Source organism: Pistacia vera, unplaced genomic scaffold, assembly GCF_008641045.1.
Source record: "Pistacia vera cultivar Batoury unplaced genomic scaffold, PisVer_v2 Contig1008, whole genome shotgun sequence".
In the NCBI taxonomy this organism is placed as follows: domain Eukaryota; kingdom Viridiplantae; phylum Streptophyta; class Magnoliopsida; order Sapindales; family Anacardiaceae; genus Pistacia; species Pistacia vera.
In genome coordinates this window covers 261,315-333,065 of record NW_022195037.1, presented here as the reverse complement: position 1 = coordinate 333,065, position 71,751 = coordinate 261,315, and the positions used below count along the sequence as shown (strand labels likewise).

Here is a 71,751-nt window from a genome sequence, read left to right as displayed (position 1 = left end):
ATAATTAATCAGTAACAGAACAATTTCCCTTTGGTGCAAGGATTGGACCAAATTGAAATCCATTTTCGCTAGTTCTTGAAAACATGTATCCATTCATTTTCACCTTCGAAATTGCTAAGAAAAAAGTTTTTTGCCATGAACCTTGCCAAGCTTCTGTGATAGGGATACAACAATGTATTTTGTTAAGAAAAACCAATCTATAACATTGTAAAAATGTTACAAAAAATTAAACTGTAACAGGTTAAGAATGTTACAGAAAAGTTATTTATAGCATTTATGTAGTGTTACCAAAAATCATTTGTAACTATGAATTAGTGCCACAATATACTTAACAATAGCATTTTGTATCAGTTACTGAAATGATTGGCAACATGCAAAAAGTGTATCATTGTCTACATTTTAGTAACATGGGCTATCACAGCATCCTTATAATGCTACAATTACCTACGGTAACACTTTTTGCATGTTACCGTAGGCCATTTTTGTTGTAGCCACCATCTAATATGTCACATGTTATATGCATATTAATTGGAGTGGTAAAATCTGTGATGGTAACGCATAATTAATCAAGTAACAGAACAATTTCCTTTGGTGCAAGGATTGGACCAAATTGAAATCCATTTTCGCTAGTTCTTGAAAAACATGTATCCATTCATTTTCACCTTAGAAATTGCTAAGAAAAAAGTTTTTTGCCATGAACCTTGCCGACTTCTGTGATGGGATACAACAATGTATTTTGGTGGTGGTGGTGGCTAGTTTTGGGTACAATGACATTTTTGTAAATAATGACAATAACAAGGCAATGTATCCAGAAAATTTAAAAAGTGAGGACAAAAGGGTCTACATGAGTGATTTGGGTTTTTTGTAAATCTTACAAATATAGACTAATTTGGACCAAATGCTCAACTGTTTAGGGACAATATGGGAAACAAAATTAGTTACCCTGGGTAAGTTTTAATAACAGCCCCCCCCCCCCCCCCCCCCCCCCCCAAAAAAAAACCTGGTATTAATATTCCCGACAACTTACCCTCGAAATGCCATTGTTTGTCATAAAAGATTTTGGGAATAATTTTTTACAAACCAACCAAACATTGTCATATGCTCAATTTAAAAAATATTACCCCAGTTATGTAATATTAACCCCATCCAAACGGGCCCTAAGAATAGTGGAGATAAGAAAATAGAGTTTGGTGATGGAATGCAGTAATCACGCCCTGATTGATCATGTTGAGATTGTTCCTTAACTCTACTTAGTTTCCTGACTTTGTTTAATTGTACATTCATTACAAGATATTTTCCACTCTTGTACTTACATATTTTGTATAAATTGGATAGAATACATGTAAGAAATATAATATAGAATAAAGTAATTATTCTTCTCTTTTTCTTTCTCTCTTGGCATACTCTAGCATTTCCTTTTAGTCTTTGTCACTCTTGTCTCTTTATCACATTCTGACATGGTATCAAAGCTTTTCTAGCTTTTGCTCTTCTAATTCTCTTCTGTCCCTACAAAGGCAAACAAATACTCAATCAAAATTAAAAAAAAAAATTTATGTTTTGTCCCTACAAAAGCAAACAGATATGCGATAAGAAATCTATTTTCTGATCATATTGTCTTAATAGATCAACCAAAAACTACAACACTCAAACCATCCAGATGGCAACCAATCAAAACCCAAACACTACTAACCGGATCTCGCCCTTACAACCCTATAATGAACCCCCACAAAATCCACACAATGACCCAAATCCAAATCCTGGCCTACCCACATCAAACACAACCAACGGCCCAAACCCAACTATCAGCAATACAAGCCTAATTCCACATAATAGCCTAAACCCAAATCCTAGCCTACACACATCAAACACAACCACCAGCCCAAACCTAACTATTGGCCCAAACCCACACACTGGTCCACATCCAACTACTGGCCCAAACCCATTCCTATACCACATGGTATACCAAGTTACAACTCAGATCCATCACAGCAAACAGATACAAATCCCTACTTGTTCACTTCCCAAATGATTCCAGCCGTCGGCCATTGCCTTGAACTTGGCGACGCTTTGATTTCACCAGCATTAGATGGGCTAAAAATCACCCTTATTAAACAACCATTGATTGGATCAGACAATTATTCAACTTGAGCTCATGATTTCTGGCGAGCTCTTGTTGCCAAGGATAAGGAGGGTTTCATAGATGGCACAATCCCACTACCACCACTCAATTCACCTTTTCACCATTATTGAAAGAGGTGTAACATGCTGGGTATGATCATGGTTGACCAAATGCCTATCCTCGGAGTTGGTGGCCAGACTACCACAGACTGAAATCACTGTAGAAATATGGAAAAATGTCCGAGACATGTATGGCAAACTAGATCTTGCTAAATTCTACACTCTTCAGTAGCAACTTGCCAAAATAACTCAAGGAAACTCAACAATGACCACGTATTTCAATAAGCTCTCTACCACATGGCATGAGCCTGATGACGCCAAAGAGAAACTCGAAGGACCACCGACAACCCTCCAACAATTTAACCAGATTCATGACCAGGAACGGCTAAGTCGTTTTCTTCTCGGCCTCAATGAGGCATTTCTTGCTGTCATAACACAAATCTTGGTTGCGTCCTCATTGTTGGATTTTTGCTACATCTTCTAGTTGGTCGCACAAGACAAAAGCCAACATTGTGTGCTAGTTCCTCGATCTTGGGATGTTATGGCCTTTGCCGGTGCAGTAATGGAGCAATTGTCTTCTTTGAATTCAAAGAAGACTTTAGGAAATTTTGGGAATTAGCAGCTAGGGTTTGCAAACCCTGAAAATGGCTCCTTTTCATATGAGGCAATGAAGGGCTCAGATGTGATCTCATAATCCAACGGTCAATAATTGTTATCTCTTTCATAAGATCCAATGGCTCTTGTGCTGCCACGTCACATATGGGGTCAAACAGGCCAAACGAGCCAAATTGGGCCAAATGGGTCAAATGGGGTAAACTAGTCAAATGGGATTGGATCCAGCAAAACCGGGAAAAGTAGGGTATACTGTGATTATTGCAAAAGGAAAAATCACACTCGAGAAAATTGTTGGAAACTACATAGGTGTCCTAATACGAACAACAAGGACGAAAATGGTAATTCTTTAGCACATCAGGTTACCACTATTCCTACTAGAAACCAACTGTCTTCACTAATTATTAGCATAGACAAATACAATCAACTTCTTCGGATGATGAAACAAATTCCACAAACACACACGGCATCATATATAGGTACATCTTTTTGCTTGAATTTTATTAAAGATAATATTTGGATTATTGATTCAAGGGCTAGTGATCATATCATTTGTGACCCCAAATATTTCTCACATGAATCCACCACATCATCTATTTTCGTTCATATGCCGAATGGAAATAATGCCCCAACCACCCATATAGGAACCTTTTGTCTCAGTGACAAATTAATGTTTAACAATGTTTTTTTTGTTCCCGTTTTTCATTTCAATCTTACTTTGGTATCCAAAGTATGCACCAATAATAGTTGCCTCTTGAAATTCCTTCCTAATACAGGTGAATTTCAAGACCCTTCGATTAGGAAACTGATGGGCTTGGGTAGAGTTAATAATGGTTTATACTACTAGACCCCTGATGGAGTTTCTAATTCTTTTTCTTCTTGTATTACAAATAAATCTATTCATTGTAATACAAATATGAATAAAAAATCTCTTATTCTCCATCAACGGTTGGCAGTGCATCTATTCCTCAACCAAAATGTCTAGTGTGTACCTTACCAAAACAATCATGCATCACTTTCCCACACAACACATCTGCTACTAAGTAAATTTTTGCCTTGATCCTTATTGACATTTGGGGACCTTATAACACCCCTAACCATGATGGGTCCCGATTTTTCTTTACAATAGTATATGATTTTTCCTAGGGAACATGGGTCTTTTTAATGCAATCAAAAGCCCAAACCTTTACTCACATTAGGAATTTTATGTCAATGGTAACCACTTACTTTCATACATCACTTCAAAGAGTCCGAACTAACAATGCCCATGAATTTTTTAACCATCAATGTTCATCCCTTTTCCTGTCCCTTGGAATACTTCACAAGAGTTCCTACACATATACTCCTCAACAAAATGGGGTAGTTGAGAGAAGACACAAACACTTACTAGAATTAGCTCGCACTCTTAAATACCAAGCCAACATTCTCGTGGAATTTTGGAGCAAATATGTGATCACAGCTACCTACCTGATCAATCGGATGCCAACCCGAGTTCTTGGTGGTAAAACTCCCTATGAGATGTTATTCAGTAAAACACTCGACAGCAGTCATCTACATGTTGTTGGTTGCCTCAGCTACTTTGCCATTACTGAGTCTTGTGATAAGTTTGGTCCCCGGGCTACACAGTGCATTTTTATGGGTTATCCAATGTTAGGAATTTGGACAGTAGTGTAAAGATCGAAGTACGTTTCCCAAGTGAGTTAGACTCCGATGTGGCTAAGGGATTATGTTGCGTAAGCATGCATTACTTTGTCTTCAGCTTAGTTAGTTTCATGCGTTATTTGTTCTTCAACTTGGTTAATTTGGCTTTGGTTATTTGCATCTTAGTTAGAATTGGTTATTTGCGTCACCACAAAGTATTAGGATGTGGTAGCTGTTTGATTTATTTAAACTTGGTTTAATTAGGAGTTTTAGTCATTGTGGAGTTAAAGGATTGTTGCCTATTTAAGGTGGGACTTATGGAATAAAAGGTATCAATGAATTAACCTAAATGTCTCTTCTCTAATATTTCTTGGAGGCACTATTCCCTCAAATAGAACAAACCATATCTATATCAAAAATTAATTTGCCTTGCAATTAATGACTTACTGTCATTATAAACCAAATAAATTATAATAATAGAATGAAAAAAAAAATCAATTGATTTTCAAGCAACCCAATCTTTGATACTATATTGGAAAACAATCATTTATGACATTTCTTAACAACAAGAATGGAAACAAACTTATTAAAAATCAACATCAAAAGGAATGTTTGAAGATATAAAAACGCACCAAATTAAATATAATCAGATAAGAGGAATGATTTTTGACTCTTTGGAGAATGTTTATGAAGATAAGGGAGAGTTGTGTTTGTTTTTAGAGAATGATTATGAAGATAAGGGTGAGTTTTGTTTGTTTGCAAGATGAAATGGGGTTTGCTTTATTCACCCTTAAGGTCTGAAGCACCAAAGCAATTTTTGGAAAGTATTAAGAACACCTCTAATCAGATTTTTTTTTTTTTTTTTTTTATTTTCCAAAGGCTATTGGTAACTGTAGGGAGATATTCCATTGTTTTCAAAAATCACAAAGACACTTGAAAAGCTATCTAAAAGACGGTGCATAAAATTAACCTTAAGAAAGGATTTTGAGAAGAATGTTGAGTGTTGTTCTTATTTTTTGTGTTGAAGGGATTAGAAGCAGTTAGGGATTATAAGTGGAACTTTATTGTAAGTGTTGTTTGTCAACTTATGAAATATGTGTGTACATTATTGGTGATTTATACACATTTGGTTGTTAAACACAATTGTGATTTTCTTTAATCGTTTACACATGTTCTAACATCCTATTGTATGTGCACGCATTGTCTTGTTCACATGATCATACTGAACATATACATGTGGGCACATTTCCGGTTTGTGTGTAAACATTTTATTAACAATTTCTCTCTATATAGGTGTCCTTCTTTAAGATATTTTATCTTAATTGTTTTCATGAAACTTGTCTGATAAATCACTTTACAGGTGTCACTCTCTTTTTAGAGTGGTCCAAGAAAGTTGGTAAAGGTTCTCACATGTGTACGGTGGAGACTGGTTCATGAAAAGATTTAAATAGTGTCATCTTCTTCCTTGCACACTAACCTGGTTTTTGCATATTCATTTTGCTTTTAATTTTTCTGAGTATATTTTTGCACAGGTTCTTCTTGTTTGTTTGTTGATTCTATTGTTGATCATTCCATTCGTGTTTGAGTATTGGAACGTTGTTCCATTGTTGGAAGCTTGAAGAAAGTCAAGCTATGGAGATAAAAGAAGAGTTCCACCATTGAAGCTCAAGTAAAGCTTGAACTGACCAAGTGGTGTCTTGGCCTGAAGCTTGCTATAGCAGAACACTAAAGGAATCAGAGGGTGGAGTTAGAGTTTTGTAGAACATGGAGTGTTTTACATTCTTGTACTTAACTTCAACCTTGGATTTGCTTGTATTGTGTTTGTTATAGTGGATTTGCTTCATGTAGACTTGGTCCCATGGATGTAATCTAAAATGATTTTAGATGAACCATGTAAATTCCTTAAGTGCTTTACTTCTTGCTCTTGTTGATTAGTTTGTTTAATGGTTTGATGATTAATTTAACAAAACATTAACACAAGTTTAAAAATCCATTCCGTTGCAAGTTTAAAGAGTGCACATACTCTTATAATTGGTATTAGAGCAAGTTCTGATAAGTTATTTCAGTTGATCTTGATTGTTTTTGTTTGTGTTTTACGTGTTTTTTTTCTCTCTTGTGTTTGTCTGATCTGTTGTTGTTTTTGTTGTGTGTCCTCATTTGTCTACTGTTAAGATGAATTTCTTTAATGAAAGGGGATTCACAAGTAGACCACCTATGTTAGAAGGACCCAATGCCCTTACTGGAAACCTAGGACGCATGCCTTCTTAAAATCCATGGATGAGAGAGTTTGGAGTTCTATTATTCACATATGGAAAGAACCTATTAGTGTTAGTGCTTAGGGTTCTAAACCCAAACCCATAGACAAGTGGACTAAGAATGAGCTTGACCTTGCTAACTATAATGTTGTTTCTCTGAATCAAATGAAAATCATTACTAATTTCGAGATTCCTAAGGATGTTTTGGATTAACTTCAAGTTAAGAATTAAGGGACTAATACTGTTAAGAAAACCAGATTGAGAAAACTTGTTACTAACTTTGGAAATCTGACTATGCATGATGAAGAAACAATATCTTACCTTCATGGAAGGATTTGTGATGTTTCTAATGAATGCTATGATTTGGGTAAGAATTATACTAATGTTGAGCTTGTCAGGAAAGTGCTTTGTTCCCTACCTAGAAGGTTCTATCAAAGTTGAAATCTATTGAAGAATGTCGTGATGTTGTCTCCATGGATCTTGATGAGTTAATTGGTTCCCTTCAAACTTATGAACTGAATTTGAAGAGATGAGGGAAGCAAAGTAAGGAAATGGTCTTGCTCTAAAACTGGATGTTGAGTCTCATGGGTTTGATAATGTAGATCCAGATGAGTTAAATGAAGAGAGAGTTGTTTTGCTTACAAAAAACTATGCCATTTTTTTCTGGAAAGGGAAAACAACCTTTTGTGAAATACAAGTCTGATCAAACTAATTCTACTGTTACTAAAAAATTTCCAGAGGAAGTTGAGAAGAAAAGGGCATAAAATGTTTTGAGTGGGAAGGATTATGGGCACATTCAAGCTGAATGTACTAACACCTTGAAGAAAAAGGGTTAAGTAATGGTTGCTACCTTGAGTGAGAATGATGAAGATGATTCAGTTGAGAATGGAAACTTTTTGGCCTTCACAATGAATCAAGAAGATAATGAGAGTGTGTCATCTGATGACTCTAATGATGTGTATGTTAAACAAAAAAAAATTTATGATAAGATGTATGATCAACGGCTGAAGCTAATCAAGAAAGTTCAATCTTTTGAATCTGAAAACTTGAAGCTATTGAAGGAAAAGAAAAATCTTTCTGACAAGTTATGTCTTTTTCCTCTTCTTTGACTAACAAAGACTTGATAATTGATCAAAATATGTAGGAGCTTTCTAAGGCTAATGACATCATTGAGAAAATGAATGCAGACACATGGAAGCTTGATGAAATACTTGGTAAAGGGAAGCTGTTTGGTAATAGAACAAATATGCGTTTCACTCTAAGTGCTAGCACATCCACGTTTGTTATGCATACATTTGTCAAATCTATAGATTTACTACTGATGCTATTGTTGGGAAACAAATTGCAAAGGTAGAGAAATTTATTCCAACTTGTCATTTCTGTAGCAGAAAAGGTCATATCAAACAAAACTGTTTTAAGTTGATGTCTTATCTGAAGATGCCTTGAAAACCAAAATGTGTTGTCTCATGTGCCTTCTCATTCAACAAGTGTGTTTAGTTCAAAGAAAATTTGGAGACCAACATCTAATGTCAACAACTTTGTTGCTTATACCTCTCTACTTGCATTTCAAAATGACCAATGGTATTTTGATAGAGGATGTTCAAGACACATGACTGGTAACAAATCACTCTTAGTTAATACTGATATTCTTGAAAATGGACATGTTATTTATAGAGACGGAAAGAAAGGAAAGATTTTAGGTAAAGGATCAACTTTCATTCCTGGCCTACCCATAAAGAATGATGTTCTATATGTTGAAGGTTTAAAAGCAAATTTGATTAGTATTAGTCAAATTTGTGACAAAGATTTTGTGGTTAAATTTTCAAAAACCAAGTGTGAAGTCTAAACAATGAAGGAGTTTCTTTGTTGGAAGGGAAGAGATCTAATGATAATTGTTATTTGATTTAATCATATTTCTTATTTTAGGGCAAAAAATGATAGTGCGGAATCATGGCACAAGAAACTTGGACATATGAACTTCAAGGATTTGATCAAGCTTTCTAAGAAAGAAGCTGTTAGAGGTCTGCCCAAGTTAGAATTACCCAAAGGTCATGTTTGTGGTCCATGCCAACAAGGTAGGCAAACAAAAAACTCACATAAATCTTTGTCCTATCTTAATACATCATGTGTGTTGGAGCTATTCCATATGGACTTGATGGGTCCAATGAAATCGAAAGTATTGGAGGAAAAAGTTATGTGTATGTGTGTGTTAATGACTTCTCAAGATTTACTTGGGTCAATTTTTGAAAGAAAAATCTGGTGCTTTTGATGATTTCCAAAACTTGGTTAAAAAAGTGCAAGTTGAGAAGAATCCCATGGTGAAAAAAATTGTGAAAATAAGAAGTGACCATGGTAAGTAGTTTGAAAACTCTAATTTTGCTAAGTTTTATAATATGTAGGGAATCTCACATGAGATTTCAGCACCCAATACACCCCAACAAAATGGGCTTGTGGATTTTGTTGTGGAGAGAAAGAATAGAGTTCTTTAAGAGATGGCCAGAGTCATGCTAAATGCTAAGAAACTACCCAAAAGATTGTGGCCTGAAGCAATCAATACAGTTTGTGACATCTCAAATATAGTCTTTATGGGAAAAGGTACTCTACAAACTCCATATGAGCTATGGAAATGTAAAAATCCCGATCTTTCATACTTTCATGTCTTTGAATGCAAGTGTTATGTGTTGAACGACAAGGAAAATTTCGGTAATTTTGACTCCAAAAGTGATGAGGATGTTTTTTTGGGATATTCTTCAAATAGTAGAGCCTATAAGATTTATAATATGTGTTCTAACCATATTATGGAATCCATCAATGTTGTATTGTGTGATACTGAGGATTTTTCAGAGTTTTCATAGGAAAATTAGATTATGGACATGACTTCTCCGCAGAATGTGTCCATCAGTCAAATGGATATGAACACATCGGATCCTCAAAACCTAGAAGCTCAATCAAATGTGCCAACATCATCCTCTGATGTGCACAAAACTGGAGCTCAATTGGGAGAAGAACCAGATTCTAATCTTTCTCCAGGAGTGAAAGGAATTGAGCTTACTATTGATCTCACTAATTAAACTCCACAAAGAAGGGATTCAAACAAGAAGAATCCTCCCACTTAGATCAAGAATGCTTATCCTCCCTCGATAGTTATTGGAAATCCAAATGAGGTAATGGTCACAAAGAGGAGAATGATGAGTGAGATTAATAACATGTGTTATGTTTCCTTTGAAAAATCCAAGAATGCCAAGCAAGCCCTTGAAGATTCCTATTTGGTTGTTGTTATGCATGAGCATGTAGAATAGTTCATAAATAATGATGTATGAAGCCTTGTTCCAAGACTAGAAGGAAATAATGTAATTGGAACAAAATGGATCTTCAAGAAAAAGTCTGATAAGTTTGGAAATATTGTGAGGAACAAAGCCAGACTTGTTGCTCAAGGATATACACAAGTGGAAGGAGTGGATTTTGATGAAACATTTTCTCCTGTAGCTAGACTTGAATCAATCAGATTGATGTTGGATGTTGCATTTTGTTTGAAGATCACTATATTTCAGATGGATGTGACGAGTTTTTTTCTTAATGGGATGCTAATGGAGAAGGTATATGTAGAACAACCTGCTAGTTTTCAAGACCCCTACAAACCTGATCATATCTACAAGTTAAAGAAAGCACTCTATGAGTTGAAACAGGCCCTGCAAACATGGTATGAGAGACTTACCACCATTCTTCTTGAACACAACTACAAGAGAGGTAATGCTGATAAAACCTTGTTTATTAAGCATTTCAATGGTAAAATTTTATGTGCATAGATCTATGTCGATGACATTGTTTTTGGTTCAACTTCACACACATGGTCACAAGAGTTTATTTGCTTGATGAAAAATGAATTTAATATGAGCATGGTAAGGAAGCTTAGTGTGTTTTTAGGGTTACAAATTAAACAACTTGAGAATGGAATGTGTCTCACAAACTAAATATGCCAAAAACATGCTGAAAAGGTTTGGTCTTGGGAATGCAAAACATGCCAAAACTCCCATGAGTTCTACACTTAGACTGTCCAAGGATGAACATGGGAAAAAAGGAGACAATACATTGTATAGGATTATGATTAGGAGCCTTTTGTATTTAACGGCAAGTAAACCTGACATTTGTTTCAGTGTTGGTATTTGTGCGAGATATCAGGCAAACCCTACTGAGCTCTATATGAATGTTGTGAAAAGAATCATGAAGTACATTTCAAGTACATGTGATTATGGGTTGTGGTTTTCATATGATTCTAATGCTACTCTTGTTGGCTTTAGTGATGCAGATTAGGCAGGAAGCATTGACGATAGGAAAAGCACCTCAGAAGGGTGTTTCTATTTTGGGAACTACCTGATCACTTGGTATAGCAAGAAGTGAAACTCCATTTCTTTGTCAACTTTCGAGGCCGAATACGTTGTTGCAAGATGTTCTTTTACTCAAGTGATGTGGTTAAGATAAATGTTGTGTGATTATGGCATTTCTCAAGATTATGTTACCATTTTCTATGACAACACTAGTGCAATAAATATTTCCAAAAACCCTGTTCAACACTCATGTACGAAGCACATAGATATCAGGAAACATTTTATTAGAGATCTAGTTGAGGACAAAGTCATCACACTTTCATTTGTGAACACAAACTCACAATTGCCAGATCTTTTCAGAAAAGCCTTAGCCTTGCAATCCTTTGTCAATTAAGAAAGTCCATTGGACTTCTTCATCTTGAATATTTTTTATGTGCTGATCTTATCTAGAAGAAGTTCATTACTCTTTAAAGTTACAAGTTTTGGTGATCTATGTTGGTGCTATGAGCGTCTCTCTTGCATAAGTGTATGTTGTAAGAAATCTATCCACATTGCTTTTAACACTTGAAGTTTTAGGAGCTTATTTCTTCTTGAGTTTTGAGCTAAAAGCTTATCACCGTATGAAAGAGCTACCTTGCTAGATAGTGTGAAAGTCATGATTGAGTAAATTTCAAAATGTAGAGACCCCCATGTTTTGGAAAATCTATCAATTAAGAGGGTTACCTTCTAGTAAGTGTTGACATGAGGTTACTTCTTGAGAGTTGTTTTGCCTTTATATATCTTCTTTTATTGAAAAAGAATTCTGAATTGTGTTTAAAGTTCAAAAAGAAAAAAATGAAAAAGGGCATGAGGGAAGAGGGAGTTTGTTTATAATGATTGACCAATGTGTCATATTATCCCCCTTAAGGACACTTCACACATTTATGATGAGTTTATCAATTTCTTTCATCTTGAAAGTTTTAAGTAATTAATTCTTTGATTGTTAAATCATGTGGGCTGAATTTCTTGTAATGTTTAACTTTTCAAGATGGGGAAATGTTTACAAGTTTTTCATGAATAGATTACCTTATCTGATCTCTTTAATTTTTTATGGAACTTCTGATTGATCTTATGCCTTGTTCTATTTTGTTATAAGTTTTTGTTTTCTTTGTGAAATATAAGTCTTCTGTTTTTGGGTTAAAAGTTGTCGGTGAGATGTTGTGTCTCAACATGTTAGTGGATGTTTCAACATTTGGTTCAATTTTCTTTTGTACTCACTTTTTTTCGTAATGTGCAAACATCTATTTTAAAAATATAATAATAAATTATTATTTTCAAAGTGATATTTCGTCATGTTCTAGGGTTTGTCTTTTTATATGCGGCTCATTTTTTCTCTATTAACAAAAAGACAGCCTGTCTTTCTTGAGCTGCCTCCTCCATCTTTGCTTTCACATTTTTTTGTTCCTATTGTCTCTTGTGTGCCCTACATTGCATTTTTCTAATCTTGACTCATCAAAAATCATCCTTGAAAGAGAAACATTATATCATTCTTGCCATGAAAAGGGCCTAACATGCTCAAGAAGGAACTAAATCTAAGACTAAGTCATCCTCCTTTTCAACTGGTCAAGACATATCAACGTCCTTCTCACAAATTACATCATCGTCATCATCTGAAGATCCTCCATTGAAGAAGTTGAAAACTTCTAAGGCTTCAAAGTCTTCAAAACCCAAGTTAAAAGCATCTTCCTCAAAGTCTTCAAGGGGAAAGAAAGCTCAAAAATCGAGCAAAAAGCACATAACTTTTGTTTCAGGTTCAACTTCTCTTCGTTTTTCAAAACATGTTGTTTTGAGGACTCTTATTTGTGAAACTCGTTTGAATTTAGAAGATTTCCCTAATGTTATGCCTATTCTCTCTTTGAGAGATTGGTTAAAAATTGTTGATAAATTAGAGCCGCCATCTAGGACTCTTGTCCAAGAATTTTTTGCTAATTATGGTTAGGAATTAGAAATGTCTGATGATGTCTTTCAAGTGTTTGTGAGAGGAAATCGAGTAAGTTTGATGTTGAAGTAGTTAGAAAGACTCTTGCCTTACCTGTAGTGGATGAAGTTGATAAGTTACAAGATTTGAATCTTGATGTTGTGGCTTCTGAGTTGTTTGGAGGTGTTGTGACAAGTTGGCCTGAATGTGGTTATATGTTTCCAAATGTGATAACATCTCTTTATAAGGTTTGTTCAAATTGACCTTGACAAATTGGTCACCCTCTTTGCACAATTCCTCTGTCAAGGTGGAAAAGGCACAATTGTTGTTTGCAGTTGGTACTAGAAAGAGAATTGACCTTTGAAGATTTGATTTTCAACCATACCAAGGAAGCTGCAAAGTCAAAGAGTAAGTCTAAGGCATTACCCTTTCCTTGCCTGATTCAGAAGATCGTTCTTCATTTGAAGCCTAAGATTTTCGCTAATGATTCTTATTTGAAAGTGAAGGCTATCTATAAAGTCTCATTTTGATCCCATGCAGCTTCTCCACCACTAGAACATGTGCCATCATCATCTTCAGCAAGACATCTCAAATCTAACTCTTGGCAATCCAAGTTATTTTCTTATGTGCAGGCCATGCATCAGAAATTGGTGGATCAAATAGATGACCTGTAATCCAGAGTGGTTGCTGATATGGAGCTGCTGCATGCCAGGATAGATATGATTGAAGATTTAAAAAAAAAAAAAAAAAAAAAAAAGCAATCTGATTTTGTTTCTTGTGCCCCTACTTCTCAAGACCAAGTTACCGCTCCTATAACTAATTCAAATCATATTGTTGACACAGTTCATGTCCAAAATCATCTCTTCAATCATCTAATATCCCTCTCAATCAGCCTTTTGCTACACCTTATAGAAAACTCAAAAAGTCTACAAGATCTAGCCGTTGACTTATGAACAAGGAGGGGGAGTAGTTTTGAATTTGATGCAGTGTGGAATGTGGTCATTTTTTTCTTAGGGGGAGTAATATTTGGATTGACTGTTAATTATCCTGAGGGGGAGTAATTTCTTTTGCTGTCTCTATTGAACTTGTTTTAATCTTTTTTGCGAGACTCTTTTATCTTTTGTTATCTTGTATAACTTTTTAATTTTTTTAATTTTTTGTGCTTTGTTGGATATCTTTATTCTGCTGATTTGGTTTATGTGTTTGACTATGATGTTTTTTCATAGAGCTGACTGCCTGGGACTGGGCCTTGAAGGACTGGTCCCAAAATGGGACTAGTCCATCAAGGACCTTTTCTCATGGACCTGAGATCGGCAGCAGGTCCATGAGAAATATCAGGGTCAAAACTGGTCCCTAGGACCAGTCCTAGGCCCATAGGACTTAGAAAACTATCAACAGCCCCCTTTTTTTTTTTTTTTTATATATATTTGGGGTTTGATTGAAAATTATGTAGGGCATTTATGTAATTTTTGAGGGGGTGATTTCATAAATTTTTTAATTAATTAGTAAATAAATATAAATGAATGGTTAATTGGATATAAATTTATGGTGTTTTTAATTTAAATTTTAAAGAGATAATTTAATTTTAATATAAATATAATATTCACAAAATCACACTTCACAAATAAACAATTAATAAATTTGTTTTTATTAAATTAATTTACATCGTCCAAATCTTTGTTTCTGAAGAGGTCAAGTAGTTTAGGAATCTTCAACGTGCTGTTGTAGTCTTGGGTCTACATGAGTCCAATCCTATAAATATGTTATGACTTCAACCATCTCATTGGTTAAAGAGGATCTTCTGTCTTTAATAATGCGACCACTAATTAAAATGTTGACTCGGATGCAATTGTCAAAATTGGCATAGATAAAATGTCACATGCCATTTGAGCTACAATGGGGTATTGACTTGCATTTTGGCTCCACCACTGAAGCAGATCCATCTCATGTTTCTCCTTTTTCGTCATGTAGGACATGTCTATTTGTAGGGACCAATGCAGCTCATTTGGTCCATTTCTGTACGAGCTGGAGCTGCTACTTTCACTACCACCGCTATTGAGTTTCATATACGTCCACATGCTCAATCCGGGTTGATAAATATCTTCATCAAGGTCCTACTGGTTGTCTCTACTGTTGCTGAGCGTTCCATTGTACCTAGTCTAATATAAAGAAAAAAGGTTTTTCAATTTTCTGTTAAAAGTCTATCAAATAAGAACTATAGTCATAATCTAAAAGCTAGCCTATCTCAATAACCATACATTTAAATACGTTTAATTTAAACCTAAGATCTATAATAAGACCTAATTCATATAAGAATAGCATATCTAATAAATATTTCCGGTATTTTGTTTCCATTTTTAAAACCATGTTGCTTAAATTTGCATCATATCTATGTTTAGTAAAAGTTTTAGAAATTTGAAGTTAAATATCTAACGCTACATTAGCAGTAGGATAATAAATATCACTTAATGTAATAGTGAAATCGTAAAAAACTTTAAGAAATGAATGAAAAACATTGCAAACCATCCAATCATCATCGTTGATGACTTCATCCGGATAGTTCTTCTAGCGGATGAACTTTGTAATTTGTTTTGTAGTTGGCATAGCTCTTTGCAACATTAAAAACGTGGAGTTCCAACGAATAGACGTGTATGTACATAACTTCTTTGGTTGAATCGACGGCTCCTCTTGGTGGCAGTATTTTACTAACTCAGTCCATCTTGTATTGCTATCGACGAGGAATCCGATAGCCACGCGCACCCTTTAAATCTCGAATGTATAGCTTCTAAACCTACTTTAATAATCAAATTGATGATATGGCAAGCACATCTCTAGTGAAAAAAAATTCGTCACTATAACTCCCACATGGAGGTACGTAATTTAATTTATGTTCTTATGCCTTTAGTTGATTTTTTGCTAAGGTTATTTTAAGGAAAATGCGAAGAAAATGCCTTAAACTTGCATTAAGGGTAAAATGGTCTTTTCACTCAAAATTAGTTGAAATTGTAGGGAGTGAAAAGAGATAGAATAACATGGAGAATCCAATAAAAATGAGGGCATTATGGTAATTGACTAAGGGACATAGATGAAATTTTAAAGAAAGTACAAGGGCAAAATGGGAAACTATATATAATTTTTATGTTATATCAAATTGAAGAGTGAAACCCTAGCCACTCTTACCCATTTGCACGCCACTTTCACCTCCATATTCTCTGAAATTCTTCAAAGGAAATTCAAAGGTTTTGGGTGTTTTTGAGTGGATTTTCAATCTTAAGCTTCTATAGGTAAGATCCTTGCACTAAGAAGTGAAATTTAGTTTTTAAAGTTTTGATTTTGATGGTTTATGCTCATAGGATTTAAGATGAAGAGAGTTTGATCAAAGGAGATTCTTAAAGGGTTGAAGTTGCTCATATCAAAGGTAAGTAAATCATACCCTAAGTATGATTTAAGTTATGTTGTATAGAGAACTTTCTTTATGCATATATATGTGTTATATGTAGAATTGTTGATGGATTTGGTGTTGAATAATGATTAGAACCTATCCATGGGAAGTTGTGTTGGTGTAGTTGTTATTTGATGAATGTTTGGATGAGATTTGGAAGAATTGAAGTGAAAATTTTGAAGTGTGTATTTTGGGCAAATTTGGTGTTAATTATGGAGGAGTTTATTCCAAATTTTTGGTGGCCTAAAATAGAGATAAAAGTGTAGCCAAATTAGTGTTGATTTGTGCACATGAATTGTTTGATGAAATGCCAAGGAGAAGTGCATGTATGAGTATGATTATGTGTTACCTTGGGATGTGTTTGTAGATGGTAGAGAAGGACATGTTTGCATTCCATAATGCATAATTGCATTTAAATATGTGAATTTAGAAAGAATTATAAGAATCAATTCAACTGCTTTAGGTGAATCAACTGAGCTGGGTTCCGAAATAACCAATAGGGAAGAGGCTTGCTCTAAACTTCAAAAGAGATTCTCGCATTTCAGTGAACAAAGCAGTGATTCGACGATCATATAGTAGGTGTACCGCTCAGTTCCTTGGGCTTGGCTGGTACATCAAGCATATCGGCATAGAAACCATCTATATGCATACATAATCATAAGAGCATGAAAATGCCCTAAAATATGTTAAAGAGAAAATAGAAAGAAATGAGAATATTAAAGACATTCAAATCTGAATTTTTCTTAAAGAAGTGTAAAAAAAAAAAGATAAAAAGAAGAGAAGGTTGTTGTGATGGGGAGCCGTGAGTAACATAGTCCCACATGCATGCCGCCTTTAGTGAGCGGCCTCAGAATTCAGAGAGAAGAAATGTACAGTCCGTTAGAGTGTGTGTGGATGAGGACTGTACCCAGAATTAGAGAATTCACTCACACGGCCAAGGCTCCAAATCCATACCTCAACCGAGTCCGATTGGCAAGAATAGAAAAGAAAGAAAGAATAGAAAGAATAAAAAAGAAAGAAAGAATAGAAAAGAAAGAAAAAAATACAAAGAAAGAAAAGAAAGAAAGAATAGAAAGAAAGACTAGGAAAGAAAGAAAGAAATAAAGAAAAAGAAACAGAATAAGAATAAGAAAAATAGAAAAGAAAATGCATAATTTATGCATTTGTGCATTTGCATCATGAATATGCATAATACCATGCTCATTATCATGGGTAGTGAAAACTTTAGAAAACAGAGAGCAAAACAGAGAAAGAATAGAGAAAGAACAGAGAGAAGAACATGGAAAGAATAGAGAATAATCGGGAAATGTGATATAAGGAAAGAAAAATCGGAATTTTAAGCAATGGAGAGAGAGAAGGGTAGCATAGTGGGTTTACTTACTGAGCCATTAGTGCTCACTCCGTTGTTTTTAATGTTTTGCAGGTAATAGGTGAGTTGCGGTTGCTCGGAATGTCACGCAGTGGAAGGGTCGGGCTACACTATCAAGTTGCTATTTTTGAGAATATTTTGTAAATATTTGTATATAAAGAAAAATTAAATATGGGCCCATACTTTATTACTCGTATATATATGTGTATTTTCTTATATATATTTTTAATGGGTTTTAGTGATTATTTTACGAGTATACTAGCTAGAAAGAAAGCATTACAGTCACCATGCGGATCCAATCTCTTTTCAAATAAAGAAATTGTCGTTGTGTTGGCAGTTACATTATAATCTTGCAAAACTTCAATAATTGGAAAAGAAATTGTTCAACACTATGTTTAGCATATAATGGTTTAAAACCTATCAATTTTTATTGTAAACGCCAACTATGATCTAGGTAATTATTTTGACACTCAAAAAATATGTTTTTGATCTAGCAGCTCATATGTCGGAAGTAAGTACAATAGATATATTCCTAAAAAATTTCAAATTCTATTGTAAGTTGATCTCATAAAGTTTTAGTATGTCCCTTCTACTTGTACCTCTACTAACAGGGCTATATGCTGGACAAAAAATATTTTTAATCATTTCAACAAAATAAGGATGTTCAGATAAAGAAAGAGGAGAGTCCGTAGTAACTATGCATCTTGCTATTGCCTCTCGTGCTTTGAATGCATTGTATTGCCAAGTTGAGAGAGTTAAGGATTGTGGATTAAAATTAAGTTGAGTTTGAATTTGCTTACCAACTGTGATTGAAGTTGAACCAGACAGTCCGGGATGTATATATTGGGGGTGCTTCTTTTCCAGGTGTCGTCGCATCGTCGAAGTCTCATGCTCAATGCTGATAACAGTTGCACAAAAATTACATACCCCGCACATTTCTTCCCCCTTCCCATTTAACTTTGCCCGTTTTGATTTGGTAAAGTATTTTCATACCCCAGACATGGCCTTCTTTGACGGTCTTGGCATGCTCGTGGTGTCGTAGCTCGTTTGTGTTTGGATGCACACAGTCCCAGTCGTTTCCGGTTGTGGAATTGCTACCTTTGGAAAGGGTGAAAATAGATTGAACCCTTCCATTTCTTCGGTGGATGGAACATAGTACTCATTTGGGGATAATACTCCAAATGCATAATTTCAGGAATCCATGATGAATTTATAATAAAATAAATAAAATGGAAGAAATTTAATAACATAAATAATAATATGAATAATAGATGAAACTAAAAAATGAAAGAAATTGAATAGTATAAATAATAATATGAATAATAAATGACTAAATATAAATATAAATTGAAGAGAGTTTGAGAATTGGAGTAGAGAGAATGGGAGATTGAGAGTTGTAAGGAAAATGGAGGGAAATGGGGTTATTTATAATTTAGGTTTGGCCGTTTGGGGGGCAAGTGAAAGATAAAAAAAATTCCCCTACCCCCCCTGATTGACCGTTGAGCCAAGGGTCGGATGACTATATATATATTATTTTAGCCCCTATATTTATTGTCAATTTAATAAAAACTGGGGGGGTGGTGTTTGATATTTGCCAGGGGTGTAAAAAAAAAGGTGGGGGTTTGGGACCGGTCCCCAGCCCAGGCCCTAGAGGAGGGACCAACCCAAGGACCAGTCCCTCCTTTTGGGCCCAGGTCCAGGTTTGGGTCCGGGCCCTTTAAGACCAGTCCTCCCAAGGACCGGTCTTGGGTCCGGGTTTTTAGACAGTCCCACTGGGCCTTGAACCAAATTCCCACCTCTAGTTTTTCACCTATCCTTTAAGAATTGATTTCTTTATTCTGCTGATTGATATCCCTCTGAATCAGACTTCTGCTACTCCTCGTGGAAAACTCAAAAAGTCTACAAGATCCAGACGTCGACTTATGAACAAAGAAGGGGAGTCGTTTTGAATTTGGTGCAATGTGGAATGTGGGATTTTTGTCTCAGGGGGAGTATTTTTTGACTGACAACTGATCATCCCGAGGGGGAGTAATTTCTTTTGTTGTCTTAACTGCGCTTTGTTGAATAACTTTATTTTTTTTATTTGGTTTATGTGTTTGGCTATGATGTTTTTGACGTATCGTTTAAGAATTGTCTTGATTTGTTCTTTTGTATATCAGTGTAATCTTAATATTAATCTTGGATGCGATATGTTTTAAATAGTGTTTAAGAATCAAATTATGTTTTGTTCATAAGTTTGACAAAACACGAGATTATAAGTGTTGTTTGTCAACTTATGAAATATATGTACACATTATTATTGATGATGTAAGCACTTTCAATTGTTAAGCACAATTTTATTTTTCTTTAATCGTCAAATAAAGCAACAAAAACATGTTTCAGGTTGCTCATATACTTTGTAGCTCAACGTGCATAACATGGTCATTTGTAGTGTAATGGAGACGAATCCTATAAATTTGGATCACTTTTTCTTTCATATCCTCGAATATATTTCAATAGCTCAAGAAATATTTTGGTAAATAATAAAATATAAATCAATGGCTTTCTCTTCCCCAGCTTTTTCTTCTGTTTCCTCCTTTATTTCAATTGTCCCAGAAAAGTTTTCAGGAACAGGCAAGCCAAACCTTCTTGTACGTGGCTGTTTGTCAACCAATTATGAAAAACAAAGCGTTTCCCTTGACAACGATACTGATTTCAGGTCTAACCTCTTGAAACACTTGAAGTATCCAATCGGACACCCCAGCTTCGCCGTAAGTACATCTTTCTTGTTTTATTTTATTTTATTTTTTTGCCAAACCTTTAAGCTGTCACCAAAATTTAAAGCTGAATTATTATTTTTTCTTATAGGAAGACATTCATGTCGAACATGCGCGAAAACTGAAGGCATTTAAGCATATGCTAAGCAGAGTAAGAAAAGATAGTTTTGAAGGATTGGCCATTATTGATGCTGTTCAACGCCTAGGAATTGATTACCACTTCCAGGAGGAGATTCAACAAATTATACGCAGGCAATATGTGATATCTGCCACTTACCCTTTTCAACATCATTATCTTCAGGAGATTCCTCTTCGCTTTCGACTGTTGAGACAAGAAGGTTATAATGTGCCTACCGGTGTGTACAATTTTTTTTTTTTTTTTTTTGGGTTAACAAATACTCTTTACTAATTTTATTTTTTAGTTTGGCACTTGCTAATTTACTTTGTTTGGGTGTGATTATGCAGATATGTTTAACAAATTTATTAACAAGGACGGAAAGTTTAAACAGAGAGTAAGGGAAGACATCAATTCATTGATGGGTCTGTATGAAGCATCACAGCTTTGTATAGGAGGAGAAGATGTGCTTGATGAAGCTCGGCAATTTAGTTCCAAGCTTCTCAATCAATCGATGAGTCATCTTGACCCTTACCAAGCTAAGGTTGTTAGAAATACATTGTTGTATCCCTATCACAGAAGCTCGGCAAGGTTCACGGCAAAAAAATTTTTTCTTAGCAATTTCCAAGGTGAAAATGAATGGATACATGTTTTTCAAGAACTAGCGAAAATGGATTTCAATTTGGTCCAATCCTTGCACCAAAGGGAAATTGTTCAAATATCTAAGTAAGTTTGATCTTGTTACTTGATTAATTATGCGTTACCATCTCAGATTTTACCACTCCAATTAATATGCATATAAACATGTGACATATTAGATGGTGGAAAGACCTCGGTTTGGCTAAGAAGTTGGAGTTTGCAAGAGAACAGCCGCTTAAATGGTATATTTGGTCCATGGCCTGCCTCACGGATGCAAACTTGTCGTGGCAAAGAATTGAGCTTACAAAACCCATATCCTTCATCTACATTATTGATGATATTTTTGATGTTTATGGGACACTTGATGAACTCACTATTTTTACAGAAATTGTTAACAGGTATGTATTTATCAATAGATTGTAATTAATATTCTTTCTTAATTACTTATCCCAATAATTTGATTTGCAAAACCAATGCTTGTAGATGGGATCATGCGGCTATTGATCAACTGCCAGACTACATGAAGATATGTTTTAAGGTTCTTGATGATATCACTAATGAAATCAGCTACAAGGTGTACAAGGAGCATGGCTTTAACCCTGTGCACTCACTAAGGAAAGCGGTGCGTATAAACAAATACCAAACTACCTAATTTATGCTTTTAGTTTTTGAGAAAATTTAATGCTCTAATAGTTGCAAGATAATGTTGATTGCTACAGTGGTCCAGTTTGTGCAACGCATTTCTTGTTGAAGCAAAATGGTTTGCTTCTGAGAACATGCCTAAGGCTGAAGAATACTTGAAAAATGGGATTATTAGTTCAGGGGTACACGTGGTACTCGTGCATATTTTCTTTCTTCTGGGTCAGAATGTAACAAAGGAAACTGTTGAACTTATTGACAATAATCCCGGAATAATATCATCCACCGCAACAATTCTTCGGCTTTGGGACGACTTGGGAAGTGCCAAGGTAACTTCGCAATGGAAAAGTCTAGATACTTCAGTACTACTGTACTAGTCAATTTGCTGAATGGCAACCATAAAATATTAGAACATAATTAACAAACAAATAAAAATGCATTAATTGTACCTGACAATGACAAGTATTCGACCACGCTAAAGTGCCTGACACTATTATTGTCTATCACAGAAGTAGAGACGTTCATGATACGACAACTACATTAATAGATTTCATTCTAATAAGCGAATGATGTCCACTCGTTTTAAGCATTTGATAGAAGAATTATTAAAGTGTTAATTACATGAACTGCAGGATGAGAATCAGGAAGGTAAAGATGGATCATACGTTCATTACTACATGAAGGAACACCAAGGGTCAATTGTACAAGCTGCTGAAGAACATGCTATGAGTAAGATTTCAGATGCATGGAAGTGCCTAAATAAAGAATGCCTCTCCCCGAACCCGTTTCCAGCTTCTTTCACAAGGGCGTCTCTTAATCTTGCAAGAATGGTTCCTTTGATGTACAGTTATGATGACAAGCAACGCCTTCCAAGCCTCGAGGAGTACATTAAGTCCCTTCTCTTCGAAAATGAAGAACCTACTCGAGGAGTTTATTAGTTCTTGTTTTTGAGAGATTTTTTTTCTAGAGTAAACCAAGGAAAGAACATAACGTACGTTGTTTACAGGGTAATATGTAATCAAATTATCAGATGGGTTACTTAAATTTCACCCATGAGATTTGATAAAAATGAATATGCCCTTTAAATCAATAGAAATATGGGTAAATTAATGAATGAACATGATTTGATAAACTGAAGAGGCTACCAGATCTACCCCTGTGAAACTAAATTCCTTTTGGTTTCAAGAATACACAATATGCTCCTTGAATGATGGTTGCACTGTTAAGATAGAATTTAATTTTGTACGATAAAATAGTAACCAAAATGAGCTGGAAAAATTTAAAATAAAACCCTATTACAGAATATTAACATCTATTACAAATTAAAAAAAAAAATCATTTTATCTCTTCATTAAATCCATTTAATTTAATTAACTTTAAAGAACCAATTCTAATAATGTGATAAAGTAAATTATAATGCTTAGTATATATTTTATTTTAAATATCATTTCAAGAGTTTTTTTAATTAAATTAAATCAAACAAAGCAAAATATCTCGAGATCTTTCTACGTCAACATCAAAGATAACTAGTGATTATAAGTGATGGACCAAATCACTACGAATCATTTCAAATATCCTCCCATCTTAACAAGCTGATTATCTAGGTTACTGTACCTAAAAGGATTTAGACATAAAAACAAGGAAATAAGGAGACGTATGATCATATGATATTTTATTATAGAGNTCTTAACTTCTATCTTTCTCCAGCCAGAGATTGCAATCGCAGAATAAAAGCATATCTTTCAGTGAGGGCTAAATGTTGACCACTTGTTGATCTCCGCCTACGACTACATGCGATAGCTACCAGTCGGCTGCTCCCGAAATAGAAAGGAAAGCTAATTTTGAGTTTGTAGAACTCTTTTTCCTATATAAATAGAGTCACACACGACTGTGACCGCTCGTCATGAATCGCCTCCATCGTCCTACAGTACTTGCAAAAAAAGAACATGAACATTCGCTTTCTAAGTGAAAATTCTTCCCATCTTCAAATCCAACGCCGGTTTTGGGTACATTGATCCCTTCGTCTCGTTACGAGGGTTGCTAGCGAGCGAGTCTGTCCGGCTTAAAGGAAGGGGTCCAGATAAGATATGGACTGAAAATTTCACTGCTAATGTAAAAAATGATCATCTACTTGAAATCCACTTATTCTGGGCTGGCAAAGGATCTATTTACAACTACCCTTTTCTTAATGGGCCTCTCATATCAGCTATCTCTGTTACTCCAAGTAAAAACTTCACATTTGCCTTTCCGTTAATTTTATTCATATTCCCAGTTTATTACTAGGTTTAAAAGATGGTTCTTTTTTCAATCTACCACTGTATATATTCAGACTTCAAAGTCGTAGGATTATCTAAAGTGGAGATAATAGGGATTGTTATCGCTGCGGTATCAGCTTTATTACTTTTATTGGCTTTCATGTGGACAATGATATGGCTAAGAGACAGAGAGTTGCGCGGTAAGACTATATAAAATAAATCCTAATAACTCTCATCGAAGAATTTTAACTGATGAAGACCAGTGTGGACAATTTTAAGTTATTCCTTTCGAAATTTTCTCTGTATAGTGGCCAACATTGAGATCCGAGGCAAGTTTTACAGCCTTAAACAAGTGAAAGATGCTACTGGGAATTTCACAAGCAAGAACGAGATTGGCAAGGGGCAGTTCGGGATGGTATACAAGGTATATGTCGTTAATTTTTGTGGAGGGATGAACTGCTTATCCTTAGGTATTAAAAATTGTGACTTAACCAATTGGCCCATATCATGGAAACATATCAACAATTGTGAAAATATATATTAATTATAAATATTTTAAGCATTACTAATCTTTTGTTTGATATAGGCTGAACTGCCGGATAAGAATATTGTAGCTGTGAAAAAGCTTTCGAAGACGTTAAAGTTTAAACTCATAGGAACTGAAGTGTATGCCTTTAAACAAAAAAACTTGAGACATGAGAATATTGTGGAACTATTGGCTATCTCTTCTAGAGATGATCTAAATTTGATAATCTACGAATAAATGGAAAGAGGGTCGCTGGAACAAGTCTTGTTTGGTAAGTTTCTTTTCATCATTTATTTGGGTAACAGTGCTCCTTCAGTCATTTTAATTTATCTTTTTAGTGCTATATATTATCATGATTGTATCTTACATAACAGGATGGTGTTTACTTTTTCTAGGAGTCAAATTGAAATCTGATATCTTCTTAATTGAATTACTTTCGCCCTTGATTGAATTACTTCTCTAATAATTCATACTTAATTATGTTATATATATATGAAGTTTACCTCCATAAAAGGGAAGAGCCAAGTGAAAGACTTTGAAGATTCAGAGATTTTTGCTAGTAATTAAAATAAAGTAGAGTATAGAAATAGAAATTTCTATTAATATTAGAAAGTTAATTGATTCCCTAAGTCGGCTTCTATAACAAAGCAACTTGATTGGCTGAATTAGTTGGTCACTGCTTTAATAAATACCTGGCCGCTGATGTGTTTTCTTCAGCTAACACACACTGTGCAATGCTTTTGTATGCTTAACGCTGTTACTTTAACTAACAGTAAGTTCAGCAGGCTGAGAGGCTTGATATTCTAGATCTTCACCCATACAAATATGACATACACATGTTTGAACTGTAACGTGGTGTGCGTCAAATATTATGTGAAACTTCACTAGTATGATTGGGAATTAGGGATAAAAATCAAACAATATCTATTTATTCTCATTTTCATAGCTCAATTTAATTATTTTTGGTCAATTAACAAGATACATAAATGTTCTAAGCGCAGACTCAAAATCTGAGGTACAGCTTGATTGGCAGACAAGAGTTAAGATCTGCCTTGGAGTAGCCAAAGGTCTGCAGTGTATACATGAAGATGGGTATCTTCACAGAAATGTTAAAGCCAGTAATATTTTGCTGGATGAAAATCTTAATGCTAAGGTATCAGACTTAGGACTGGCAAAGCTTTATAATGAAGAAGATCCGTTTTGGTTCCTCAAAGAAATAGGGACAAGGTAAGTAAAGATTAAGTATTTAACTTCATTATTATTTTTTTAATCCAATCTAAGCATTATTTGTCATTTCCTTTTGAATTGAATACAAAAGCTGTCTCTACAATTTATACGTGCTCTCGTTCAAGCCTATTTAGTCACTTATTGTTTCAGAGTAAACACAGCACCTGAGTCTGCAACAGGGCAAGCAGATACAAATAAAGCCGATGTTTATAGTTACGGCATTCTTTTGCTTGAAATAGTCAGTGGGAAAAGTAATTCAAAACATGAACAAAACCAAGAGACTACTTTTCTTTTAAATACGGTAAGGGAATATTTAATAAGCTTTTGCTCTCTTAAATTTTGGTGATATATGTCATACATATATCATTGTTTGTTTGAAGAATTGGATTTTCAATTCATTGATTTTACATTGAGAGTTACAGACTTTATATAGGGAGTATCTGATCTCCAAAATCTCCTAATTATGTCAATTGCGGATCACACAATATTCTATCTGACATAATTAAGAGATTACATAATCTCTAGAATATTCTGAGATTGTATACCTAACATAACTAAAAGATTACATAATATTTAGCTGATTACAAAAGATCCACACAATATTATGAAAATCTTAACACTCCCCCTCAAGTTGGTGCATAGATATCACACATGCCCAACTTGTCTAACACTTGTGAGAAAATACGCTTGGAGACAGCCTTGGTAAGAATATCGGTCAATTGATCCTCTGATCGAATCTTGGGCAGTTCAATAATCTTTTCATCCAGTTTTTCTTTGATAAAAAATCTATCTACTTCAACGTGCTTCGTACGATCATGTTGAACTGGATTGTGAGCAATGTCACATGCTGCTTTATTGTCACAATATAACTGGATTGGTTGATTAGGTTGATAACCCAAATCTTGTAGTAGAAATCTTAGCCACAAAGCTTCACAAATCTCAAATGCCATTCCCCTAAATTTTGCTTCAGCGCTCGAGCGTGCCACAACATTCTGTTTCTTACTTCTCCACGTGACTAGATTACCTCCTACAAAAGTGAAATAACCAGAAGTAGATCGTCTGTCATCCACTACTCCAGCCCAATCAGCATCAGTATATGCATACACATTTTGGTAGTCCTTATTTTTAGAAAATAAGATTCCTTTTCCAGGAGCATGTTTTAAATATCTCATGATACGCATAACTGCATTCATATGCTGCTCTCCAGGATTATGCATGAACTGACTGACTATACTCAATGCATAAGCAAGATCTGGCATGGTGTGAGACAAATACATCAATCTTCCCACAAGTCTTTGGTATCTCCCTTTGTCAACTGGTACTTGATCAGTCTCGACTCCTAATTTCAAGCCTTCTTTGATTGGTGTATCAGTTGGTTGACATGCTGATATACCAGTTTCCTGCAGCACATATAAGGCATACTTTCTTTGTGATAGAAATATACCTCTGTTAGATCGTGACACTTCAATTCCAAGAAAATATTTCAAAGAACCTAGGTCCTTCATCTCGAATTCTTCTGATAAGTACTTTTGCAGAGCCTTCTTTTCTTCTGGGTCATTTCCTGTAACCACCATATCATCCACATATACAATAAGTGCAGTAATCTTTCCTTGCTATTTTTTTAAGGAATAATGTGTGATCTGAATTGCTCTGATGGTAGCCAAAAAACTTCATAGCTTTGGTAAACCTCCAAAACCATGCCCTCGGAGATTGTTTTAACCCATACAGTGACTTCTTTAACTTACATACCTTTTGGCTATGTTTCCCTGATAAAATACACCCTAGTGGAGGATCCATGTAGATTTCTTCAGACAATTCTCCATGTAGAAAAGCATTCTTCACATCGAACTGCTATAATGGCCAATCCAGGTTTGCTGCCAAAGATAACAAGACACGTACTGTGTTGATTTTAGCCACGGGTGCAAATGTCTCTGTATAATCTATCCCATGAGTTTGAGTGTACCCTTTTTCTACTAGTCTTGCTTTAAATCATTCAATCATACCGTCAGCTTTATACTTCACAGTGTAAACCCATTGACATCCAACAGTCTTCTTTCCTGGTAGACGATCAACAAGTTCCCAAGCCTCATTCTTCTGTAGTGATTTCATCTCTTCATCCATTGCAGCTTTCCATTTTGGATCACATAAGGCTTCCTGCACATTGTTAGGAATAGAGACAGTAGATAATTGATTCACAAATGACAAATTTGATTCTAACAGACGATGGTTAGACACATAATGACTCATGGGATATTTGACCTTACTAGATGGCTCAGGTTAATATGTTGGTTTAGGAATCCCTCTAGTACTCCTTGGTGGTAACTGTTTCCTAATTAGTTTAGGTTCTATTGGTTCAGACTCTAAATCAAGAACATTTGTAGTGAATGATGGTTGTGATATACCAGGAATGAGAGATTCAGACTGAGATGAAGTTTTTTCGGATAGAGATACCACCTCAACATTTTCATCCACTTCATCTTCTTGTTGATCAACAGGTCTAGTGTCTGACTCCTAGTCTCTCACATCTTGAACAACATAGTCAAGAGTCTGAATTTCTTCCGGATAATACTCCCCCTGAAGTTCAGACTTAGAAGAAAAATATATCAACTCTTCATGAAACACAACATCCATGGTTACAAATAGTTGTTGAGTTGGAGGATGATAACAACGATAACCCTTTTGATGAACACCATACCCAACGAAAACACATTTCAATGCTCGAGGAGACAACTTGTTGCGTTGATGTTTGTGGAGGTGTACAAAAGCAACACAACCAAAAACATGAGGTGGTAAGTTTGCAACCATTTGAGCATTCACTATTTTACCAAGAGCTTGAAACGAAGTTTGGAACTCAATTGAGGTAGAAGGTATTCGATTGATTATGTAAGCAGCAGAAGTGAGTGTTTCTCCCCAAAAAGACAATGGCATATGAGCTTCTATTAAGGAAGCACAAACAACCTCCAATAAATGCCGATTTTTGCGCTCAGCAACACCATTTTGTTGGGGTGTGTTAGGGCAAGTAGTTTGATGAATAATGCCATGTGTCATCAAGTATTGCTGAAGGTCTTTACTTCAATATTCTCCTCTATTGTCACTTCGTAGAACCTGAACTTGAGAATTATACTGTGTACGAACCATTTGGTGAAATCTTTGGAATACCACATTGACCTCCCCTTTAGATTTCATCAAACAAACCCAAGTCATCCTTGTATAGTCATTAATAAAAGTAACAAACCATCGTGATCCACTTAAAGTATTAACTTGGGAGGGCCCCCAGACATCGGAGTGAATAAGCATAAAGGGATTTGCACTTTTATTCAATTTAATTGGATAAGAAACTCAATGACTCTTTGAAAGTTCACAAACATCACAGCGGAAACAACTAACATCACTTTGCTTAAACAAACTTGGAAACAATTTCTTCAAGTAACCAAATGAAGCATGTCCAAGACGCCGATGCCATAACCAGATGGAGGATTTCTGCCTATCTTCTTCCGAGCCACTGATTGTAAAAGCTTGTTGTACCATGGTAGAATTTTTTTTCTCTAAATCCAAGTAATACAACTTCCCTCATCTAATACCATAACCAATCATTTGTTTTGTCTGAATGCTCTTAAACACACAAAAGTTAGGCCAAAAAATCACCACACAAGATAAAGTTTTGGTTATTTGTGAGATTGACAACAAGTTGTAATTTAAAGAAGGAACAACTAGAACTGAATCTAAGTTTAAAGTATTTAGGAAGGTTACTGATCCTTCTCCAATGACTTGAGTGGACTCACCATTGGCAGTAGACACAAATTTCTGTGAGGATGGTTTTAGGTGTAAAATATGCATAGAATCAAATGTCATGTGATCAGTAGCACCAGAATCAATTATCCATGCACTATTAGAAACAGATGTACACATATGTAAAGACTTACCATCATTTCCAATAGTTGCTACAAATGAGGAGCACTGATCAGCATCTTCTTTCTTTTCCACAACAGCAGCAATAGAGTTTTTCTTGGAATTCTTCTTCCTTTGATCATAACTGTGATCCCACCAGTACGGATATCCAACCAGTTGAAAACATTGGTTTTTGGTATGACCAGATTTGTTGCAGTGGATGCACTTCTTGTCTATATTGTTTATTTTGCTGGATTTTGCATGCTGACTTCTATTTTGGGCTACCATTGCTGAAGTCTCAATATTTCCTGATTCTCCTTTCAAGGTAGTTTGACGGATTGCCTCTCGTTGGACTTCTGAGTAACTTTCTTCCAAATTTGGAATAGGTTTTTTTCGTAGAATTTCTCCACGAATTTGTTCGAACTCTCCATCCAAACCTGCAAGAAAAATGTGAACTCGCAATTGCTCGATAGATTTCTGATATGCTATTATGTCATCGGGATCCTTCATAACCACTGTATTTCGGTGGTTTAATTCTTGAAATATTTCTGTCAATTCTCCGTAATAGACAGAGAGTGGCCTTCCATTTTGTTTAGCAGTAAAGGCTTTCTGGTGCAAGGAGAAGACAAGTAACTCATCGCTTCCATCATAGAAAGCTTTGGATAGAGCACTCTAGATTTCGCGAGTAGTGGATAAGCGAAGATAACGCTTCATAATTTCAGGAGACATGGACATCAACAACCATCGTTTGACTTTCTGGTTTTCAGCATACCATTTTTCGTACCCCTCGTCGAATTCCTTTGGTGGTGGTTCCTTTCCACGAATATAGGAAAGTTTTTCTCTCTCCGCAATATGCATTTCCATAAGTTGAGACCACACATCATAGTTTGATTCTGTAAGAGTAATTCCTGCATTGAAAGCTCCATCGGGTTGAATAATAATAGGTTTTGATCCTGATGATTCAGACATTGTTGACCTTTTTTTGACTTTGACTTTGATTTTGACTCTTTTTTTTTTTTAATATTACTTAAGAGAAAAAAAATAAATAAAGAAAATAAAGGAAAAATAAGAACAAGTTAAAACAAACTCTCGGACAAACACAACAGGCAAGTCACGTTGGCGTCAGGATAGCAGATCGACGAAAGGACGACGGCAGGTTGGGCAACTTGCTCCCTTCTCGGCTCAACGATGGCGACGGCAGCGTGACTACGTCTCTTGGTGATTGGTTATGGCATGGTTTGGTTTTTTGATATGGTTTCTTGGATTTGATTGTTTTGTGGTTGGATTTGAAGGTAGGAGTATGGGAATGTGGGTTTGAGTTTTGATTTGCTTGTGTTGATTTGGGTGATGTGGGTTGTTTAGTGGCTAGATTTGATGGCTACAATTCTTTTTTTGAGAGTTGTTTGGCGTTGGTTTCTTGGCAGCAACTGGGCAATTTGATGGTTGAATAGAATGGAATTGTTTGGATGAAGATTGGCAGCAAAATGGTGTTGACTTAGTTTGGAGCTTTGGATTTTTCAAGGTATGGTTTTGGCAACAGCGAAAGCTGGTGGAGTTTTGGATTTTTCTAGGTATTTTGGTTGTCGGCAGTGGCCAAAGTTGGTGATTGAGTTGTTGGATTTGGTAATTTGATATGGTGAATTGGTTGGATGGCTTGGAGAGTTAGCTGGAGTTGATTTCAAATTGGGATAACTTGGTGGTATGGAAATGGTAGTGATGTATTTGGCAGGTTTGGTTGTTGGGTTGGTTTGGTTGCAGTCGTTTTCTCCTTTTTGGATTGACGATGCAGGGATGATTACTCACCGGTGATTTTTCCGATGGCTGCTCTACAATGAGAATTTTTTTTTAGAGGTCAGAGAGTGGCTCTGATACCATATTTGTTTGAAGAATTGGATTTTCAATTCATTGATTTTACATTGAGAGTTACAGACTTTATATAGGGAGTATCCGATCTCCTAAATCTCCTAATTATGTCAATTGCGGATCACACAATATTCTATTTGACATAATTAGGAGATTACATAATCTCTAGAATATTCTGAGATCGTATACCTAACATAACTAAAAGATTACATAATATTTAGCTGATTACCAAAGATCCACACAATATTATGAAAATCTTAACAATCATTAGGATACCGATATACAAATGGTAATATTTAAAATTAGAGACATACTATTATAATGAGCTCAAACAAATTCACTTGTGCATCTAAGGGGTAACATAGTTTCTTGAATGCAGGCTCGTATCTGTCATAAGAGGAAAAGGCTTTTGGACTTGGTGGATCCAAAATTGCCCAATAATTGCCGAAAGCAAGCCCTTGAAATCTTGGATTTGGCAATGGAATGCATCAGTGATTCACATGATCTCAGGCCAACAATGTCAAATGTTGTGAATAAACTTACTGAGACTGAAAATCCAGTTAAAGAAATGATTCAGAAGGGTGATTCAGTAACTATAGAAGGATGAGGAGATGTTTGATAAAAAGAAGTGGTGCAGAAGCATCTTAAAAGTCTGTTAAAAGCCTGGGATGGGAAAGTTCGTTGCTTTGACAGAAAACGGAAGTTAACAGATGTGTGTGTTAGTTAATTAAGTGTGCTGCGTGTTCGTTATTAGTTAGTTAATGAAGTGCTGCGTTTTGGTTACATAACGTTGAAGAAGAAATGGAGAAGAAACGCAGCTGTTGTTCTAATGATTCTGATGCTTGTGAAGAATCAGAAAGTGTGTTTGTTTACCTAGCAGTTTGACACGGATTGCCAACGTGTACTTTGTTTAGTGTATAAACAGGAGGAAATTTAACTCCCCGAACCTCCCAAATTTGCATTTTAAAAAAATGATCTTGAAAATATTTTTCAATTTTTTTTTAATTTAGATTTACTGACGTGACACATTTATAATTCATTAAACATGTAAAACGGGTTAAAGTGAAAAGATTTAAACATATGTTGGTAATATATAATTAACAGAAGTTTATTTAAATTTTGAAAATTAAAAATGACCCCCACCTTCAAAATCGCTTAATTGAGCCAAATATCCAAAAAAGACCGTCGAACATTTTTTATTTCTCTACCATTTTCGGAGACAAAAGTGCCCTATTTTGGCAAATATTCGATCTTAAAACTTTCTTACACAAAATCATAGCTGATATTCAGAAAAAGGAGGAAAACCCAACCCCACTCCAAATCTCAAACTCCGGAGGTGGCGACAATTCAAAAGCTGTCGAAAAAGACACTCCGGTGGATCATCCGACGAGTCCAAAGGCAGAGGAGATAATGGCGACACAAGAATTTAAACTTTAATGTCTTGAGCGATCTGGTGTATTGCTTAAGCAATCTGGTATATCACTTACTGGATTGCTTAAGCGCTATAATGGATCGCTTAAGCGATATAATAGATCGCTTAAGCGATCTGGTATAAATAAGCCTGATTGATTAAGCTATCTTTTGCCATTTACGTGATTGCTTAAGCGATCTGCTGACATACACCAGACTTATAGCAAATCGCTTAAGCGATCTTCTGCTATTTATCTGATTGCTTAAGCGATCTGTTGCCATATGCTAGACTTATAGTAGATTGCTTAAGCGATCTTCTGCCATTTACCTGATCGCTTAAGTGATCTGTTGACATACACCAGACTTATAGCAAATCGCTTAAGTGATCTTCTATCATTTACCTGATCACTTAAGCGATCTGCTGCCATATACCAGGCTTATAGTAGACCGCTTAAGCGATCTTCTGCCATATATCTGATTGCTTAAGCGATCTATGATTTGCTGTATTATACCAGACATACTAGATTGCTTATGTGATACACCAAATCGCTTAAGTGATCTATCATATCCAGAACACATTTTTAATCATCTCCATCTACAATTGGTGCTACCACCTCCAATTACCCACAATGCAAGAAAATATTCAACAAATTTCACTCATTTCAACTTGCATTACATCAAACACAACCCAACAACCTAAGCAACTAAATTAAAATCATAACCCAAACCCAATCCATCATTAAATCTTTGTAAATCGAAATATAAAATGGAAAGTGGAGATACACATACGTGGTCGAAATGTTAGGAGGAAGAGGAAAAGGAGGATCTATGGCAGAGAAGATGTTAATGGCGAAGGAAGAAATAATGTTAATAGTGGGAAGAAGAAGATGTACAGGAAGAAGAAGATGTAGATGAAGAAGAAGAAATGCGTTAATGGCGGGAGGAAGAAGAAGAAGAAGAAGGTGTTTGGGTTTGTTTGCAAGAATTTCGGCTCTTCAGAGACATATTATAGTTTTTAAAAGTTATACAATACTTCATTAATCCTAATTAACCACTAATCATGTTTAATTAACCTTAATCAATAACAATGCTATTTACTTAACACTTTCAAATTAGATGGCCTTTTAATTAAATTTGAACTTGATTTGGCCTTTTAATAAAATGCCCCATATAAACCGATTGTAATTAGTTTGTGAAAGTAAGCTCATTTTACTAAAAATCTCAGTTTCCAGAAAATTCTCTGTTCTTCAAGTTCTGCATTTTCTCTCAAACTTTCTGTTTGTTTCTCTAGAAAGTGTTGCTTCTAGAATATTCTTTAGTCGATCCTAGGAATCTTTCACCTGAAGTCAACACTCCCTCTGCATGATTTGGTTTGATTTTAGTGGTTTATAGAGTGGACTGCCTTAGTCTTTCCGTTTGTTTTCCTTTCATCAATTTGGTCCAGGGAAGTTCAAAGAAAAAACTAATTAGGCCATAGATTTATTTTCATATATGAGACTTTGTTATAAGACCATTTGATGTTCAATTTATGTAAATTTGATAATCTACGACCCTCTTTCCATATATTCGTAGATTATCAAATTTAGATCATCTCTAGAAGAGATAGCCAATAGTTCCACAATATTCTTATCTCTCAAGTTTGTTTTTTTAAAGGCATACACTTCAGTTCCTATGAGTTTATACTTTAACGTCTTCTTCCTGTACATCTTCTTCTTCATCTACATATTCTTCCTGTACATCTTCTTCTTCCTCCTTCCTGTACATCTTCTTCTTCCCACCATTAACATTAACTTCTTCCTTCGCCATTAACATATTCTCTGCCATAGATCCTCCTTCTTCTCTTCCTCCTGACATTTCATCCATGTATGTGTATCTCCCTTTTCCATTTTATATTTCGATTTACAAATATTTAATAATGGATTGGGTTTGGGTTATGATTTTAATTTAGTTATTTAGGTTGTTGGGTTGTGTTTGATGTAATGCAAGTTGAAATGAGTGAAATTTGTTGAATATTTTCTTGCATTGTGGGTAATTGGAGGTGGTAACACCAATTGTAGGTGGAGATGATTAAAAATGTGTTCTAGATATGATGAATCACTTAAGCGATTTAGTATATCACTTAAGTAATCTAGTATGTCTGTATAATGCAGCAGATCATAGATCGCTTAAGCAATCAGATATATGGTAGAAGATCGCTTAAGCGGTCTACTATAAGCCTGGTATATGGCAACATATCGCTTAAGTGATCAGGTAAATGACAGAAGATCGCTTAAGCGATTTGCTATAAGCCTGGTGTATGTCAACAGATCACTTAAGCGATCAGGTAAATGGCAGAAGATCGCTTAAGCGATCTACTATAAGTCTAGTATATGGCAACAGATCGCTTAAGCGATCAGGTAAATAGCCAAAGATCGCTTAAGCGATTTGTTATAAGTCTGGTGCATGTCAGCAGATCGCTTAAGCAATCACGTAAATGACAAAAGATCGCTTAATCAATCAGACTTATTTATACCAGATCGCTCAAGACATTAAAGTTTAAATTCTTGTGTCGCCATCATCTCCTCTGCCTTTGGACTCGTCGGATGATCCACTGGAGCATTTTTTTCGACAGCTTTTGAATTCTCGCCACCTCCGGAGTCTAAGATTTGGAGTGGGGTTGGGTTTTCCTCATCTTTTTGAATATCAGTTATGATTTTGTGTAAGAAAGCTTTAAGATCGAATATTTGCCAAAATAGGGCACTTTTGTCACTGAAAATGGTAGAGAAATCAAAAGTGGTCGACTGTCTTTTTTGGATATTTGGCTCGATTAAGTGATTTTGAAGGTGGGAGTCGTTTTTAATTTTCAAAATTTAAATAAACTTCCATTAATTATGTATTACCAATATATGTTTAAATCTTTTCACTTTAACCCGTTTTACATGTTTAATGAATTATAAATGTGTAACGTCAGTTAATCTAAATTAAAAAAAATTGAAAAATATTTTCAAAGGTCATTTTTTTCAAATGCAAATTTGGGAGGTTCGGGCAATCCGTGTCAACATTATGTAACCAAAACGCAGCACTTCATTAACTAACTAATAACGAACACGCAGCACACTTAATTAACTAACACACACCTGTTAACTTCCGTTTTCTGTCAAAGCAACGAACTTTCCCATCCCAGGCTTTTAACAGACTTTTAAGATGCTTCTGCACCACTTCTTTTTATCAAACTTCTCCTCCTCCTTCTGCAGCTGCTGGCAATATTCTTTGAAACTCTTCCTGATAATGAGTGTTGTAATGGAGGAGAGGAAGGCTGTCATAAGCTCAAGTTTTTTTCGTCATTATTTCAACCTGATCTAATTAAAATCAAGATCAAACTGAGCTCGATTAATTAAAGCCCTGAACACCTGATCTGTCAGCGTCTGAATCATAGCATCTGTCGCCATAACTTCCGTTCGAAGCTCATCTGTGAATTCATATTCAAATCTGAATTATTAAGTTTTGCTGTTTTAATTTTTAGTATTCATCAATAAAAGTCTAATTTATTTGAGGTATATGGATTAATGGCTTAAATAGACTTTTGAACTGTTTTTTGGGTAACATTTAATGGACAAACGAACAAAGAACTTACCTATAAATTTGAAAGGGATTTCAAAACAGCACATACCTTAAGTTTTCAAGAAAGAACGTGATAGAAAGAACGGAAGAGCTCCAAATACAGAAAAATGTTGACGGTCTTATTTCTTGCAAAGAGAAGATAGAAATGTTAACACGGAGAAGAACAGAGTATGGTTGTAAATGTTGAAAAATGGCTTTTAGCAAAATCACATGGGGTAGAAATGATAATGGAGAAAGGTTTAGGGACTTATATGTAATAGGCCAAAATGAGTTAGTTTGTCCCACATTGAAAAGGAATGAAAAGTGGGAAACTTTTGGGGCCTATATATAAGGACCTAAATCAATGTTAATTGTATCCCAAGTTGTAATTCCATTATACTTCTTTTGTTTAGGGTTCTTTCTTTAAGGACCCTTTAGTTTGTNGATGGTGGAATAACTTCTAGAGTGTACATCATGGAATAACTTTTAGTGTGTTATCATGGAATAACTTCAATTGTCATGACAATTCTTCTTCAGCCATCTTTACGTAACTTCAGTGTAACAGCCAGACGCCAGTGCATTTGTATTAGTTTAGTATTGTTTAAGTTAAAACAAAATAAAAAAAGGACAATAAATCTTAGTGATCTCTTGCTGGCTTGTACCTGGAGGGCCTTAAAATCAAGTGCAAACTGAGCTCAATTAATTTAAGGCCTGAACACCTTATCTGTCAGCGTCTTAATGTTAGCATCTGTCGCCATAACTTCCGTTCGAATCTGATCTGTGAATTCATATTCAAATCTGAATGATTAAGTTTTGCTGTTTTAACTTTTAGTATTCATCAATAAAAGTCTAATTTATTTGAGGTATATGGATTAATGGCTTAAATCAACTTTTGAACTGTTTTTTGGGTAACATTTAATGGACAAACAAACAAAGAACTTAGCTATAAATTTGAAAGGGATTTCAAAATGGCACATACCCTAAGTTTTCAAGAACGTTGTTTCAAAATGGCAAATTTCAAAATGGCAAATTTGACGGTCTTATTTCTTGCAAAGAGAAGATAGAAATGTTAACACGGAGAAGAACAGAGTATGGTTGTAAACGTTTGCAAGAAGCAAGTTTGAATCTGATTCTCTAGCTAACTTGAGAGCACTACTTTTCTTCCTGCACTAAGTTGTAAACAGGTTTTGATGATAGTTAAGTTAATACGTACTTACGACAGGCAACATTGTCATCTAGAGAACCTGTGAACTATGTAGCCAATTTTTAGCCCTTCATCATTTCTTCTTAGATTGAAAAACGAATCATAGGGTGACAAATTGTTAGATCTTGTATTAACAGTTGTGATTGGATGTGAGAAATTGCACTTCAGCTTTGAATGGCATGCAAAGGAACTTAAAAACAGCAAATCTGTGGAACTTCTTCCGAGAAATATATGTCTTTTCCTTCAGAAAAGCCACTGTTGACAGTTATACTCACTATTCTCACTTTAAAAGAGTAACATGAAAACTATCAGAAAACAGAGCAACCAGAAGAAAATAAAATTCTTCTAGGACATGAACCTCAAGAAAAGAGACAAGGACAAAGCTAGGAATCCTATTCCATAAACCATTTTGATAAAACCAAACTGCTCAAAAATCAAGCTGAGGGAGAAGGAGCGTTGACATTAGAAATTTGCTCAAGCTCACTCACAATTTCGAGCATTGTAGGCCTCAGAGTAGGTGACAGATTGATGCACTTTATAGCCAAATCCAATATTTTAAGGGCTTGCTTTTTATCATAATCTCCACACAGATTTGTATCCACCAAGTTCAAAAGCATTTGCTCTGAATGTAAAACACAAGCCTGCATTAATGCAAAAGTGTAAGCCTTTAAATGTACAATGGAATCTGAAAACTGAGCTGCTTGGCTCTGCACAAAATTTGGTCTATTTCCCTCACCTTATTTAAAAGATAATCGTTCCCTTGGTTTTCTTCGGTCTTTAAATTACTCTTTCCACTAACTATTTCAAGCAAAAGTACTCCATAACTATAAACATCAGCTTTGTCTGTTATGGCTTTCCGTGTTGCACACTCTGGTGCCATGTATACCCTAAAACAATAACAAGTAATCATACAAATAGCACAAATAACTTGTTCATTTGATTCAAAAGAAATGGCAGATGATTCTTACACTGTTCCTATTTCTTTGATGAACTGGTATGGATTTTCCTCGTCATAAATCTTTGCCAGTCCAAAGTCTGAAACCTTAGGGTTAAGATTTCCATCAAGTAAAATATTACTTGCTTTAACATTTCTGTGAACAACTTTACCACTTGTATGATCTTGATGTAGATACTTCAGACCCCTTGCTATTCCAAGACATATGCTAACTCTTTTTGGCCAATCAAGTATCACTTTAGAATCCGACTCATCTGCATAATTCACAACATTAATGTTGTTAATTTAAAGAAGGATAATAACATGGAGATATATATAAAGATATAATTGTATGTTCCAAAGTGATTAAAGAAAATGAAATCAAAATTTACCAAACAATACTTGTTTAAGTGAGCCTTTTTCCATATATTCATAAATCAGCAAGTGTAGATCTTTTTTGGAATAGACATCCAACAATTCGACAAGATTGTCATGCTTTAACTGTTTCAAGGCATAGACTTCAGTTCCTATTTGATCCTTGTTTGATTCAAAAGAAAGCTTGGTCACAGCTACCGTCTGATCTGGCAGTTGAGCCTTATACAAAAGAAAGTCTAGTAATAAATAAAGTACCCAAATGTATGAATTAGTCATCCCAACATAAAAAAAAAAAGTAAAGTATAACCTTGTATATCATCCCAAAACGCCCATTGCCAATCCTATTCGTAGGGCTGAAATTTCCAGTAGCATCTTTCACTTGTTTTATAGTGTAAGAGTGGCCTCGGAGTACCACCTTTGTCACTACACAGATTAAAAAAGTAAAAGCATAACTAAAATTCTCTTAACAAAAGAATTTAAATTAGAGTCATTTGAATTTATTGCATATTACCACGCAACTCTCTGTCTCCCAGATATCCCATTCTCCACATCAAAGCCAAAACAAGAACCAATAGAAGAAGTGCAGCTAATACAGAAGCAACCACAATCCATACTATCGGTAATGGTTTGATTTCTGAATACAATAGTTGATTGCAACAAGAACCATACTGTCAGCATAGTCGTAAAAATGGGAATTTGAACAAAATTAAACAGAAGGGCAAGTGTGAAATTTTGTACTTCGATTGACCGAAATAGCTGATATGAGAGGTCCATTCAGATCAAGCGGATAATAAATAGATCCTTTTCCAGCCCAGAATAAGCGAATCTCCAGTAGATTATCATGAACATAAACATCTGTAAAATTTTCAATCCACTCCATATTTGGAGTATTGCCAGTCATTTTTTTTATGTTGAAATCTCTTCGTAGTCGCTCCCCCTGTAATGGAGAATTCCTTAGTAGATGGCAAAACTGAAAATTAGCATAATGAGTTAAAGCATTACCTGAATATATATATCAAAAACTCGCTTCCCTAAACTGCTGTAGTCTTCATCTTTTGCAAATACAGTTTCGGCGAAGTGAAGATTCACAGTGTAAAGGCCATTGTGTAAGCAGAAACCATAATATGTTAGAGATTGAGGGCAAAGACGAGCTTTAACATATAACTGATCACGAACAGAAACTCCACATGTAATGTTTTGTATGTAATTTGTGGAATCCGTTGACGATAAGAACTCTCCCAAACAACTATAAGCCCAGGGCTTTTTTGAATTTTCATACAAAGTAGTTAACAGTGTGGAATTATCTTCATCAAAGACGTTTTTTCCAGAGTTTATTCGCTCGCCACCAGCATTTATAAACAATGAATTGTCTGAAAGAAACAAGAATGTCAGTATAATTAAAATTATTGTTGTCATATCAAGCCTCAAATTGTGTGCTTGCTGAAGAATAAACGTACACTTAGATTTTTTTCTGCCGCAACGATTTTTCATGATCTGTTGGAGGGATTCCCTAAAGAACACAATTCAATTGGTGAAAAAAATTCAGGGTTATATTAATTGCAGAATATTGAAGATATGGACTTACCTGTTACTCGGTTCACTGGTTGCAGCAGCACATGCAGACAAGTCCACGCAAAGGTTAAAAAGAGAGACACATCCAGAAGTAAAATTTAAAGCTCAAAAGAATGGGAGAATGATGCAATTTCCTTACATATTTATTTTTGAAAGATTCCTGCAAGATAACAATTTACAGATTTTATGATATATTTCCTCAATTATATGATAATGAAATATTACAAATACTTGGTAGATAGTTAGCAGATACACATGTATCTTTTACTTAATAACGAAGAATAATGTACCTATAATTGGTCCAATGTTTGAGCAGCAGCAACATGAAACAAGTCCATGAAATATAAGTGAACCTTTTATAAGTGATGGTTGATATACAAAAAAAAAAAAAAAAAAAAAAAAAAAAAAAAGAGTAATTGAAAATAAGGAACAGTGGAGATTGATTCAGTATTTCTATTTCCTTACACATTGTTCCTTACTGCTTCAGCCAAATTATTGTGTGAAATATCCCTACAACAGAATAATCGGCAATTTCATAAAAGAGTGAATCTTTTATAATTAAGTGATATTTGAAAGGCAAAAAGAATTTTACGGATAAGAAAAGAAAAAAAAAGGTAGAAGAAAAGAATAGCAAATATTTGATTCTGTATTTCTATTTCCTTTCACATACTTCTTTGCTGCTGCTTCTTCAGTTGTAAAATTATTGAATGAAATACCCCTGCAAAAGAATAATCAATAATTTCACAAAAGAGTGGAAATATCTCTTTCATATAATGTGTAACAAGCATATATGGTCACGGATATGCACCTTCATACTATAAGCAGAAATGTATTTTATGTTTACTCACATGACATGTCAGTATTAATATATAGTGAATGCCGTCTTACTAGCTTAAGATTTTAGGTGAAACGAGAATGATAATTTAATAGAAAAGGTGTCTTGGAGAATTAATATCATTGAGCTAGCACCTTTAATTTACATGTAAACTGAAGGTTTCTGACGGTCAAGTTTAATGTATTTAGTTGCCAAATATTAATGTTTGAAGTAATACTACACATACAATATTTCTCATACAACATAATGTGGTAAAAAATAATTGGGTAAAAGTTTATTTTTAATTTAAAATCAACCAATTATCTTTTGTTACATCATATTGTATGAGAAATGTTTTATAAAAATGTTGTATGTGTAATATTATGCTAATGCTAGACCTTTACTAAATAGTTAAAACCTTTTGAAAAGTAAGATATTTAACACTCTTAAAACTTATATATACAGTCAACAATGTGTAACCATATATAGCTGTCTGTATGATCTGCGGTGAAATTAGAGTTAATGATTGAAAAGTTCATGCAATCTGATGCCATTAGTGTCATTAACTTCTCTTAATAAATATACCTCTTAGATGTCACTGTGTTATTAATCCAGTGGAGAATTTTCTGATTGATCACATTTCCGGAGAGAAACCTGAAAGCAGAGATGCCAATTAACGTCAGTGAATCTAGTGATGAAGAAGAACAGAGAGATAGATTGATGGTGATCAAGAAAGTTATCACATACATGCTACTACTTGAATTCAGGTTCAGAAGAGAATCTGGGATCACACCAGTAAATTTGTTGAAGCTCAAGTCACTACAATGCACATAAATTTGGAATAATTAGTCATTGAAGATGCTCGGCTAAAATATTAGTGACTTGATGAACACAGTTATCATTAGAACGAGACACGAAATTTAAAACAAAAACTTTGGATTTTATCAGGAAAGAGACGTACAGTCGGCCCCAATATTTATTTTGATCAGCTATATTTGATGGGATTTGACCGATAATATTGCAGTTCCGCAGTACCCTTGAGAAAATTAGTCAAATCAATTGGAGTTCAGGATCCGTCAAATAACATAAATTAAGGATCGAAAAATTACAAAAAATTCATACAATTTACAGGAATAGATATAGGATGTGTAACAAATGAATTGGACTACTTACAGAGTACGCATGTTTCTCAAGTTAATTGGCGTTGGTAACTGAGAACCGTTGTTCTTCAGATCACTAACCATCCTGGTATAACAAAGACATGCCAGAAAGTATCACAATAATTAAGAGAAGTTCATTTCTGCAACAAGAAACAACACGAGATTGAATTTTTCTTACAAAGTCCGAAGATTTGTCATTGTAAAAATTTCTTCAGGCAGTTTCCCTTCAAAATTGTTTCCCATAAGATTTCTGTGAGCAACGAAGAATATCCATTATGCAAGATAGTTTCCTATTGATAATTAAAGTTAAAGGTAAATTACTGTTAGTTATGTTTTTTTGAAGTTCTAAATCCTAATGTAAAAATTTTGTACCCTAATTGAAAATTTCCTTAAAATAAAAGATTAATAACTTTAATGATCGAGATCAGGATTCATTGTGGCTATAATTTCTCAATTTATATCATTAGGGTCAAAAATTGGAATGACTGAAATATTGATTAACATTTGGATGTATATTACAGTCAAAAAGGCTTACAGGTAAGAGAGATTGACCCATTTAGTAACGAATTTCGGAAACGGACCCGTCAAACTGTTCCCGCCGACGCCACTGCAAAAGAAATTAATTAGCTACAAGTTGCCCAGGAAGAAGAAGCAAAGATGAAAAAATAGAATAGTATTGCGAGCTGAAAAGAACATAAATAATTAAAAGGATGGCTCACTGACAAAGAATCCATGGCCGCAATATTTTGATACTCGTCGGGTAAATTCCCAGTGAAATAGTTGGATGAAAAATAGCTGCAACAACAGTACAATCATTCCCAAAATGTCATGACCCATATTCATTGTCCCAGGAACAAAAAAACTTATAATAAATAATCATTTCCATCCTTTCTTTTGGTCTTGTACGCCCCCCTAGATATACTTACAGAAACCGAAGATTGCTTAATTTTCCAAGTTCTTTTGGAAGTGAACCGTTTAGTTCATTCTCAGTCAAATCCCTATGAATAAAATAGAGAAATAATGGGGTTAAAGACTGTGAGAATCATTCGTTTATGACTTGAAGTAGAAAGAGACCGAAAGAAGATTTCATACAAGTCCTCGAGTTTGCTAAGTTTGCCAAGTTCACCCGGAATTGAGCCTGATAACCTATTATACGATAAGTCCCTGCATAATAAACCCAAAAACATGAGATCTCGTAAATCCAATGAAGTGAATGAGGACAATGCTTCGATTGTGAACATGCTTACATTTGTCCCAGAGATGATAGATCACCAAGAGTTGGAGGGATGTTGTCACTTAGAAAGTTAACAAACAGGTAGCTGTGACGGCAAAGCAGAAATTATTAGAAGACAAAGGAATGGATAGAACCATATCTCTATCCTTACATAAGAAAACTAAATAGAACTAAAAAAAAAAAAAAAAAAAAAAAAAATTATTTTAAGACTCACAGTATGATTAGGTTCTTCAAATTCCCCAAACTTGGAGGTATTGACCCAGTCAACTTATTCGATGAGAGGTCTCTGATCATTATACAAACACACTGGCTCATTATAGCAATGTTTGTAACATAGAATTCACCCTAATCTCACTCAAAGAAAAAAAATTATCATTGAACTTGTAGTGTAGAACAAAACTTACAGGTGAATAAGATGAGATAAATTCCCCAAACTCGGAGGTATTGACCCAGTCAACTTATTGGATGAGAGGTCTCTGATCATTATACAAACACACTGGCTCATTATAGCAATATTTGTAACATAGAATTCACCCTAATCTCACTCAAAGAAAAAAAATTGTCATTGAACTTGTAGTGTAGATCAAAACTTACAGGTGAGTAAGATGAGATAAATTCCCCAAACTCGGAGGTATTGACCCAGTCAACTTACTGGATGAGAGGGCTCTGATCATTATACAAACACACGGGCTCATTATAGCAATGTTTGTAACATAGAATTCACCCTAATCTCACTCAAAGAAAAAAAATTATGATTGAACTTGTAGTGTAGAGCAAAACTTACAGATAAGTAAGATGAGATAAATTCCCCAGTGCGGGAGGAATGTCACCTTGAATGTTGTTGTTGGATAGATCACTGTTGAGTTTGGACATAAAAATAACCAAAGATTCAGCCAAAGGGTATTTCTATAATACCGGGCTGGTACCTGTTATTGCCTACAGAGGAAATTACTCTGTTTCTGTGGCAAATGTGAGAGAGCCCAGCTGCGTTACTGGGGAGTACAGTCGGGAAAAGAAATGATGAAAAGCAATTATACTTACAGTATCTCCAGGTATTTAAGTTTTTTCACAGCAGCATTGATATATTTATCTAAAGGTACATCCCTCAAAACTATGTTCCACAAGTATGATTGAATTTAACATGATAAGGATCTTGGATCAATTTGACTGTATTGTATCAGAGTCAAGCTTACATTGAAATGATATGCTCTTTAGAACTTACATTTGAGTGACGTGCCAAGTATTGTCGATTATGGTGCAATTGATGACATTGCCATAACCAAGATCGTGCTTCTCGTCACAGTAGGAATCTTGATCTGGAACAGATTGTGCCGGCATGTCTAAGTTCAATATGATTGTGGAAAGAGCCGCAGCTGCCAAATATTTTGACATAAACTAATTAATAAATTTAATGTACTGAAAATATTAATTAAGGAAGAGAGATTAGGTAATACATTCAGCAGGCGGCAGTCTTTTCGTTGCTGGCTCTGCACTTTGACAAAGGAGAAATAAAATAATTAAAGGATTAACAGACTTGGTAAGAAGCGTCAGACAACTTCTATTCATGATTTTTTCTTTTTTCATCTCACTCAGTCTCATATTATCTGCTACTACGCTACTGAGCTTTGGTTCATCTTAATTTATTTATAAGAAGAAAGTGTAGTAGAAAACTAGCTGTAAAGTCGCCACTCAAGGAAAGTAATCTAGTTACTTTCTTAAAGAAATGTTATGCCATTGAGGTTTATCTTAATTAAACTATCATGGGGATATCTAATGTATCTTATGAACATTATAGTAGAACTCCACTTTTTCCTTCCAAAATCCTTGTACTCATAGTAATTAAAAAAAAAAAAAAAAGGTCAGTATTGCTTTTGCAATCACGGATAAAAAATTATTAGGCAAAATATTACAATGAATATTAAATTATGAAATTTAAGTGTTTTAGCTTAAAGTTTATGTCCAAAGTCTCAAAACTTTATCATTAATACCCTTTTACCCTAACTCGGTTATATTGCCATTAAATCATTTGATTTTACGGCTGGATCTATCCTTTAAACAAACCCATGACATTTTGGAAATTAAAATTAGTATAGACAGTTATATATGTGATTATTTCATATTTCTAAATGAGTTTTACAAAAGAAAGATATATTAGTGATAAGCTCCGAAAAAATACATCATTAAAAAAAGTTATGACATGTCTTTTCTTAAGAACTTGTAGCTTTTACTCATTCTCTTTGTTCTTTATGCATATAAGAGCGAATAAATTCCCAAGAAATAGGGTCACCTTGCCTTAAAGAGAAATGATAAAGTTTATGTCCAAAGTCTGAAAACTTTATCATTGATACTCTTTTACCCTAACTCGGTTACATTACCATTAGGTTTATTAGAGTAATGTTACATAATTAGTCTATGTTATTCTCCCAATAATAAAGAAAAAAGTTGAATTATTGATAAATTCTGCTAGCTTTGGATGTGTCAACTACACAAATTATACATTGAAACTCTAAAATAGGTAGCAAGTAATAATAAGTACATCAAGTAAGTAATTATCCTTGTTTGGTATGGGTTTGGACATATGTAGTCAACTCAATAATCACACTTTTCCAACATATGCAGCAGGTTTTATCTAAAGTACAAATCTAGCCACAAAATCCAATGATTTATCAATTATACTCTTAATGAAACAACAACTGATACAGTATTATATATAATGGTATATTGTATTGGACTCTATAGTCTAGATAGTCTTGCTTGAGTTTAGCATTTAATAGTATGATATGACAATCTAATTAAAGCATGCTAGACTATATTAGACCATCCTAGACTTGGTAGTCTAATGCGTTCCAACTATTTTTGCCTTTAATATTATTCAACCAGGATAGTTAGATTAAATCATCTGATTTTACTGTTGGATCTATCCTTTAAACAAACTCACGATGTTTTGGGAATTAAAATTAGTAAAGACGGTTATGTAAGTGATTATTTTATATTTCTAAATGAGTTTTACAAAAGAAAGGTATATTAGTGATAAGCTCTAACAAAAGATGTCATTAGGAAAAGTTGTTTTAACTTGTCTTTTCCAAAAAACTACTTGTAGCTTTTACTTATTCTCTCTGTACTTTATACATATAAGAGCGAATAAATTCCAAAGAAGTAGGGTCACCTTGCTTTAAAGAGAAATAATAAATCTCATCAAACGTCATGAACATGAAGTCAATGTCCATTAAAGGAAAAAGAAGTTGCTTTAATATTTACTTAATTGAGAATGAGGCATTGGCAAGTACTATTTCATCATGATCTTCTTTAAGTTTGCCTTAAAAAGACTTCCTTCTTTTGGACATCTCGGTTTTAGAGATCTAATTAATAAATAACTTCTCACAGTAAGATTATAATATTATCCTCTGGAATTTTTCAGGAATATTTAAAGTGGCAAACATATATAATCTGTAAAGGGCAATCACAGAGCTGAATAAAGTATTCTTGCTCGCAGATTTCAAGTTTGGATGCTTGATGATTTTCATTCATTCAGTGTGTGATCATAGAATAACTTTTAGTGTGTGATCATGGATTCCCAGAGTCATTATTTAATTAGAGTGTAATCATGGAATAACTTCTAGCTAGTGTGTGATGGTGGAATAACTTCTAGAGTGTACATCATGGAATAACTTTTAGTGTGTTATCATGGAATAACTTCAATTGTCATGACAATTCTTCTTCAGCCATCTTTACGTAACTTCAGTGTAACAGCCAGACGCCAGTGCATTTGTATTAGTTTAGTATTGTTTAAGTTAAAACAAAATAAAAAAAGGACAATAAATCTTAGTGATCTCTTGCTGGCTTGTACCTGGAGGGCCTTAAAATCAAGTGCAAACTGAGCTCAATTAATTTAAGGCCTGAACACCTTATCTGTCAGCGTCTTAATGTTAGCATCTGTCGCCATAACTTCCGTTCGAATCTGATCTGTGAATTCATATTCAAATCTGAATGATTAAGTTTTGCTGTTTTAACTTTTAGTATTCATCAATAAAAGTCTAATTTATTTGAGGTATATGGATTAATGGCTTAAATCAACTTTTGAACTGTTTTTTGGGTAACATTTAATGGACAAACAAACAAAGAACTTAGCTATAAATTTGAAAGGGATTTCAAAATGGCACATACCCTAAGTTTTCAAGAACGTTGTTTCAAAATGGCAAATTTCAAAATGGCAAATTTGACGGTCTTATTTCTTGCAAAGAGAAGATAGAAATGTTAACACGGAGAAGAACAGAGTATGGTTGTAAACGTTTGCAAGAAGCAAGTTTGAATCTGATTCTCTAGCTAACTTGAGAGCACTACTTTTCTTCCTGCACTAAGTTGTAAACAGGTTTTGATGATAGTTAAGTTAATACGTACTTACGACAGGCAACATTGTCATCTAGAGAACCTGTGAACTATGTAGCCAATTTTTAGCCCTTCATCATTTCTTCTTAGATTGAAAAACGAATCATAGGGTGACAAATTGTTAGATCTTGTATTAACAGTTGTGATTGGATGTGAGAAATTGCACTTCAGCTTTGAATGGCATGCAAAGGAACTTAAAAACAGCAAATCTGTGGAACTTCTTCCGAGAAATATATGTCTTTTCCTTCAGAAAAGCCACTGTTGACAGTTACACTCACTATTCTCACTTTAACAGAGTAACATGAAAACTATCAGAAAACAGAGCAACTAGAAGAAAATAAAATTCTTCTAGGACATGAACCTCAAGAAAAGAGACAAGGACAAATGTGAAACCCCGTTTTTAATCCTAATACATATTACATATTTTGTGTGATTTTATTTTTATGGAAGGGGATTTCTGTTAGTTTTTAAAAGTTTTATTGGGAATGAAATTGCAAGAAAAGGAAGCTGCTGGGTTTGCATGTTACAAGGGGCAAAATCTGGAGGTTTATTTGAAAGAAAAGCTGATGTGGTAGGGGTTTAGCGGGATTACCTGTAATCTAGGGGTAGAAGCATAAATTTAGAAAGACTAAAAATATAAAAAATGAAGAAGAAGAAGACGTGAGCAGAGGAAGAAAACGATGGCAGAGCAGAAGAAAAAAAAAACGAGAGGAGAAGAGAAGAAAAGAGAGAAGGAAAAGAAAGGAGAGTAAGGAAGAAGAAGAGCTGCCGAGAGGTAGAGTAAGAGTGGAGACCGAGAGGTAAAGTGAGAGTGAAGTACAGCAAAAATAGGGAGGGAATTTGAAGCAGATCACTCCAAAATCTGGGTTCGGAAAGTGCATGCATGGGGTTAGGAAGCAATTTCTTTAAGTGTTTCTTCTTTGCTTTAAGAATGAGTGTTTGATCTTGAGTTTTTGGGTGTAGGTACGGAAGAAGAGAGTGTTTGACTGTCCATTGGAGTTTCGGCTGAGCTGAATTTGTGAGTGGATCAAATGAAAGTTTTCTTAAAAAAATTCAGATTATGTTGCATGTTAAATATAGTTGGCCATTTTTGCTTTTTGATGAGTTTTGAGCTGAATTTGAAGCTTGCTGAACTTGGCATGCATGTGTGCATTTTATGCATATACATATATGTTGACCTAAAGAACCAAGAGTTATAAAGGTTGTTTTTGGTTATAAAAAGTTATGCTGTGAAATTCTGACGTCCGAACTTCCGAAAATTTATATTAGTTTCGGGTTTGCATGAAGCTAAATTTCAGATATTTTGTTTTAGAACTTATTAGAGATTGGTTGAAAAATTGATTTCACCCCAAATTCGAAGTATTGGATTTTTTAATGAATTTTGAATTCTGCTATGAAATTCTGGAATTTCATGTTTTCTGTAGAGCATGCTTTTCAGAACTGAAATAAGCACTTATACTTATCCAAATTGAGTGATTTTAAATTCTGGTGAATCCATATGTGCCTAGTTTAATTCTGGAGAGTTTCATGAGGTTTAGATTAAGGGCTGAATTGTTATGAATTTTACAAGTCAGTAACTCAATTCTGGAAACAGTTGGCAGATTTAAATGAGTTGAAAGAAAATTGTGTTTTAAATAGTTATTGACTCTGAAATGACTTGAAAATATTACTGGGTCAACATATTTTTGTCTTGAATGCCCCATTGAAATTACAGCTGATTGGTGAGTGGATTAAACCAAATCTTCTTCCAAATCCTTAACCATGCTTGCAGTTACTTGTGATTTAATTTTAAATGTTTGATGAAGTTTGGTATATAGAAATTAGGTTCATGCTATATGAATAAAATGTTGCTGTTAAGAGTAGAGAATTGGTTGAATTGTATACGGGTTGAGGTTGTGATGTTGGTAAATGGTTTCTTGGTAAAAAAGAAAAGAGAAGGGGTGCATTCGTCAGTTTTGAAAGTAAGTTTTAAAACTTGCATTCTACCCCCATTTTGCATGGAATTTCATACGTTTTGGCATGATTGTTTATATGAAATGTGGTTAGTGTCGGACATATGCTATGGTAATGTGATGTTGAAAGTAATTAATCGGGTTAAACTGTCAGTTTTAAAACATGTTTGGAAATTTTCAGTTTCACCCCTGGATGTGATTTTTGAATATTTTGTCATATATGCATGATTTATAAGCACATATGTGGTATGTTCTTGAATATATGTTACTTGAGATTATGCATGAGATTGTTATGGTGCTAAAACACCCTACAAAGTCCACCCCAAGATACAGATTATTGGCTCTGCGAGCGATGCAGGATCCTGCCGGGTATGACATTTCGATTTTGGCTCTGGCATGCGTATGACAGATTTTATTGGCTCTGCCTGGGCGTTGAGTGGTCCGCCAGGTATGACAGATTTTATTGGCTCTGCCTGGGCGTTGAGGGTCCGCCAGGTACGACAGATTTTATTGGCTCTGCCTGGGCGTTGAGTGGTCCGCCAGGTACGACAGATTTTATTGGCTCTGCCTGGGCGTTGAGTGGTCCGCCAGGTACGACAGATTTTATTGGCTCTGTGGGCGTTGAGTGGTCCGCCAGTATGACAGATTTTATTGGCTCTGCCTAGGCGTTTAGTGGTCCGCCAGGTATGAAGTTTCAGTAGCTCTGCCTGCGGATGATAGATCTTGCAGGTATGACAGGTACATCCCTTGCTTTGCTTGCGTGCGGGAAGCCCACTAGGTAAGACAGATTTCCCCAAGGGTACTAGTTGCGGTGAGAGTTTCTGTTATTAACATCATAACAGTTTTAGAATGTTCAAATCACATTAAATTTTTAGTATCAGCTATGAGTGATAGTCTCAATATGGGTTTCAGAATATTATTAAGAGAGCTTTGAGTATTGCCACAGTTTTGAAATAGATTATCACTTATAATTTTCAGTATCAGTAAAAGCTACAGTATCCAATTTAAAGTTCAGTATCAGCATAAAGTTTACGTATTCCAAAATCAGTTATCAGTGCTAGTTTCAGAAAAATCAGTTTTCATTATATCATCACAGCAGTTATAAATTTAGTTACAGATTTTGTTTTGTGAACCATGAGTGTTCATTGAATGATGGTTTGGATGTTTGCAGCATGACTAGTAGAGTATTATTTTCATGATCATATGCATCTTGAGGGATGACATAGATGGTTGCAGCATGCTTGCAGGAATATTGTTCCCAGAAGCATAAGCACTTATAGTTATGTTTTAAGTTTCCAGAAAAAGAACTTAAGCATTCAATGATGAGCTATAATTCAGAATTTGTTTTCAGCTTGAATGATGAGATTACAGTACTAGAACAATTTTAGAAAACGGTTATACATGCATACAGGAATGATTTAGTTACTTCCAAAACGTTCATAGATCATGTTGTTTCCTGAATTTCATAAGAACTATTGCATGCCATGACTATTGTTGAAGAATGTTTTGCAAACTCTCCCCAATCCCCACTCACTGAGTATTTCAGCTCACCTTTTTAGACCCTTTTCCCAGGTTCACAGGAAGAGTCGTGCTGAGGAGTGATTCCTTTCGAGTGGGGCCCTTACGTCATCGACTCATCATGTGTGTAAAATATCATGCTTGTTATCGCTACGAATTATGTTTTATCCTTATGTTTATCTCCTGTGTTGATTATAAAAGATATGAATATCTGATACCATCCGTTTTTGGATTTTATGAACGTACAAGTTAGCTTTCAGATTTTCAAATGTATACATATATATATCTTATGTGTTTATGCTTTCAAAACGAATCCAAGCGAATGTTTTTATGAAAAACGTATTTAGAATACAGGTTTTTAGATTCCCACACGGCACGTCTCGGCCGCCCGAGTCTCATAGGTGCGCCCGGAGCTTATGGGGTAAGGAGGGTTGAGGCGGGTCGTGTCAACAAAGCTAGGAATCCTATTCCATAAACCATTTTGATAAAACCAAACTGCTCAAAAATCAAGCTGAGGAAGAAGGAGCGTTGACATTAGAAATTTGCTCAAGCTCACTCACTATTTCGAGCATTGTAGGCCTCAGAGTAGGTGACAGATTGATGCACCTTATAGCCAAATCCAATATTTTAAGAGCTTGCTTTTTATCATAATCTCCACACAGATTTGTATCCACCAAGTTCAAAAGCATTTGCTCTGAATGTAAAACACAAGCCTGCATTAATGCAACAGTGTAAGCCCTTAAATGTACAATGGAATCTGAAAACTGAGCTGCTTGGCTCTGTATAAAATTTGGTCTGTTTCCCTCACCTTATTTAAAAGATAATCGTTCCCTTGGTTTTCTTCAGTCTTTGAATTACTCTTTCCACTAACTATTTCAAGCAGAAGTATTCCATAACTATAGACATCAGCTTTGTCTATTATGGCCTTCCGCATTGCATACTCAGGTGCCATATATATTCTGAAACAATAACAAGTAATCATACAAATAGCACAAATAACTTGTTCGTTTGATCCAAAAGAAATGACAAATGATTCTTACACTGTTCCTATTTCTTTGATGAACTGGTATGGATTTTCCTCGTCATAAAGCTTTGCCAATCCCAAGTCCGAAACCTTAGGGTTAAGATTTCCATCAAGTAGAATATTATTTGCTTTAACATTTCTGTGAACAACTTTACCACTTGCATATCTTGATGTAGATAATTCAGACCCCTTGCTATTCCATGGCATATGTTAACTCTCTTTGGCCAATCAAGTATCACTCTAGAATTCGACTCATCTGCATAATTAACAACATTAATGTTGTTAATTTAAAGAAGGATAATAATATATAGATATGACCTATTGTCACACAAACATGATTAATTGAACTTATGACTAAAAGAAAACTTACCAAACAATACTTCTTTAAGTGAGCCTTTTTCCATATATTCATAAATCAGCAAGTGTAGATTTTTTTTGGAATAGACATCCAACAATTCGACAAGATTGTCATGTTTTAACTGTTTCAAAGCATAGACTTCATGACACGACCCGCCTCAACCCTCCTTACCCCATAAGCTCCGGGCGCACCTATGAGACTCGGGCGGCCGAGACGTGCCGTGTGGGAATCTAAAAACCTGTATTCTAAATATGTTTTTCATAAAAACATTCGCTTGGATTCGTTTTGAAAGCATAAACACATAAGATATATATATGTATACATTTGAAAATCTGAAAGCTAACTTGTACGTTCATAAAATCCAAAAACGGATGGTATCAGATATTCATATATTTTATAATCAACACAGGGGATAAACATAAGGATAAAACATAATTCGGTAGCGATAACAAGCATGATATTTTTACACACATGATGAGTCGATGACGTAAGGGCCCAACCTCGAAAGGAATCACTCCTCAGCACGACTCTTCCTGTGAACCTGGGGAAAAGGGTAATTTCGGTGCTCCACCCAAAAGCCCAGCACTTCCTCACGGATTTCCTCCTTCCTTTTCACCAAATCTTACAAAAATTGAGTGATCTCCTTTTCTTCTTCGCTTAGTCGGCGCCTATTTCTCTCTCTCTCTTCCATATTTTGTTTTTTTTTTTCTTTTCTTCACTCTTTCACTCTTCTTCTCGGCTGAAACCCGTTTCTCCTTCTCTTCTCCTTTTTCCTTTCTTCTTTCGGGTTTCTTCTCTCATCTTTCTTCTTCTTCATATTTTATATTTTTAGTCTTTCTAAATTTATGCTTCTGCCCCTAGATTACACGTAATCCCGCTAAACCCCTACCACATCAGCATTTATTTCAAATAAACCCCCAGATTTTGCCCCTTGTTACATGCAAACCCAACAGCTTACTTATCTTGCAATTTCATTCCCAATAAAACTTTTAAAAACTAACAGAAATCCCCTTCCATAAAAATAAAATCACACAGAATATGTAATATGTATTAGGATTAAAAACGGGGTTTCACACTTCAGTTCCTATTTGATCGATGTTTGATAGTAAAGAAAGCTTCTTCACAGCTACTGTCTGATCACGCAGTTGAGCCTTATATCAAACAAAGACTAGTAATGAACAAAATGCCCAATTGTATAAATTATTTACATACTAAACATTCATCCCAACATAAAAAAATTAATTGAATTGTATAACCTTGTATATCATCTCAAAGCGCCCTTTGCCAATCTTATTCTTAGGGCTGAAATTTCGAGTAGCATCTTTCACTTGTTTAATAGTGTAAGACAGGCCTCGGAGTTCCACCTTTGTCACTACACAGATTAAAAAAAATAAATTATCTTCACAAAAGAATTTAAATTAGAGTCATTTGAGTTTATTGCATATTACCACGCAACTTTCTGTCTCCCAGACATCCCATTCTCCACATAAAAGCCAATACAAGAACCAATGGAGGAACTGCAGTTAATACAGAAGCAACCACAATCCATGCTATCGGTAATGGTTTGATGTCTAAGTACAATAGTAGATTGCAACAAAAACCATACTGTCAGCATAGTGACAAAAATGGGAATTTAAATAAAATTATACAAAAGGGCAAGTGTGAAAATTTGCACTTCGAGTGACAGAAATAGCTGATATGATAGGTCCATTCAGTAAACCCGGAAGTCCATTCAGACAAAACGGATCACCATCATCATGTAAAATAGATCCTTTTCCAGCCCAGAACAAGCGGATCTCCAGTATATTATCATGAACACTAATATCTGTGAAATTTTCAATCCACTCGTTATTTGGAGTACTTCCAGCCTTTGCTTTTATGTTTAAATCTCTTCGTACTGGCTTCCCCTGTAATGGAGAATTCGTTCATTAGATGGCAAAACTGAAAATTAGCATAATGAGTTAAAGCATTACCTGAATATATATATCAAAAACTCGCTTCCCTAATCTGCTATAGTTTTCTTCTTTTGCAAATACAATTTCAGCGAAGTAAAGTTTCACATTGTAATTGCCATTGTGTAAGCAGAAACCATAATATGTTAGAGATTGAGGGCAAACACGAGCTTAAAATATATCTCGGGAACATAAGCTTCACCAGGGTTAATGTTCTGTATGTAATTTGTGGAATCGGGTGACCATAAGAAGTCTCCAAAACAACTATAAGCCCAGGGCTTTGTTGAATTTTCAGACAAAGTAGTTAACAGTGTAGAAGTATCTTCATCAAAGTCATTTTGGTCAAATTTTATTGGCTCGCCACCAGCATTTATAAACAATGAATCGTCTGAAAGAAACAAGAATGTCAGTATAAGTAAAATTATTGTTGTCATATCAAGGCTCAAATTGTGTGCTTGCTGAAGAATAAACGTACACTTGGACTTTTCTCTACCACAACGATTATCCATGATCTGATAGAGGGATTACCTGAAGAACACAATTCAATTGGTGAGAAAAATTCAGGGTTATATTAATTGCAGAATATTGAAGATATGGACTTACCTGTTATTTGGTTCACTGGTTGCAGCAGCACATGCAGACAAGTCCACGCAAAGATTAAAAAGAGAGAGACATCAAGAAGTAAAATTCAAAGCTCAAAAGAATGGAAGAATGATGGAATTTCCTTACATATTTATATTTGAAAGATTCCTGCAAGATAACAATTTACAGATTTTATGATATATTTCCTCAATTGATATGATAATGAAATATTACAAATACTTGGTAGATAGTTTAGCAGATACACATGTATATCTTTTACTTTAATAACGAAGATATAGTGTATTTCTATTTCCTTACACATAGTTCTTTACTGCTGCTTCTTTAATTGTCAAGTTATTGTATGAAATACCCCTGCAAGAGAATAATCAATAATTTCACAAAAGAGTGGAAATGTGGTCACAGACATGCACCTTCATACTATAAGCAGAAATGTGTTTTATGTTGATCGCATGACATGACAGTATTATACTAAAAAATATTAATATATATTGAATGCCGTCTTACTAGCTTAAGATTTTAGGTAGAATGACAATTTAATAGAAAGTATGCTTGGAGCTTAATTATTATTATTGAGAGTTGCACTTTTAATTTACCTATAAACTGAACGTTTCTGTGGTCAAGTTCAAAGTATTTATTTGCCAAATATTAATGTTATATATATTTATTTATTTATACCCCCTCAAACTGTTATTAATCCAGCGGAGAGTTGTCTGATTGATCACATCTCCGGAGAGAAACCTTGAAAGCAGAGATGTCAATTAACGTCAGTGAATATAGTGATGAACAATAATATGAAGAAAAAAAGGGAGATAGACTGATGGTGCTCAAGAAAAGTTATCACATACATGTCAAGTGCTTCCAGATTCAGAATATAGTCTGGGATCACACCAGTAAATTTGTTGAAGCTCAAGTCGCTGCAATGCACGTAAATAATATCTTCAAATGACTAGTCATTGAATGTACTTGGATAAATTATTAGTGACTTAATGAACAGAAGAAATTTAAAACAAAAGCTTTGGATTTTATCAGGAAAGAGACGTACAGTAGGCTCATGCTATTTTCAGCAGATATAAATGGTGGGATTTGACCGATAATATTGCAGTTCCGCAGTACCCTTGAGAAAATTAGTCAAATCAATTGGAGTTCAGGATCCGTCAAACAACATAATATATACAAATTAAGGATCTAAAAATTACAAAAAATTCCTACAATTTACAGGAATAGATATAACCCTCCTGGTATAACAATGTGAAACAAATGAATTGTACTACTTACAGAGTATACATGTTGGTCAATTGACTTCTGTAACTGAAAACCTGTGTGGTTCAGATCACTAACCCTCCTGGTATAACAAAGACATGCCAGAAAGTATCACAATAACTAAGAGAAGTTCATTTCTGCAACAAGAAACCATACGAGTTTGAATTTTTCTTACAAAGTCTGAAGATTTGTCATTGTAAAAATTTCTGGAGGCAGTTCGTCTTCAAAATTGTTTCCTCCCAGATCTCTGTGAGCAACGGAGAATATCCATAATGCAATAAGCTGACTGTTCCTCTGTGATTAATAGTCCTAAAAGACATACTATTGTAAAACACATATAGTCACGCCATTCTATCGAACCATGTTTTAACTCCGACGCGTAGCATGGCGTTGAGTTTGGCTATTGTCATGTGGCCAACCCATGGCCTCTCTCAATGCCGACAATGCATCGGGCCAGCCAGCAAGCTTGCGCTGGAATGTCAAAAGGCTTACACCGGTGCAGGCTGCATCGGTGTTCAGCCCTGACAAGGTGCGCTGTGTCGCCGAAGAGCACCGATGCAACTAATTACCTGCATCGGGGCTATTCCATCCATTATGCAAGATGGTTTCCTAATTGATAATTAAAGTCAATTATGTTTTTTTGAAGTTTTAAATCCTTATGTAAAAATTTTGTACCATTATTGAAAAGTTTTAATGGTCGAGATCGGGATTCATTATGGCTATAATTTCTCAATTTTTATCATTAGGGTCAAAAATTGGAATGGCTGAACTATTGATTAACATTTAGATACATAATACAGTTAAAAAGGCTTACAGGAAAAGGAGATTGACCCATTTAACAACGAATTTGGGAAACGGACCCGTCAAATAGTTCCCGGCGACGTGACTGCAAAAGAAATTAATTAGCTACAAGTTGCCCAGGAAGAAGAAGCAAAGATGAAAACATAGAAAACTATTGCAAGCTAAAGGATGACTCACTTACAAAGACTCCATGGTCGTAATATTTTGATACTCTTCAGGTAAATTCCCAGTGAAATAGTTGGATGACAAATAGCTGCAACAACAGTACAATCACTTCCAAAAGGTCATGGCCCATATTCATTGTTCCAGGAACAAAAAACTTATACTAAATAATCATTCCTATCCTTCCTTTCGGGTCTTGTACGTCCCCCTATATATACTTACAGAGTCCGAAGATTGCTTAATTTTCCAAGTTCTTTTGGAAGTGAACCGTTTAGTTCATTATCCTTCAAATCTCTACCAATAAAATTGAGAAATAATGGGGTTAATGATTGTGAGAATCATTTGTTTATGACTTGAAGTAGAGAGACCGAAAGAAGATTCATACATGTTGAAAAATGGCTTTTAGCAAAATCACATGGGGTAGAAATGATAATGGAGAAAGGTTTAGGGACTTATATGTAATAGGCCAAGAAAAGGTTGTTTGTCCCACATTGATTAGGATTGAAAAGTGGGAAACTTTTGGGGCCTATATATAAGGTCCTAAATCAATGTTAATTATATCCCAAGTTGTAATTCCATTATACTTCTTTTGTTTAGGGTTCTTTCTTTAAGGACCCTTTAGTTTGCAAGTTTTGTTGTATCTCCCCTTTGTTTTGGGTATTTGTTGTATTGCACAAATATTTGTAATATTGTTTGGAGATAGTGGAGCTTTTTTTTGCAGCGCCCGAGGACGTAGGTTTTAATACCGAACCTCGTTAATTCCTGGTATTCTTTATTTTTGCATTTAATTTTGGCAATTTATTTATGCTTTACTACTTGTATTATTATATTCAATAAGCTAGCGTTAGAGTTTATGTTTCCGTTGCATAACAATACAATCTCTCGAGTTTGCCAAGTTCGCCAAGTTCAACCGGAATTGAGCCTGATACCCTGTTATACGCTAAGTACCTGCATAATAGACCCATAAACATGAGATTACGTAAATCCAATGAAGTGAATGAGGAAAATACTTTGATTATGAAGATGCTTACATTAGTTCCAGAGATGATAGATTACCCAAAGATGGTGGGATGCTGCCATTGAGAAAGTTATTAAACAGGTAGCTGTGACGGAAAAGCAGAAACCGTTAGAAGACAAAGGAATGGAAAGAGCCATATCTCTATCTTTATATAAGAAAACTAAATGGAACTTAAAAAAGTTTTATTTCAATATCATGAATTGCAGTGTTATTTAGCTTCTCCAATCTCCACAAATGGCTCCAGCCAGTTGATTCTTTGAGAAGTCTCTAATTATTGATTATTATACGGATTCCAATTATACTGATGTAACATAGAATTCATAATAATCCCACGGGGAGAATAACTGGAACTAAAAACCTTACTGTACGATCATTTTATGACAAAACTTACAGTGCTTCTAGCATCTTCAAATTCCCCAGACGCTCAGGTATAGGTCCAGTCAACTGATTATATGAGAAGGCCCTGATTATTGATTATTGATTATTATACGAATTCAATGGCTCATTATGTGAAGTTTGTAACAGAGATTTCACAATAATTCCACTTGGAGAAAATTAATGGGATCTAAAAGCCTTAAAATTTTCATTTCTATAACAAGACTTACAGTATGGTTAGGTTCTTCAAATTCCCCAAACTCGGAGGTATTGACCCAGTCAACTTATTGAATGCGAGGTCTCTGATCATTATACAAACCCACTGGCTCATTATAGAAATGTTTGTAACATTGAATTCACCCTAATCTCAGTCAAAGAAAAAAATATCATTGAACTTGTAGCATAGAACAAAACTTACAGGTCAGTAAGATGAGATAAACTTCCCAGTTCGTGAGGAATGGGACCTTCAAGATCGTTGCGGGATAGATCACTGTTGAGTTTTGACATAAAAATAACCAAAGATTCAACCAAAGGGTATTTCTATGATACCGGGCTGATACCTCTTATTGCCCACAGAGGAAATTACTCTGTTTCTGCGGCAAATGTGAGACAGCCCAGCTACGTTACTGGGAAGTACAGTCAGGGGGAAAAAAATGATTAAAAGCAATTATACTTACAGTATCTCCAGGTATGTAAGATTTTTCACAACAGGGTCGATATATCCATCTAAATGTACACTACTCAAACTTCTGTTCCACAAATATGATTGAATTTAACATGAAAACCTTAGTTATGATAAGGATCTTGAATCAATTTGATTGAATTGTATCAGAGTCAACCTTACATTTCAATGATATGCTCTTTATAACTTACATTGCAGTGATGTGCCAAGTATTGTCGATACTGGTGCAATTGATCTTATAGTAAAGATCGTACTTCTCTTCACAAAAGGAATCTGAAACATCTGTTGCTCCGAACAGCTTCGAATTCCTTAAGCTCCATAAGAATCTGGAAAGAGCCTCAGCTGCCAAATATTTTGACATAAACTAAATTAATAAATGTTAATTACTGAAAATATTTATTAAGGAAGAGAGATTAGATAATACATTCAGCAGACGGCAGTATTTTCTTTGCTGGTTCTGCACTTTGACAAAGGAGAAATAAAATAATTAAAGGATTAGCAGACTTGGTAAGAAGCGTCAGACAACTTCTATTCATGATTTTCTCTCTTTTCATCTCACTCAGTCTCATATTATCTGCTACTGAGCTTGGTTCATCTGAATTTGTTTATAAGAAGAAAGTGTAGTAGAAAACTAGCTGTAAAGTCGCCACTCTAGGGAAGTAATCTAGAATGTCCCACACCCTGTTAACGCCTTTGCTTTTTAGTTACTTTCTTAAACAAATGTTATGCCATTGAGGTTTACCTTAATTAAACTATCATGGGGAGATGTAATGTATCTTATGAACATTATAGTAGAACTCCACTCTTTCCTTCCGAAATCCTTGTACTCATAGTAATTAAAAAAAAAAAAAAAAGGTCAGTATTGCTTTTGCAATCACGGATAAAAAATTATTAGGGAAAATATTACAATGAATATTAAATTATGAAATTTAAGTGTTTTAGCTTAAAGTTTATGTCCAAAGTCTGAAAACTTTATCATTGATACCCTTTTACCCTAACTCAGTTATATTGCCATTAAATCATTTGATTTTACGGCTGGATCTATCCTTTAAACAAACCCATGACATTTTGGAAATTAAAATTAGTAAAGACAGTTATATATGTGATTATTTCATATTTCTAAATGAGTTTTACAAAAGAAAGATATATTAGTGATAAGCTCCGACAAAATACCTCATTAAAAAAAGTTATGACATGTCTTTTCTCAAAAACTTGTAGCTTTTACTCATTCTCTTTGTTCGTTATACATATAAGAGCGAATAAATTCCAAAGCAATAGGGTCACCTTGCCTTAAAGAGAAATAATAAAGTTTATGTCCAAAGTCTGAAAAGTTTATCATTGATACTCTTTTACCCTAACTCGGTTACATTACCATTAGGTTTATTAGTCTATGTTATTCTCCCAATAATAAAGAAAAAAAAGTTGAATTATTGATAAATTCTGCTAGCTTTGGATGTGTCAACGACACAAATTATACATTGGAACTCTAAAATAGGTAGCAAGTAATAATAAGTACATCCCTGCAAGCACCATAATCTGTTTTACGTTAGACCACGAGATCAAGTAAGTAATTATCCTTGTTTGGTATAGGTTTGGACATATGTACTTAATATCACACTTTTCCAAAATATGCAGCAGGTTTTATTTAAAGTACAAATCTAGCCATAAAATCCAATGATTTATCAATTATACTCTTAATAAAACAACAAATGATACAGTATTATATATGTAACGCCCCACTTGAGGTACGTAGCCAAGTTATGGTATATTGCTTGAATGTTTATTGTTTTGTTTTTATTTGGGTTGATATATTGTTAATATTGGTTGGTTGGCCCTTAGTTGAATTTTTGTTAAAGTTATTTTGAGAAAAATGTGAAGAAAATCCCTTAAACTTTCATTAGGGGTAAAATGGTCTTTTCACTCAAAATTAGTTTGAAATTGTGGAGAGTGAAAAGTGATAAAATTCATAGAGAATGCTTCAAAATGAGGGCATTATGGTCATTGACTAAGGGACATAGATGGAATTTCTACGAAAGAATGAGGGCATAATGGGAAAGTGTGGTTAAAACTAAAGTGTTAAGTGTTTGAAACCCTTATTTTCTTCATTCCACCGCACACTCCTCCCTCATTTTCTCTCAAATTTTCATCAATCCTCCAAGGATTTTGGGGCTTTAAGTAGTTTTTCATAGGGTTTTGATTCTAGACATTAAAAAGTAGGATTCATGCTCTTTACTATGATTTATTGTGTAAAGATTGAGTTCTTATGAAGTTTATGCTTGGGTTAAGAGAAGATTGGAATCCAACAAGGTAGAGAGTTTAGGAGAGACTACTCCAGCATAAGGTAAGTAATTCCACTCAAAATCCAACTCAAGCTAAAATTTAGAATTCAAGTGAGTAGAGATTTCTTTTAAATATGGATATATTGTGATTATTGAGAAATTGAGATGAGATGTATGATGAATTATGCTTATGCTTGGATATATTTGAATATGAGAAGTATATGTGATGATTTGATGATGGGTTGAAATTAGAAGAATTGGAGAATTTTTTTGGGAGTGTGTTGCCATGTGAGAGTGTGATGCTACAAGAGAGTTTTTCTCTCTTTTGGATGGTTTGAGAAATAAATAGAATGATAATTGAATTAGGGTTGTTTATGCACAAATAATGTTTGATGAATGCCTAAGTGAAAACATGTTACCAAACTGTCTTGTCACAGCCGTGACTTTTGAGTGATTTTTGGGCATCTTACGGATTGAACTGGGTTTAGACCAAACATAAAAGTTATAGCCTTGTCTCTAAGCTTTAAAAGAGACTAAAATCGTAGCAATCCGATGTGTATAACTCAAGTTATGCCTCTTTGTGTGACCTGTGCAGAAAGACTATCTTGATGCAATATTGCATTTGTGCATTTCATAAGGCATTAAGTAAGAAATTTTAAGCGTGAATCATCCTTATGCATTAATTGTGCATTGAGAAGTAGGTTGAGAAAGAGTAGAGAACTTTGTGAATGAGCTACTCTAAAAGTAAAGAGAATGAAAAATCTAAGAATGGGTTGGTGCTTTGTGAACCCACCCAGAAGTCATGAAGTGTACACCCCTCCCGAGTATCCCTATCCCATCGGATCGGGCGCTAGGAGACTCAAGATCCCGAAGGAAGGTGAATACTCTTTAAAAAAAAAACATTCATAAAAACAATTTCGTCTATAGACGAAGTGAAAAGTAGTGCATTTGCCTGTTTAAGGTTTAGAAGGTGGAAATACACAAATAATTATTCTAAAAAACAGGAACTGAAATCCAGTTACAAAAGAAACATAGTATCAGAGTCCACTAAAGTTTGTAAAAGATGCAAATCATCATGCGTCAAGGCCAACTAGAGCATAGAGTATGCTCCACACGAACCCGATCTACGGTCCTGGGGGAGGAAACATAAAACAGTGAGCTGGAAAGCCCAGTGAAGGAAATATAATTTATACGAAAATAACTTTAACTTTGAAAACATGTATGAATAAGTATGCCACACAACACTAGTGCACTTACATGATAAGGCAACAACAGTATATTATATTATATATATATATTATTCTCGGATGCCATGAAATCAAACACACTATCATATAAATAAATCAATTATCACCACCTACTAGCACTTAGAGGCCAAGATCATAACTATCTGAACCAGTCCCTAACTCAGACATGAAGCTACACCACCGCAGTCTACCCTCGGGGTGGCACCATCGCAGTCTACCCTCGGGATGGTACGAACATCATTGGATAACCATGCTCAACCCACAGTCTACCCTCGGGGTGTCATGATATGGTATCAAATATAATCTCGCCCACAGTCTACCCTCGAGGCGTCCAAAATCCCACACCGGCCAATAACCGCCCGGTGTAATCCGCCTGGAGCTCGAAGCGTCCGTCTTGGTCTAGTAGGATACCAATGGTTCGGTAGGACGGACCATCTCAATGCGCACATGAGGATAATGTAAATACTAGCTTATGTCTGGAGGGGGCATGGGTACGGTTTCCAATCCGGGAGTCAAAACATAACATAATCAGCATCCACAATTTCATTCCAAATATGCATCATGCATGCCTTATGCATATATAAAGTATAATATGATATAAATTCCCATAAAAGGCATGTAATCATGAATACAATGTCACACCGTCAAAATACAAAGTATGTAAATTCTATTTACACCCTATATTTATCATCAATTTTATTAGGGTCCCAAAACTTCTAAACATGACAATTAACCCCTGCTGCAAGAGCCTACTGCCCATAAGAAAAAAACTCACATTTTTATTCAACATCTTTCTGCACATTTCCAAAATAAAAATGGACCATTATAGTATTTAATATCTCATTAACTTCATATTCATCTACCTTAATATCAATTCTATTTTCACCAACTTCCAAAACTCATTCCCACTCAACATTCACGTTTTATCAAGTCGCAGTTTATGAAAATGCAGCAATACTACACTGATGACTCCAAAAATACCTAGTCAAAATGCAACAACAATATAGCAAATACAATATACATATAATATATATAATAATATATATATATATATTATATATATATATATATATAATATATTATATATATATCATATTTAAGTAAACCTCCAGGTCCTGATTTCATACCCATTACACAAAAAAAAATCCAGCCAATCTCTAACCTTTTAGGCAAAGTAAACATTCACATTTTATACAATATAGGCCAGCAGTCTCATGCCCATTATTTCCCAAATTTTCCAGCCGTCCACTCATCACAAAGCTTAACAAACATTCAAATATAACATTTAAAATTCATTTAGTATCCACCCATCTTCATGTTTCCAATCAAGTCAATTTTATAACTAACCCACAACCTTCCAATTCACTCCACACAATTTAATTAGCTGACTTCCCACACATGCAGTTACATCTCACAATGCAATTAAACAAAATTATATCATTAATAAACCTTTCCAGCAACCGAAATGCACATGCAATATACCATTCAATTCATGTAGAAGCCATGCCTAATTATAAGTAACATGCAATGCATAAGTACCTCTTTTTAATAGCAATTTACCCAACATTTTCATAAACATAATTTCATACTCTCAATTCCAAACACATGCATGTCACAGAGATCTTCAATTTGTTAGAAATTCAGAACTAAAAAACTAAAATAAAACCTCAATCAATTGGGTATGCACATGCATATGATCATTCCAACCAACACATGATTTTAAATGCAAGTTTAATAATATTCCACTCACACAAAAATTTAGCTCAACCCGAAATACCCAGCTGCCCCAAGCATCATCCTTCTCTTCACCTCACTTTCTCTCCCTCATTTATCTTTTTCTTTCCCTTCCTCCTTCGGCTGAACGTTCTCTCTTCCTTCTTCCTCCTTTTCTCTCTTCTTTTCTCCCTTCTCTCTCTTCCTTTCTCTCTTTCTTTTCTTTTCTTTTTTTTTTCGGCTATCTCTCTTTTTCCACTCCACCATTCCTCATCTCAAATTAATAAAATTTCACAACCATCAATGGCAAAACAATGTGCCAAAACCGTGGGCTAAGCTAATTCTCCTAAAGAAATTGCCTTTAATCCATCTTGCAATGGCCAATTATCATGCATCCCTTAGTCTTTGATTCTTACATCTTGCACCCCAAAATCCTTTAAATAAAGTTAAGTTTTATCATGATTTCACCCCTAGAGAATTATGCATGTACCCTTGCATGACAGAATATTAAAAGGACCCCTCATCTTAATCAATTTCATAAAGTTGTTAAAAGATTTTCACACTTCCAATTTCGCACAAGTACTCTTGGAATACTACCTAATAACCCACCATGCCTTAATTCTTACTAAAACATCTCTAAAAAGTTTCAATTCTTACATATTACCCCCTAGATTCACATAAATAAAATTAAGTAAAACCCACAAAGAAAATACGGAGTATTACATGAAGAGTGGGTTGGTGCTTTGTGAACTCCACCCGGCCGTGCCTCCGGTAAGATGAGGCCGTGACATTCAAGTGAGAAAGAATGAGCAAACATGAGAAAGAATAAAGAGAGAGCATGAGTAGAAGTCACGAAGAATGGGTTGGTGCTTTGTGAACTCCACCCGGCCGTGCCTCCGGTAAAATGAGGCCGTGACATACAACAGAAAGTTAATAAAAGAGAGATGTGTGAAAGAGAAATGGAAAGAGAAAATAAATGAGATGAAAGAGTGTAAGGAAAGAATTAAAAGAAAGAGTTATGAGGATAGATGAGTAGAGGATTTACTTACTGAGCATTATTTTGTGCTCACCCCGTTGTTTCACTTTGTGTTTGCAGGATCTAGGTGAGGACGCGGTTGGATGGGCATCGGCAAGCGAGGAGCAATAGCTACACTGTCCACTATTTTTGATAACTTATTTTGTACAAAGAATGATTATATGTAAATAAAAAAAAAAAAAAAATCGGGCCCATTTACTTTTGCTAATATAAATGTATTTTACTTGATATATTTCTATGAGTATCCTAGGATGAAGCAATTATTACAATATATAATGGTATACTATATTGGACTTTATAGTCTAGATAGTCTTGCTTGAGTTTAGCATTTAACAGTATGATATGACAATCTAATTAAAGCATGCTGGACTATATTAGACCATCCTAGACTTGGTAGTCTAGTGCATTCCAACTATTTTTGCCTTTAATAGTATTCAACGAGGATAGTTAGATTAAATCATCTGATTTTACCATTGGATCTATCCTTTAAACAAACTCACGATATTTTGGGAATTAAAATTAGTAAAGACGGTTATATAAGTGATTATTTTATATTTCTACATGAGTTTTACAAAAGAAAGGTATATTAGTGATAAGCTCTAACAAAAGATGTCATTAAGAAAAGTTGTTTTAACTTGTCTTTTTCCCAAAAACTACTTGCAGCTTTTACTTATTCTCTCTGTACTTTATACATATAAAAGCGAATAAATTCCAAAGAAGTAGGGTCACCTTGCTTTAAAGAGAAATAATAAATCTCATCAAACGTCATGAACGTGAAGTCAATGTCCATTGAAGGAAAAAGAAGTTGCTTTAATATTTACTTAAATTGAGAATGAGGCATTGGCAAGTACCATCTCATCATGATCTTCTTTAAGTTTGCCTTAAAAAGACTTACTTCTTTTGGACATCTCGGTTTTAGAGATCTAATTAATAAATAACTTCTCACAGTAAGATTATAATATTATCCTCTGGAATTTTTCAGGAATATTTAAAGTGGCAAACATATATAATCTGTAAAGGGCAATCACAGAGCTGAATAAAGTATTCTTGCTTGCAGATTTCAAGTTTGGATGCTTGATGATTTTCATTCATTCAGTGTGTGATCATGGAATAACTTTTAGTGTGTGATCATAGATTCCCGGAGTCATTATTTAATTAGAGTGTAATCATGGAATAACTTCTAGCTAGTGTGCGATGGTGGAATAACTTCTAGAGCGTACATCATGGAATAACTTTTAGTGTGTTATCATGGAATAACTATTGGTGAGTTCATTATTTAATTAGTGTGTGATCATAGGTTACCGGATAAATCTTCAAAGGGTCTTAACCAAATGTCCCTTAAAATATTTGATAAAACTAAATTTCGTCCCCTTTTTTTTTTTAGTGTTAGATGATAATAATAAACAATTATTATGCTGATTAGATCCACATTTTTTATTAAATGCTGTTGTCCGCGAGTATATATTAATTAATCATATAAAAGGTAAATATCTTGCATGTGATATTTATTTTTTTCCTTTTTAGGTAATTGAGGTCTCTAGGCCCACATTTGAGCTTGTCTAATCCTCACAGGACTACGAAACACTCTACATACTCAATAAATCAAGATAATTGTATAAATATGGTAGTTACCTCCCATAGCAACTTGAACACAAGACTCCTAAGGTAAAACTAACCCTAGTGAGTGACTAAAAGATTTGTGATCCGGTCACAAGGGGAGAGGTATATGTGATAGTTAACTTATATTTGTATTAATATAACTCTTGTTAGTAGTATTGAAGTTTTGCATAGGGGCAGTGTAGTACTAGTTGAGGGTGGGCCATGATTTTTTTGAAAAAAATATTAATTTGTACAATTTCTAGATTTTGACCCATCTTAATAGAAATATTAATAGACAAAAATATTAATATATAATTAGTCTTTATTTTAGCCCAAACTTATAGAAATTTCTGGATCCGCCCTGGTTTTGCATATCTATAAATACATGTATTAATATATATGTATTACTAAAACTATATGTACAAAATTGCATATATATGTTGTAACTTCAATTGTCATGACAATTCTTCTTTAGCCATCTTTACGTAACTTCAATGTAACAACCAGACGCCAGTGCTTTAAGCACACAAGTGAGTATGTATATATATGTTGTAGCTATCAAGTTTTGTGCATTGTCTACATTGGCATTAGTTTAGTATTGTTTAAGTTAAAACAAAATAAAAAAAGGACTATAAATCTTAGTGATCTCTTGCTGGCTTGTTCCTAGAAGGCATTGAAGCTGAAGTGTTTGAATCAATTTATTCTCCTTTCGAGATTAAGGTAGAACATATAAAAAAGAAGACAAAATGAAGTCAGTACTCTATATAGCAAGCGACCCATGACTTATATTAGTTAACTGGTTTGAATAGTGTCAAAATATGAGCAATAAAATGCAAAAGAGACAACTGAGTTGTCGAAGAATGCAAGAAGAGAGAAAATGTAAGAAGACTTTTCTTTATATTTTGTGCTTACAAAGTATTCAATTTATACAAAAAATGTAAGAATAAAAAGGGAATGTGATCAATAGTGTAATTATAGAATAATCTTAATGAAGTAATTGCTGAAGTTGCTTCTGGATATCTTGTAATTTGCTTGATTCCGGGATGCATAATTCTAGCTGTCAATGATGCATATTTCTAACAGTTAAATGATTTCCTTTCCATATTGCATCACTCCCTTTCAAGCTAGTGGTTTGTAGATGTCGAAAACTCCAAGCGTGTGAAGCAAATATGAATGTTGTCGACTACACAATGGCTTTGTGAAGATGTCTGCTAGTTGCTCTAAAGTTCCTATATGCTTTGTCTTGATTACCCCTTCTTGAATTTTGTCCGAATAAAGTGACAATAAATATCAATATACTTTGTCCTCTCATGGAAAACAGGATTTGCCACTATGTCATTTGCAACTTTGTTGTCACAGTGTAGGACGACGGGTTTACTTGTTTGTATCCCCAAATCCTTTAGTAATCCTAGAATCCTAACAATCTCACATGTAGTTTTTGCCATAGCTCTGTATTTGGCTTCTGCTCAAGATAGTGATACTGTCGACTGCCTCTTTGTCTTCTAGGATATCAAGGATCCCCCAAGCTTTATATAGTAGCTAGTGAGAGATTTTCTTATCATGGGACACGTACCCCAATCTGAGTCATAGAATGTTGTTATGACCAAGTTCCCATCTCTTGGTAGAAGAAGCCCTAGACCTAGACAACCTTTCAAATATTTTAGTACCTTAGTTGTTGCCTCCATATGAGATTCCTTCGAGCCATGCATGAATTGGCTTAGGATGTGAACGGCATAACTTATGTATGGTTGTGTTATGGTGAGATATATTAGCCTTCCCACAAGGCTCTGATAAATAGTGGGATCCTTTAATGGAGGATCATCTTCTGGTGATCACATTTCTTTATCATATTGTTGGCTTGTGAGTTTGGTGTTCTGTTCTACCGGGATCATGCTTAGTTTACATGTAGACAATCCAGAATCTGATACTAGCTCAAGAACATTCTTTCTCTGACTAAGGGATATGACAGTAAGGGATCTTGCAATCTCAATTCCCAAGAAATATTTAGGTTCTACTAGATCTTTTATATTGAAGTGTCTGTTGAGATGTTCTTTTAAGGCTTAATGGCAGGTGCATCGTTCCCTTTCATAAGGATGTCATCCACATAAATGATTAAAGCAATGAATGAGGTACCTTTATGCCATGTGAAGAGAGCACAGTCATTGCTAGATTGAAGAAATCCAATGTCTGTAAGTGTTTATGTGATTTTAGCATTCCATTGGCAAGGTGCTTGCTTCACACCACAAAGACTTTTGTAGCCGACATACATTATTCTCCCCCTAGCAACGAAGGCCTGGACGGAGATCCATATAAATCTCCTCATGAAGATCGCCATGGAGAAAAGCATTGTGCACATCCATTTGATGTAGGGATCAATCATGAACAGCAACAATAGACAGAAAAGCTTAAACAGTTACATGTTTAGCAACGGGAGAAAAGGTTTCTTAGTAGTTGAACCCTTCCCTTTGAGTGAACCCTTATGCAACCAAAAAAGCTTTATAGCATTCAATTGACCCATTAGCCCGATGTTTGATCTTTATACACATATTTGCATCCAATAGATTTTTTTATGAGAAGGCCTCGGTACAATGTCCCAAGTATGATTATGTGCCAGAGCATGGAGTTCATCAACCATGGCCTACTGCCATTGTGCATGAGGAACAGCATCAGAATAGCAAGATGACTCTAGTTATGCAGAGATCTAACTGATACAGATCCAGTGGGCCAGAGAAAGACAATTATAACTAACCTAATTTGTAGTAGGGTTGAGAGTACTTGAGGCAATCTGAATAGTTAGGCAAACATAATTGGCAGTCCAAATGGGTGGTCAGGTAGACCATGTGGATCAGCGGGGGGCCGATTCTGAATGATCAAGAGAACTGATGGTAGGGGAAAAGTCTTTTGAGAAAGGAGATTCTTCGGTAGGATATGTGGGCACACCAATATAGTCGGCTGTGGTTGGAGAAGTACTCAAATTTGCTATAGGTGGTACCATAAAATATGTGTTGGAAGGAGATAGATGATCTTCTAGGAAAATTGATTGCTGTTAGGAAAGAATGGTGGGCCGATCAAAAGTATCCATAAAAAGGAATGAATCTTTGTGAAAAGTCACATCTCTAGAAATTAGAAATATATATTCTATCTGATCATATAGCCGATACCGCTTTTGATGCATATGATGTCTCATGAAAACACAGCGAGTGGCTTGAGGACCAAGCTTGTCACAAGCCCTAAGATTAGTAGCATAGAACAAGCAACCAAATACTCTAAGATGGCTAATATTGGGAAGTTTCCGAAAAAGAAGTTCATAAGGAGTCTTACTATTAAGAACTCTGGTAGGCATCTGATTGATCAGGTAAGTGGATGTGACCACACATTCGCCCCAAAAGGACATTGGTATGTTGGCTTGGTGTTTAAGGCTCTGGCCACTTCTAAGAGGTGTCGATGTTTCCATTCTACTATACCATTCTATTGGGGTGTGTAGACACAAGAACATTCATGTAGGATGCCTAGAGATGTAAAATATGACGAACAATAGTGATGAAAGAAATCATGGGCATGATCTGTTTAGATCCTTTAAACAAAAAAATTGAATTGTGTTTTGATCATGAAAACGTAGGCCTATTGTTGTTGATTTTCGCAAGTGTACAAAATTGTGCAAGTAATAAAGTGTAAAAATACGGATGTCAAACTCAAGGGAATTACTAATACCAAGTACCACACTAACCTATCTTATTGCTATTTAATTAATTAGATTTTCAGAATGATTCAATGAAAAATAAAACAACTTAGAAACAAAATAAAAACAGACTTTTAT

The 71,751-nt window shown here is 34.8% G+C and overlaps 5 protein-coding genes across 5 annotated transcripts; 2 read left to right on the top strand and 3 right to left on the bottom strand.

Annotated features, from left to right (window-relative positions):
- Nucleotides 1-20,316: 20,316 nt before the first annotated feature.
- On the top strand, nt 20,317-23,112 carry LOC116145960 ((3S,6E)-nerolidol synthase 1-like). Its single transcript, XM_031431410.1, has 7 exons — nt 20,317-20,529; nt 20,627-20,891; nt 21,001-21,241; nt 21,469-21,687; nt 21,773-21,911; nt 22,009-22,257; nt 22,561-23,112. Exons 1-7 carry the CDS (start codon nt 20,317-20,319, stop codon nt 22,864-22,866), a joined length of 1,632 nt encoding a protein of 543 aa, XP_031287270.1. The 3' UTR covers nt 22,867-23,112.
- An 886-nt stretch (nt 23,113-23,998) lies between these two features.
- On the top strand, nt 23,999-32,470 carry LOC116146456 (probable LRR receptor-like serine/threonine-protein kinase At1g53430). The gene is made up of 7 exons (XM_031431889.1): nt 23,999-24,152; nt 24,258-24,383; nt 24,492-24,607; nt 24,770-24,980; nt 25,711-25,936; nt 26,087-26,237; nt 32,067-32,470. Exons 4-7 carry the CDS (start codon nt 24,947-24,949, stop codon nt 32,292-32,294), a joined length of 639 nt encoding a protein of 212 aa, XP_031287749.1. The 5' UTR covers nt 23,999-24,152; nt 24,258-24,383; nt 24,492-24,607; nt 24,770-24,946; the 3' UTR covers nt 32,295-32,470.
- A 5,765-nt stretch (nt 32,471-38,235) lies between these two features.
- On the bottom strand, nt 38,236-40,680 carry LOC116145863 (probable LRR receptor-like serine/threonine-protein kinase At1g53430). Its single transcript, XM_031431327.1, has 9 exons — nt 40,647-40,680; nt 40,192-40,559; nt 39,928-40,126; nt 39,701-39,823; nt 39,497-39,612; nt 39,207-39,408; nt 38,849-39,089; nt 38,617-38,767; nt 38,236-38,521 (listed from the first exon to the last, which is right to left on the bottom strand). Exons 1-9 carry the CDS (start codon nt 40,678-40,680, stop codon nt 38,315-38,317), a joined length of 1,641 nt encoding a protein of 546 aa, XP_031287187.1. The 3' UTR covers nt 38,236-38,314.
- Nucleotides 40,681-41,187: 507 nt separating this feature from the next.
- LOC116145771 (probable leucine-rich repeat receptor-like protein kinase At1g35710) lies at nt 41,188-45,307 on the bottom strand. The gene is made up of 17 exons (XM_031431243.1): nt 45,192-45,307; nt 44,754-44,825; nt 44,564-44,635; nt 44,374-44,445; nt 44,184-44,255; nt 43,983-44,054; nt 43,828-43,899; nt 43,662-43,733; nt 43,459-43,530; nt 43,271-43,342; nt 42,914-42,985; nt 42,749-42,820; nt 42,537-42,611; nt 42,323-42,394; nt 42,161-42,229; nt 41,432-41,479; nt 41,188-41,271 (listed from the first exon to the last, which is right to left on the bottom strand). Exons 1-17 carry the CDS (start codon nt 45,305-45,307, stop codon nt 41,223-41,225), a joined length of 1,221 nt encoding a protein of 406 aa, XP_031287103.1. The 3' UTR covers nt 41,188-41,222.
- Nucleotides 45,308-55,887: 10,580 nt separating this feature from the next.
- On the bottom strand, nt 55,888-60,629 carry LOC116145670 (LRR receptor-like serine/threonine-protein kinase FLS2). Its single transcript, XM_031431152.1, has 16 exons — nt 60,485-60,629; nt 60,252-60,402; nt 60,056-60,127; nt 59,797-59,868; nt 59,017-59,088; nt 58,862-58,933; nt 58,208-58,279; nt 58,005-58,076; nt 57,837-57,908; nt 57,198-57,269; nt 57,038-57,104; nt 56,805-56,876; nt 56,608-56,676; nt 56,438-56,500; nt 56,060-56,113; nt 55,888-55,909 (listed from the first exon to the last, which is right to left on the bottom strand). Exons 1-12 carry the CDS (start codon nt 60,627-60,629, stop codon nt 56,823-56,825), a joined length of 993 nt encoding a protein of 330 aa, XP_031287012.1. The 3' UTR covers nt 55,888-55,909; nt 56,060-56,113; nt 56,438-56,500; nt 56,608-56,676; nt 56,805-56,822.
- Nucleotides 60,630-71,751: the final 11,122 nt, after the last annotated feature.

Bases quoted from the DNA above. Each gene is read 5' to 3' on its own strand.
- LOC116145771 (XM_031431243.1), bottom strand. From the start codon at position 45,307: ATGCCGGCACAATCTGTTCCAGATCAAGATTCCTACTGTGACGAGAAG. The intron at 43,900-43,982 runs GTAAGCATGTTC...TTTATTATGCAG, and splicing joins CTATCATCTCTGGGACAAAT to GGACTTATCGTATAATAGGT. The intron at 42,395-42,536 runs GTACGTCTCTTT...TGTGCATTGTAG, and splicing joins AATAAATATTGGGGCCGACT to TGACTTGAGCTTCAACAAAT.
- LOC116145670 (XM_031431152.1), bottom strand. From the start codon at position 60,629: ATGAGACTGAGTGAGATGAAAAGAGAGAAAATCATGAATAGAAGTTGT. The intron at 60,128-60,251 runs GTAAGTTATAAA...TTTGTGGAACAG, and splicing joins ACTTGGCACATCACTGCAAT to AAGTTTGAGTAGTGTACATT. The intron at 59,089-59,796 runs GTAAGTTTTGTT...TTTCCGTCACAG, and splicing joins TTATCTCATCTTACTGACCT to CTACCTGTTTAATAACTTTC.
- LOC116145863 (XM_031431327.1), bottom strand. From the start codon at position 40,680: ATGAAAAATCGTTGCGGCAGAAAAAAATCTAAGT. The intron at 38,768-38,848 runs GTAAGAATCATC...TTATTGTTTTAG, and splicing joins ATCAAAGAAATAGGAACAGT to GGTATACATGGCACCAGAGT. The intron at 38,522-38,616 runs GTGAGGGAAATA...GCATTAATGCAG, and splicing joins ACGATTATCTTTTAAATAAG to GCTTGTGTTTTACATTCAGA.
- LOC116146456 (XM_031431889.1), top strand. From the start codon at position 24,947: ATGGAAAGAGGGTCGCTGGAACAAGTCTTGTTTG. The intron at 25,937-26,086 runs GTAAGTAAAGAT...TTATTGTTTCAG, and splicing joins CTCAAAGAAATAGGGACAAG to AGTAAACACAGCACCTGAGT. The intron at 26,238-32,066 runs GTAAGGGAATAT...TCTTGAATGCAG, and splicing joins CTACTTTTCTTTTAAATACG to GCTCGTATCTGTCATAAGAG.
- LOC116145960 (XM_031431410.1), top strand. From the start codon at position 20,317: ATGGCTTTCTCTTCCCCAGCTTTTTCTTCTGTTTCCTCCTTTATTTCA. The intron at 21,242-21,468 runs GTTCACGGCAAA...GTGACATATTAG, and splicing joins TATCACAGAAGCTCGGCAAG to ATGGTGGAAAGACCTCGGTT. The intron at 22,258-22,560 runs GTAACTTCGCAA...CATGAACTGCAG, and splicing joins ACGACTTGGGAAGTGCCAAG to GATGAGAATCAGGAAGGTAA.